The sequence below is a fragment of the Haemaphysalis longicornis genome, unplaced genomic scaffold (assembly GCF_048455015.1).
Source record: "Haemaphysalis longicornis isolate Haplotype H1 unplaced genomic scaffold, Haemaphysalis longicornis Haplotype H1 scaffold_1, whole genome shotgun sequence".
NCBI lineage: Eukaryota > Metazoa > Arthropoda > Arachnida > Ixodida > Ixodidae > Haemaphysalis > Haemaphysalis longicornis.
In genome coordinates, this window is record NW_027526203.1 from 485,755,783 (window position 1) to 485,827,871 (window position 72,089).

At 47.8% G+C, this 72,089-nt stretch overlaps 1 pseudogene; it reads right to left on the reverse strand.

The window, feature by feature from the left end:
• Positions 1–33,991: 33,991 nt before the first annotated feature.
• Positions 33,992–35,121, reverse strand: LOC144162864 (uncharacterized; annotated as a pseudogene).
• Between the last annotated feature and the right edge of the window lie 36,968 nt (positions 35,122–72,089).

The window sequence follows — 72,089 nt, forward strand, 5'->3', positions numbered from 1 at the left end:
CATACTTCGGCATACTTCTGCTGATGAGCACAAACCCCATGCATCAAATGTACCTGTACTGGAGCAGTGACACTTTTTTCAATTGTCCTGAAATATCAAAGGTCATGTCGTTCCGTCGTTTTCAAGCCATTATGAACTGTTTGCACCTCACCGACCTAACCAAGGAAAAAAAGAAAGGTGAAGAAGGGTACGACAGATTGGCAAGAGTGCGTCCTCTTATCCTTGCACTGAATGAAAGTTTCAAGAGACAATACACTCCATCAGCGCACCAAGCCATCGATGAGAGTATGATACGATTCAAAGGCCGGTCCTCACTGAAGCAGTACCTTCCCATGAAACCTATCAAGCGGGGATACAAGGTGGGGTGCAGAGCCGACTCCCAGACAGGTTACCTGATTGAATTTCAGGTGTTCGAAGGCAAAGGTGCAGACCGACCTGCGAACGTAGGTCTCGGCGAGCATGTTGTGCTCTCCCTCATTGACGGAGTAGAGGCTGGCACGCAGCTATATTTCGATAACTTTTTCACGTCCACACGCCTAATGGAGGCCTTGAAAGAAAAGAACATTTTGGCCGCAGGAACGGTTCGCCCAAACCGCAAGGACTTACCTGACGAAATCAAACGGGATAACAAGCTACAGAAGGGAGAGTATATCTGGCGGGCGAAAGGGAGCATCACAGCTTATCAGTGGCGGGACACGAAAAACGTACACGTGCTGTCCAACTTTCATCACCCCAGCGACACTGAGGACGTTGTTCGAAAGCTTTCCAATGGCTCATCCATATCCGTCCAGTGCCCAAAAGCAGTCTCCGACTACAATACCTGGATGGGTGGAGTCGACAAGTTTGACCAAAGAAGGAACGCATACCCGGTGGATCGAAGATCTAAGAAGTCGTCGTACCGAATTTTTTACTTTCTGCTGGACGCAGCAATAGTAAATGCTTTTCTTCAAATGAGAGCAGTCAGTGAAATGAGCTACCTTTGGTTCCGGCTCGTCCTCGGTCACCAGCTGATAAACGGCCAAACATTCAAAGGGTCCAGCAATCGCCCTTATCGAGTCAACAAAAAAGGTGCCAAACATGGCCAGAAAATGGTAGGGTTGCTGATGAAGTCCGATTTCTGGGAGCTGGACATCACCCTCAGAAGATTGCAAAAAGGAGGCGGTGTCGTTGGTGCTCGACTGCCAAGAAAGAAGCCCGCACCAACCTTCTGTGTTCTGTGTGCAATGTGCCCCTTTGCCGAATGTAACCCAGGAGCCCTCAAGGAGCATTGGGACAAATGCGTCCCACTTTTTGAATTTCAATTTAGCTTCAGTGGGACGAATGCGTCCCAGTTTTTTTTAATAAAGTACTCATTGTTCAGCCTTGAAATTTCTTGCAAACTACTTCTGTTGGCTTGGTTAGTAAAATAAGACAACCTTTTTCTAGTTTTTTTTAAAAAAAACATATCCTGCCCTACAAAGGGTTAAGCTTATCTATTGCTAAAGCCAAATCGTGCTGGGACTCAACAGCCTTCGTTGAGCAAGAAAAACCTGGCGAAATCCGTGTTTGCTACAATGCTGGCGATTATGTTTAACCAAATGAGTCATATACCAAGTCTAGTAAAGCTCACCTTCCAACACCGCAACTAAACTAACATCCAGGCTTCGTCATTGACAAAGCTCTGTTGTTATCGCAAATTTAAAATTACACTTGTTTTTAAATAGGCAGTCATACAATCCGATGAAGTAACAGTGCAGAGTACGAAGGTGAGCACGATCGTAGCCTCTTCTGCGTTTATCACCAACAAAATAGTGCAAATTGTTTTTCGACGTATTATTGTAAGAAGAATAGCCGAAAACTCGCGCTTTTGCGCGCCCTTGCCTTTCTTTGGTGGGGAGTCCTTGAGATGGCAGCTATTGAGCTCCTGCGTGGTGGCCGCTTGCTTGACGCCCTTTAAGGCCACTTATTTTCGGTGAACCACGGCCATCTTGGGTCAGACATCTCTGCCGGGTCGATTTCTCCAAAGCTCTCCATTTCTTGAGGGGGCGAATAGCCTCGAGCTGATGCGTCGACGAAGCCGGCTGGCGAGGCGGGGTAGCGGCTATGACTGGCGAGGCTTAGCTCACCCGTCCGTGTGGCACAGTCTTCTGGTGGCAATAAATGGCATCGCGATGGCCTAAAAGGTTAACTGGTAATGTCGAGCGAGTCTTTTCACCTTGCCTGTTCACCTATAACCACTCATTACTGCCTGACAAACGAAGTTCGTTCATTTAAAACGTAGACACACCAAGCGGATTAAACGCGACTGCATCGCTAGGCTCCCTAACGGCTTTTTCCTTACCAAAAAAAAACCCGACCCACACTGGCGAGTCTCTTTCCAAACACGTCTGTGCATGAATTCTCGGCGCCCAGACGCGTTCCGTTTTTCAGCTGTACACCTCTTACCGAAAGAATAACGTATAACCTGAGACCTTACGTCGGCTGGTCTCCTCCTGAACACCGGTTGCCAAATATTCTGCGGCCGTTCGCTTGCTGTAATTCGGCCGAGGACCGCTAACCGAATGAAAAACGTACATTCTGGGCCGTAAGTCGGCCGGTCTCTATCATAACACCGGTTGCCCTAAGAAAACGAATATTCTGCCGCCCGACGCGCGGTTCACAGTTGAAAGAGCGAATGCGCGGCAGCCGCGTTCCGGGCGGTTTCCTGTCGAACACCAACTGCCACAAGAATACGAATATTCTGGGGCCGGTCGTTTGCTTGCTTCGTCTGAACACTGCTTTCCAAAGAAAAAACGGATGTCCTAAGGCCGCACTTCGGCCGGTTTCTATCTGAACATCGGCAGCCGAAAGTGAACTGATTATCTGGCAGCCAGGTATCTGCCGTTGTGTGTCTGAAAACGGGCGCCCGGAGAAACGCCGAAGCGCTGGTTGCCGAATGTTGGCTGCTAAACGTAGGATCAGTGGCTGCCAGAACCTCGAGGCTGGCCGGACATGCCAGAAAGCGGCCATAGACGGGCCGGTCATGGGACACACTTTCTGTGCCGCCTGGGGTGGGGGAGCCACTATATTCTCAAGGACTAGGCTATCTTCAGGACGTGCAGGGTAGAGGGGAACGATTTGTTTGTCGCCTGAAAAAGCCGTCGTGTGTTTTGTTTCAAAAAAACGACATCATGCTCTAAAGGTATTTTGTGAAGGCGGCAGTTCTCACCTCTGACCATGGCAGCCCTTAACTCGAGCCCATAGCTCTGAACCACGCTGTCTAGCGTACCATTAATCGACGTTCCAAATGATTTTAGCTTGTGTTTTTTGGTGTCCCTGCTTCCATCACCAACACGTTATCCAGCTTCCTCGTTGGATTCATATGTGCTACATTGCTCATGTTTTTGCACTTTTGCTTTCAATCGTGCCGATTCTGCCTAAAGCTGCAGGACTTGAGGACTTGCTGTGTTTTGTCTTGGTCGGGCTTCTCCAAAGCGGATGTGCCAAGCTCTTCAGTAAATGAAGCGAAGGGAACTTTTTTCGAGCTGACCTTGTTCAAGTATTCTTTTTTGCTGTGGCTTTTCAATTTGCAAAAGCGTTTAGAAGCACTTGGTTCCCGGCTATGAAGTTGGCGAGGAGCTTCGGGTAGAACAGCGGTCGATTTGCAGTGGCCTCTGTCCAGCGCAATAGGCCTTGTGGACGGGTACGGTAGCTGTGAGACGGAGCATTTATTAAAGTGTCATGGCCGGTGGGAACTGTGCCCACAGAAGAATATCAAAAGAGATGACCAACGTTTTGCAGCAGTCCCCGCAGGGGCACCTTGTGTGTTCAAGGTGACGGTAGTGGCGACACCGCGGACCCTGGTCCCATGTGGGTTGGACCCACCCGCCCTCTGGCTGTGCGTGGCTTTGCCGTGTCCAGGGAAAAGGGCATCCTGGTGGCTGAGCCAAAACCAGGGTTGTTTTGGACCTTTACGGCCCCCTGGTGGCGGCAACACGCCACTTTGGCCCCTGCTTCCTGCAGACGGTACCCCAGGATTGACCCGCCCTGGGGAAATCAGCCAGTCGCCTTTTCCTGTCCTCCTCTCCATTCTTTCTCTTTCCTGCTTTCTTTCCTAACCCTGTCCTGTCATCTCCTTCCTTCTTTGCTTCCATGCTTCTCCAGGCGGCGAGGGTTAACCCTGTGCAAATACATCACTCTTGATTGCAAGCATAGGGTTATAGTGGCAAGGTACGGTTAGCGTGTGCTGAAAAAGCCAGGTTCCCTTGTTGGGCTCGGTGGTGGGTGACCGGCCTTGCCACCGAAAACATACGTGTTGTATGGCATCTCCGAATCCCTTTTCCATGAATCGCTCTCTTAAAAGGGGGCGCACCGAGGCGACCATCTTTGATTTTTTTCTTTCAAAGAGGCAAGAGTGTTTTCCACGCTTTCACGTGATGCACTCGGAAAATGAGAACACAACAATGAGAAAGATGTCACCATTTCTTGTGTCCAAATGTCTGTCGAACCTCATTGGGGCTGGGTATAAGGCACAAAAAATGTCCAATGGCGACCTGCTGATTGAAGTTAAAGATAAGACTCAATGTGACAAGCTCCTCAAAGTTGAAAAAATTGGTGACACCGCTGTTACTGTCAGTCCTCACCGCTGCATAAACACCGTGCGTGGTGTTATAAGTGAAGCAGACCTCCTAGACCTTACTGAAAATGAACTCCTTGAAGGCTTCCATGAGCAAAATGTCATCAAAGTTCAGCGGATAGTCATCCGCCGCGAAAACAAAGAAATCCCCACCAAGCACATTGTTCTCACTTTTGGCACAACGGTTCTCCCGGAGACCGTAGAAGCTGGCTACGCGAAAATCCGAGTCAGACCTTACATTCCCAACCCGCGCCGGTGCTATACATGTCAGAAATTTGGCCACGGATCACAGAGTTGCAGGGGTAAGCAGACATGTGCAAGATGCAGCAAAACCGACCATGTGTCGGAAAGCTGCGCTGCCCCACCACACTGTGTCAACTGCAGCGGTGACCATGCTGCCTACTCACGCTTATGCCAGCAATGGAAAAAAGAAAAAGAAAGCATTGCGTTGAAAGTAAAAGAAAACATCTCTTACTCCGAAGCACGCAGGCGTCTTGCTATCACGCATAAGTTAGCATACGCCGACGTGGCGCGTCAGGGGCGGCGGCACGTGCGGCAGCTGTCCAATCATGGACCTTGTTGAGAGGGCCTGAGGAAACATCTTCAGCCCCCAGGTGCAAACAGCGACACCTGCTGCACCTCAAGGAAATGGTGGCCCGAAAACGGCCAACGTGTCAGCTGCAGCCTCGCGGTCTTCACAGCTCACTAATACCACTGAGACGGTCGTAACCTCCAAGAGAACCAGAGGCCAGCCAAGGCCCCAGGTCTCAAACCGTCAACAAAGAATCCTTCTTTGGAGGCTATGGACACCAGTGAGCCATCCTGTACGTCAATCACGCCGAAGGATTGCCACAAACTGCTAGAGCCTGTCTTCAGTAACAAACGTCTCAATACTAGCAATGACTTTTTGTAGTGTACTGCAGTGGAACTGGAAGGGGCTTCTGAAAAACTTGGATGATGTTAAAGGGACACTGAAGTGATATGTAAACATTGCGGGATTACTTGCGCAAATTGTAGTCCGGAGTCCCCATGCCATGTTTCGACCACACTGGGCGCGTTTACGCGATTTTATTTAGTAGAAAAATTAATTCGAAAATGCTGTCCTCCTCTCTTTACGCTCGCCCATTTTCTGCGGCGTTTTCGTGTGACGTCAGGAGGGGATGAGCTGGCAATTGGCTGCGTTACTGCACGGCTCCCCGGCCTTCAGACACAGTCAGTCGGCCCAGCGTTTCGTCCGCCGGCCGCCGACGGGTCGTCGCAATTCGTTCGCTCAGTTGAAACGAAGCCAGGACAGGTTTGTGAATGGAAGAATCTGCCTTTCTTTACTTGGTTAGTTTGTACACTGTATCTAGCTCCAAGGCAAGGTCGCTTCACACAAGCGCTGCACAAGCGCACATGCGACGCTTCGGTGACTGGTACGCCAGTAGGAAAATATAAGGCCTCTTGAAGGCGGGAGAGTCAGCGAAGTCAATATAGGTACTATAAAATCAACTGATATTTTTACCGTACAGCGTAAAACTAGTGTGCGGGAAGCACCTTTTTGCGCTGGGCGAACAAGCACAGCGGTCAGCAGCACGACTACGCATCTGTGAACGCTTTTCCGTCTACGAAATGCAATTGCTAGACGTGAGCTATTGTGGAAACTGGGGGACGCTTACTGCACGAGCGCAATACAACAAATAGTCACCTAAGCTACTTGAAATGCCAAAACTAAATAAAAGTGTAAACTCGTTGTACAATATATACTCTATATTACCATGGGAAACAGAGCCCGCCCCCGTGGCCTAGTTGTCTGGGGTGCTGGGTATGCAAGTGTTTTGCAAGTCACGAGTTCGAATCCCCGTGTGTACGTGCTTGTTTTTTTGTAAGTTAACTTTTCCGTTTTCTGCCGATGTTTTCTACATTGAGTTCACCTTTTTTTCGGCCGCAACGTTCATGGCTCCACGAACTAGTTCACAGAATGCGCGCAGGCTGGCACTGGCGCGCTAGCGAGTTCTCGTTGGCGTGCTGTTGCCATAAGCACCGACTGCTTGCGGGCAGTGGGCACAGGCCAGAATGAACAGACCCTTGCCCTGGTGCGAACACGCTTTTTACGGTACAGGCATGAGTGAGGCAAGCTCCAAATATGGGGGAAAAGCGCATGACATTTGGGCGTCTGCGGGTACGCGGAGGGCGTCCATGCACTGCGTAGGCCTCGGCTAGTGAATGCTACGATTCCAAGCCGTCCTGGGAGGCTTATCTTTATGCATTTTTACAGCTGACAACATGGCAGAAGCGCGGTACGATGATTACTGAGTTTTGAAAATGCCCATCCAACAACGCCACCGGTTGTGTTTTACAGAACCGAAACCGAAACCAAAACTTGTTTGGTTGCTCTCCTTGGGCATCGTCCAATCACGGTGCCCCTCCTCTCAACGTCACAGCTTAGTTGGTGCGGCCGCCGCAAACCGCGCATGGTAGTTTTTCTTCTTTCGCGCTTTGTAAAATAATTACCGATTTGTCAACCTGATAAACGATGAAAAGTGTGCTAATTTGAGCCAGTCTACGCAGTGCAAGCAAAAACGGGAGCTTGACAAATTCACTTCAGTGTCCCTTTAGAGAGCTGCTCTGGGAGCATGCACTCTCTGGAAGTGTGTCTCCAAGAAACCCACTTAAGCAGCAAACACACAGACTTTTTACCCCAGTACATCACATACAGAAAGAACAGGCAAAACACCAACCAACCATCGGGTGGTGTGGCTATTATCCTTCAAAGGTCAACCACAGCTAAGGAAGTTAAACTCAGGACTGAACTAGAGGCTGTAGCTGTGAAAGTTATATGGTTGCAGTGACTAATAACAATTTGCTTCATTTACATTCCCACAGACAAGCGACTACAGAAATCTGAATTTGAAAATCTAATGGATCAGCTCACAGAGCCGTATATAATAGCAGGAGACTAAAATGCCCATCATCCTCTCTGGAGCTGTGAAAACTACGATTCAAGAGGGCGAATGATAGAAAAATTACTAGTCTCCACTGGAGCTTGCATATTGAACAAAAAGAAGCCCACATACTTTAGTCCCACGCACAAAACATCCTCACCAATTGACTTAGCTCTCTGCACTGCAACTCTCTTCCCACTATTGGACTGGCACGTCCTGGATGACCCTTATGGAAGCGACCACTTTCCAATTGTGCTAAAAGAAAAGGTAGCGTCGACACATGGGCAGAACAGTGTACCACGATGGAGGATGGGGTCTGCTGACTGGAAAAAGTTTCGACAGCTCACTTGTCTTCCACGTGACTATCTAGATTCGCTGGACATCGACAGCGCACTTTCCTTTATCGAAAAGCACATAATTGAAGCCGCTAGTGAATGTATCCCACAAAGTTCTGGTAACCCAAAAAGAAAGCCGGTTTCTTGGTGTAATGAGGACTGCCAAAGTGCTAGGAAAAAAACAAAATGCAGCATGGCGTCTTTTCCGTAACTCTCCCACGACTGAAAACTACATAAACTTCAAACGCATCAAATCCCAATCGAGAAGAGTGAGACAGATAGCAAAAAGTGAGAGTTGGGAAAAGTACATAGAGGGCATTAACTCTTGCACCGACCAAAATAAAGTATGGAATAGGATACGCAAACTGCAAGGGCAGCAGACTTGCCCCCGCCCTCTAGTTGATAATGCTGGTGGCACTCTGGAAGATCAGGCGGATGCACTGGGAGCATACTTTGAATCGGTTTCAAGTGAAGCGCACTACTCAGCCAAGTTTCTTAAATTGAAACGTAGGGAAGAAAAACTGCAACTTCATCGTAAGTCACCTCCAAGTGAGGCATATAATGCTGAGTTTGCTATTGCTGAGTTCGAAGCTTGCCTAAACACACTTGGTAAAGCAGCACCTGGACCTGATAATATTCACTATGAAATGATCAAGAACTTGCACCCAGAAACTCAACTTGCATTACTATCACTTTTTAATAGGATCTGGAACAATGGATATATCCCTCCAAGGCTGAAAGAGGCCATTGTTGTTCCAGTATTGAAGGAAGGGAAGGACCCAGCTGTTGCCTCAAGCTACAGACCTATAGCTCTGACTAGCTGTTAGTGCAAAGTATTTGAAAAAATGATCAACCGAAGATTAATGCATTTTCTAGAAGCAAACAGGCTCGTGGATCCATTCCAGTGTGGCTTTCGTGAACAAAAATCCACGCTTGACCAACTAGTGCGCTTGGAGTCCCAAATAAGATATGCGTTCGCGCATAAACAGTACTTTCTGTCTGTATTCTTTGACCTTGAAAAGGCCTATGATACTACTTGGCGGTTTGGTACACTGAGAGATCTTTGTGCCCTTGGAATACAAGGAAATATGCTAAAAACAATTGAAAGCTACCTCTCTGATCGGAAATTCCGTGTAAGGATAGGCAGTACTCTGTCTAAACCATTTACACAAGAGACAGGGGGGCCGCAGGGAGGTGTGCTGAGCTGCACACTTTTCATTGTAAAAGTGAATTCCCTATGCACTGTACTTCCGCCAACCATGTTTTACTCTGTGTATGTTGACGGTGTGCAGATTGGCTTCAAGTCCTTGAATCTCTCCTTTTGTGAAAGCCAAATTCAGCTATCAGTGAATAAGCTCTCCAAATGGGCAGATGAGAATGGCTTCAAGTTTAACCCTTCAAAAAGTGCACGTGTACTGTTCTCGAAAAAAAAGGGCATTGCCCCTGCACCAGAAGTCTACTTAAAAGAACAACTGCTTCCTGTTAAAACGAACACAAGTTTCTCGGATTGATCTTTGACTCGGGACTCTTGTTCACCCCCCACCGGAAGCATCTGAAACTGAAGTGTTTGAAGGCAATGAATGTGCTTAAGATACTAGCACACATGAAATGGGGCACTGACAAGAAGTGTTTACTACACCGGTACAAATGTCTTGTTTTGTCCCGCCTAGATTATGGATGTGTAGTTTACGGGTCAGCCTCTAACACTGCTCTGAAAATGCTTCATCCTATCCACAATCTAGGAATCAGGTTGGCCACAGGGCCTTCCGCACTAGTCCAGTACTGAGCCTCTATGCTGAATCAGACTGTTGGTCTTTGGAGTACCAGCGAACTTTTATTGGTATTACCTATGCCCTGAAGGTTACATCACAGCCTGAGCACCCATGTGACTCCCTGATAAGAGATAACTCACGAATGCTGCTGTTTTCAAATCGACCTTCCTTAGCTCAACCGTTTCCACTGGTGATCAATTCCATCTCCACAAAACTATCCATCTCGTTTGATGACACCCTCAAAATGACCCCAAATGAACGCGTGGCACCCTGGGATACGAGCATCATATCATGCGACACCTCATTTAGACAAGTAGACAGGAAAGGCTCACTATTGGAAGTCAAACAGCACGTCGCATACCTCCAAGACAAGTACAAGGCAGCTCAGTTTTTCACTGATGCATCTAAAACCAAATCGGCTGTGGCCTGTGCAGCTGTTGGACAGCATCTTTCAGTAGCACAAACTATGCATAAAAACACAACCATATTTACAGTAGAAGCACACGGAGTATATCTGGCTGGGGACCACATTATCACAAGCAAAACACACAAGTCTGTTATCTTCACAGACTCGCTCAGCGTTGTCACGGCCCTGTCCACAGGAAAGGGCACCAAGAATCCCACATTTACTGCCCTCCTTAAAGCTCTGTACAAAGCACACCAGCTAAATTTAGAAATTATAGTGTGCTGGGTTCCTGGCCCCTGTGGCATAGCTGGAAACGAGGAAGCCGACCAGGCTGTCGCCAGAGCAGCTGAAAGAACCAGTATTGACATCACGCAAGTACCTTACCTGGATATGAAACCAGCAGTAAAACACATACTCCTTCAGCTCTGGCAGAAAGAATGGGACGGAGAAGTAAACAACAAGCTTCACTTGGTACAACCTATAATTGGCCGATCAGCTGCCAGGGAAAAAAGCAGGGCCTTTGAGGTCTGGCGATGCAGGCTACGAATAGGACACACACATGGCACGCATTCCTACCTCCTGACTGGTGACCAGCCACCGAACTGCGCCAGATGTGGCGAGAGTCTTTCAGTCCTCCATGTTTTGGTAGAATGCTCGGCCATGGAATCGGAAAGGAAACGCTCGATTGCAATGGTTTTATCAGATTGCCCTGTGTTCGATTTTAGCAGAGTTTTAGAGTACCTTAATGATATCGGTTTTTTAAAACAGGTTTGTTTTAGAAAGTAGCATCCTCGTCCACCTCATTACCTTGTTCATCCGTAGTGTACTGTTTACCATGGCCCTATACACCTTTAGCTCATTCCATGCCTCATCATGCTCCTGACTCATCTTTTGGATCCGGCCCTTTACACTGAAGTAATTTTATGCACTGTTTGCACTCATTTCATCAACACATTTTTACCTGATCATAGCAATGGCGCTCTTGGCCTTAGATGCCCTTGCGCCAAAAAACCCCACCAAAGAAGAACGTTTTGCAGCGATATACCTTTAGGACAAAGTCTTCCAATGATGGCGGGCGCGTCCACTTCGTCAACAGCTTATGTAGAACAAGTACTCTTCTTGTACTGTTCTCTGACGTGGTGTTCAAGCTACGAATTAAGCTTTTAACAGCGTGGCTGTTGAATTCGGCCGAAAGTTGTTCAACGCGAACCAAAAATCCCCTATTGGAAAGAAAAAAAAATGGCTCCAATTTACGCTATGAAGGTGGTTGGAAAGCAAAGATGTCAACGGCCCCCACAACAATTCCACATGCGACGTCACTTGAATTCACACACGTGGCTCTAGAAAGAGTAAAACCGGAGATTCTGCCAGCCGTTACATGGGATTCGTGGGGTCGCCGTCCCGAATGCAACAGCAGCGTCGGCCACAGCCGGACTAGATCGGCGGACGACGCCGCGCGTGTAGCCCGGCCGTGCGTCGGAAGAAAGAAAACGCAGAAGAGCGCCTTTCGGAGGGTGAGACAGCGGAACCTAGCCATCCTGATGTACTAGCTCGGGGCTACGCCACCGCGCGACACAAGCGCAGGCATCAAAATAATCCGGCTTGTGAGCTTATTGATTCCCATTTATAAAGATTTAAACTGAATAGTTTCACAAGTTTGAGAACTGCGAGAAAGCTGCGGGAACTTTTATAATCGCTATTTATCACAACCAGTTGCTCCATTTGTCTTTTGTAATACCTGTTAAAACACAACCGAACTGGTATTCAGCAGTTTAGAAAACGCAGCCCCATTCGTGACAAGCAGTGCGCAAAAGGTGGCGTTTTTCAAGCGGCCAGATGTCTGTAAGTGTTCTCTACGTTTTGTTTCCCCGCCGTGAAAATCAATCCTTAACGTATCTTTTTTTCACGACACCTCAATTCCGCGGTTCAGGGTTGCGTGGAGGTGCTGTCGAAAAAGTTAATCAAGCCGTGCGAGAGAGAATAACTTTATTTTTGACGAGGCTCAGTCCTAGCGAGTGTCCCTCAGGTGAGGGAGGCGCGCCAGGTAATCCTGAGCCAAGCCGTGAGAAGCGCGCAATGGACGCGAAGCTGCGCCAAAACGGGCCCAACACCATCGCCAAAGCAGGCGACAAAGCCGACGGAAGGGTCCCGCCGCCGCGCTAACCGCGGTGAGCACGGGAAACGCTGGGTAATATCGCCATATCTCCTCGCCATCTACACTGTGCTCCATGAGTGAAAAGCGCCGTCCGCCTCTCGAGCCGCATTGGGAGTTTCTTGTCCCGCACGCCACGAAAGAACCGTGTCTGGTAGAGCAAGAAAGCTCTGCTTTAAAACGCCTCCCTTGGTGACCATTGAACCTAAGTCCCTCGCATTCTGAAACTGCCGTCTATCCGATTGAGCTATCATCGCATTCGGGGAGCACAGCTATATTTCCTTTGGGTTATTCGTATCGTTACCTTGGAGCTTGGCCGCGGGTTCTAGCGTGCACATGTTAACGCGGTCCGCTTTGGGGAAGATGTGAAAGCCTGCGGGAAAACGATCCGCGCCTGCAGTCAGGGAGAACTTTGAGCGGCAATTTCGGAAATAATTGCGAGTTGGAACCGCCGATCCTGCGTTCGTTCAATCGTTCGTTCGCAAACCAAAATCAAGTAGACTGCCATTTCCAAGTGCAAAAAAGTCACCGTACACTTGCATTGCTCCTCGTTGCGTTTATTTGTAAAGCGAAAGAGAGAGATGGCGTCCTGTCAAAAAATTCATTTCCCCATTGGCTGATTGGTCTAGCAAAAAACTTTCACAAAAAATAAAAAAACGGTCATAGGGCCTTCCTATGACCGGCTGAACTTGCTTCCTAAGACGGCTGAACTTCCTAAGACGGTTGAACTTGCTGATTGGAAAGATGTCTTCCCAACAATGCACTTGTCTTTAGCGGTGAAGCCGAATTTCTGGGTATACCCGTGTAAGCGAGCTTGGTCTTTGTAAGCTGGCTTCCCCACTTTGCCTGTTCTGCAGTGAAGCATGGCCATGCACGGAGGGAGTCTGATTACAGAAAACGGCTCTAACTCTAGTACTATGAAAAATATCCCGAAACAAACAAGTCCTCGCTAAGACGACTCTACATGCGTGAAACCTAGCTATCATTGTGTTAAAATGGTACGTCGAAAATTGCGAAAAACGCATGGTTCTAGATAAAGAAATTCACGTATCGATCATGAAGAAGGATTGCAATAGTATACCTCTATCTCATAAATCGCGTATCGGTATAAATTTATAGATAGTTCGTAGATGCGTTTATTTCGTGCGCGAAAAAGCATCGTTTTCACACCTCTCTCTACTTTCTTTGGGAAGGAATGGTAAATTGTTTTTCTGACATCATATCTATTGTACGATTAATTCAGTATGATATACATTTTAAGCTGCGTACATTGCATGATGTGTGTAGCATTCTACACTTGTGAGCAGCTTCAACGGCATGTTAAATGTGTGTGTGGTGCTACAGACAACACACACTGCAGAAATGGCTACAGCATGTACTGCTGCGCCTCGGCGTCCGGTTTCAGTGACGTACCGTTCTGCATTTACAACATTTCGCACAAATTACATCATGCCTATTTGTACGATATCTGACATATCAGACATACACACATACACACACACACGCACACGAGCACATGTGCACGCTCGCACGCATATATATATATATATATATATATATATATATATATATATATATATATATATATATATATATATATATATATATATATATATATATATATATATATATATATATATATATATATATATATATATATATATATATATATATATATATATATATATATATATATATATATATATATATATAGCAAGGAAATGAGGGGCTCGTTGAGGAAATACTCAAATACGTTGAGGAAATTATTCTGCGAAAGCCTAGCGAGGGTCTCAGTTCTGGCAGCCTTGATGCCTAGGTAGCATAAGAGGGCTTCCCGCCAGTTACCCGCTCATGACAGGCTGTAGACGTTGGAGTCACGCCCCGGGGGTAGAAAAGAAGGTCCCCTTCTCCCCGTGTAGTCAGAGTGGCGCTGGCTACCACCCTCAAGTGTCAGATACACTTCTAGTAAATGTAAATAGCCCAGAAAGTGAAGGAGAACACAGTCGCCCAGATAGCCGAATTGGTAAGGCATTCGACATGTAATCAAAAGGCGTGGGTTCGGTCCCCACTCTGGGCGCGTGTTTTTCTTTCTTTCTTTCTTCTGTATATTTAAAAAAAAATGTGTACTTCATTAACCGTAGTAAAAAAGAAAAGAAAAGAACCTAACCACACCCCTATGCCTCCTTTGGCGTTGTAGGCTGCTGACCTACCTTTTTGTATATATATATATATATATATATATATATATATATATATATATATATATATATATATATATATAGGGAGTAGTAGAACTTTGAAGATGGTAGAGAACACAAGAGAAGAAAACCTTCGAACAAGGTAAAAGCACGATTGTGGCCTACGCTTCAGCAAAGAGAACTTGCTTTCCTCAGGGCCCTGAAGCAAGTTCTCTTTGCTGAAACGTAGGCCACAATCGTGCTTTTACCTTGTTCGAAGTTTTTCTTCTCTTGTGTATATATATATATATATATATATATATATATATATATATATATATATATATATATATATATATATATATATATATATTCGACATCGTTAAAGTTTTTACGATATTGCATATTTGCGATGCCTGAGAACTTCGGCATATCATTGAAAATAGGTACAGTACTGCTGTGGTTGTGGGGCGCGCTCTTTCGAAAGTCATTTTCTCTAGCACGGTTGTTAGCGCTAACCATCAAGCAAGAAGGAAATTTGCGAATAGTTTGCGCAAACCATGCCACTTTAAAACCTTCCACAGAAAAAAAATCTGCCGAGATTTGAACCCTGCACGTCGAGCTGATGCAGGCGCCGTTCGAACCCTCTGAGCTGCGGCGGAAACCGAACATTGCGTCAAATAAGTTGTATACAATATGCTTCCGCAGTTTTAGTGTCGCATTATTGACTGCTGTGAAGGATTCCTGGCTGTTAAACTGAACATTTATTGAATGACGCTTCCGCAGCAAGGTTCCTTGAAGCCGCCACAATACCTGAGCAGCTAGCAACTGCGCTGCACCGCATGCAGATAAAGCGGTTACAAATGTTGGCCGGCTGAGTCCGCACTGCGGCAATAATGCTTCCCTTCCTTTGGTTTTACGCTTACGTTAAAAACTTCTTCTGCATTTACCTGAACTTATGCCGGTCGCTAACGCATTCATCTTGAAGGTGGAAGCGGTCGCACAACAGCGACAAAAGGTAGAAATTACAGACGACGCATTTGCGGCTTGCAGCTCCGGGTAAGCACAGCCGCCGAGGAGCACGGTCAAAACGTTGCATTTAGCGCTTATGTGGAGTGGTTCGGGCTTCATGGGTCCTACTAAGTTTATTACGCTCTAAAAACTGACAAAATAGACCCGCATTCATTACGCCACGAATGTTGTAGGGCCAGTTTTCGCTACCTCATCGATTACCGGCGACGACACGTCGGCAGACTGGTCGGCGCCGTCAGCAACACATGTGCGCGGGTATTAAAGTTGCACGATGCGCGATTTCTTCATATGTGCTTTGTTATCCACCGTTGACACGATGCATCAAGCTATTGATTGGGCACATAATCCATGTTCCAGCTTCAGCTGGCGTGGATCGGTGCGATCGTAACGCGCGTTTCCCGTTTACCATCTGCGAGAATAGGAGCTATTGGTACTTGCAGTTTGACGACAGCTCTGAAATACCATAACTGCAATTAACAGCCGCAAACCCTCAATCAGTGGATATGAGATCGCTGGGATCCGTTTGCTCAGACAGAAGTTAGGATTTTTCTGCAATAAATACAGCAGCCATTTCGAGGTTTGGGCGTTGAGGGAAACGATGTGTGCGCTGCACGACGCTGCTCCAAGTTCATACGAACACACCTGCACGGGCACCCGGGATAACGCGCGCGGGGAGAGTGTGCAGTTCCGCGGATGCGTCGGGTTGGCGATAGTTTCGCAGCACTTCTGAGATTTGGCAGACTCTGTTCTTTTGTTAGGGCAAACCTCAACCGATATGCAGTGTACAAATCTCTGTTAACATTTGATCGATTTTCACCTTTTTTTTATTTCTACCGCTCGTGTTTATGAAACAGTATGTATAAACGTTTCTTTGGTTTTATTATTTGTTTCCGAGTATTGACCGAGCAGGAGCGTTGCAACTGTGCTTAGAGAATTTGCTAGGCCCCAACCTTCTCTATCATGCTTGCGACTGCCAAGTTTTGCATTTCGTAGCTTTTGTGCCTAGATGGCTTGCATTTTTTGTGGAAACTCGTCTGCTTAGCTGTTTTATTATGTTCGCTTCTAACAAATTCCTTATAACTCGTTTTTGACCCATTTCTTTGTGTTGGTTGCCTGTGTCTGGATTAACATGTGGTCGACTTTGGGTGCACTTTTTTCATAATGGACGAGAAGGATGGTTTTCGAACGAGTAATTGGTTGAATGTGGAAATGGGCTGAGGGATGTGCCCACGCAGTTGGGCGAACAGACAACAGGTAGACCACCAAGGTGACGGAGTGTATAACGAGAGACGGGTGTGGAAGAGGGGGGGGGGGGGGGCAATAACGCGATGGAGTGACGCAATAAGAAAATTCGGAGGCAAAGAACCCGCCGCGGTGGCTCAGTGGCTAAGGCGTTCTGCTGCTGAGCACGAGGTCACGGGTTAAATCCCAGCCGTGGCGGCCGCTTTTGTGATGGAGGCGAAAAGCGAAAACGCTCGTGTGTTCGAGATTGCAGCGCCGGGCAAAGGTCCCCAGTTGGTCAAAATTAATCCGGAGCCCTCGACTATAGCGCGCCTCATCGCGTGCGTTTGCGTCGGCGCATTGAACCCTACAATCACTAACTCAATCGGAGTCAAAGGATGAACTCAAGCAGCGCAGGACAGGAGCGGTTGGAAGCTGATGTGAGAGGCCTTCGTCCTGGAGTGGACGTTGATGATGGTGATGATGACGTACCAGCTGGTTATAGCGGCGAATGGAGAGCTAGAACCAAACGTTGACGACTGGAAAATATTTCCAATCAAACTCAAAAAACAGTATCTTGCGAAAATCATAGCGCCTAAAAATGAAGCTAGAGGGGAGATGGGGCACCGGAGAACCATGTAGTTTGCATTTGAACGTCTAACATGTCAGCAAGTTTATTACTACTAAAATAGACATCAATTACTCACAAGCATAACAGCATTTCAAACCATAGACAAGCATTTGAAACGATGCGGTCATTTTTATTTGTTTTTAATAACGTTATTGGGCGTTCTGAAGTATTTATCCTCCCTCTCTGGTAAGCACAGAGGAGATTTCCTTCAGATATAAGTAAAATATCCGGCGTCAATAACAAGCACTTTCGGAAAGCCAATAGACGCCCAAAGACACCAGGAGAGAAATGAGCGAAGCTGCGCGGCAGTGTGGAACCAGGTCTTGCAAACGATGGCATGCTTCGGACGATAAAAGCAGAAACAACGGCGTGCTGCAGACCTGACCTTTTGTAAGATCAGACCTGGGTGGTGGCCGGTGGTGAAAAATGCGATTGTTTCGCGTGACGCTTGCTCTGCATTGCGAGGCGCGTCGTGACTGTCGTCGCCGAAGGCGTCTGTCCCACAGGGCTGGCCCAAATGGGCTTTGCTAGAGGGGCAGTTTTGTTCAGGCCTTGTGAAGTGCCCACGGAAAGGTTTCGAATTGCGTCCGGGAGAAGTCCCGTTCAGGCGCGCCGTCGGACGGGGGGTCGCGGCCGTCGGCACGATGACCCAGCAGCATCTCGGGACGCAAATAGGTGCGCGTATTTTGGGAGCGCCGGTAAATAAACGGTATATATAGCGCCGCCTCACATGTGCCCCTGTTTTTAGACAGATCAACGCGTTTTTCTTTCACTCGCCTTCACGGTTTTCTGAGCGCTTCAGCTGCCCCCGAAATGTCCCCCGTGATTCACGAAGGTCAATCCGGCCACCGTTTCGGAGGCATCACTGTGGATTCCAGGTAGGTTAGCCCATCTGGTGTTAGTTGATTAGAAGAAATGACAGCGACATAATGGCAGCTTTGCGTGTTTAGTTCTGCATGCAAGTTGAGATATGATCAAATCCCTCGAACAACATTTCAACAGCCATACCACTCCGATTTAAAAACATAATGAGCCAGTCCACTCCCTTGGAGACATCTGAAGACAACGAAGGCAGGACTAGGGGCAGGGGAAGAGGAGAAAGTGGAGGAACGCAATAAAGACGGTTCCCAAGTGAACGGCATCGGATTGTTACATTTTAATCTGATCGTTATATTTTCGCGCAGCCGACAGGATTCCTGAGGCAGACACTATGTGCATTTCTCTACAGGCCACACGGAACTCACGAAGCGAGTTTTACTTCTCGTCATGCCAAATCAATGACGAAGTGCCATACGATCTGGGCGAGTGCATCACAACACCAAAACTGCGTCAATGGGTTGCTAAGGGGTCCGGCCAGACAACCGCGGCTTCCTCTCAAAGTCCGGGGAAAGCTGCCCGATTTCCAGGAATACTTCATAGTGCCAACCATGAAGGGATCTGGGAACACGAACACGCCACCTAGCGTTAGCGCTGCCGCCATGAACCCAGGCCTTCTACAGATTCTGCAAGAGCAACAGCGGCAGGCAGAGAGCAGTGGCGTAAACGGCGCCCATGGCAAATATATTTTCGCGCCCCTCCTGATTATGATGATGGTAATTATAAATATTATAATATTTTCATTATTAACAGCTGTTGTAGAAGCCCTAAGTTCGGTGCTGCAGGAAAAAATGCCAAGAAAATGCCGAGCGCTCGTGAGCGCGTGCCTCGTGGCGACCGCAGAGTCCCAGCTCGCGGTCGCCACGAAAAAAATTCCAGCGCTGTCGTCTAGCGCCAGCGTGCATGTAATGCTATGCATGAGGAGCAACGTGATTAGGTTCTATAAACGTCCATGAGGAACACGAGGATATTGATGCATATGACGATGACTACTACAAGCACAGTGCGAAGTTATGGCGGAAAATGTAAATAAACAATTTCAAACTTGTACAAGTGCATGGTGATGTGTTCTTCAGTGCTCACGTAGAAAAAAATCCTGCAGCTTTGCTATGGTTCAAGCCTTACGCGACTTCGTGCAAGCTTCGCCAGTTCATCTGGAGGAAGTCTACAATGCTGAGGATGTCTTTGTATCCACCACTCGCCTCGAAGAAGACGACGACTTCTTCGAAGCCTATGATGACGATTACTAGCACCGCAACTATGCAAATAAACAATGTGACTGAAAATTAACTATGTGTCCGGCAAAGCTCACCTATAACAGCTTCGCCATTCAAGTCTTCCGCATGAGTGCAAGCTTTCCTGAATTTTTAAGATTAATGTATGTGCAAAAAAAGGCCACCTGGCTGTTTTCGGAAGGCAAATTCTGAGCGATTTCGTGATTGATTGCTAACTACAGTTGACTATAGCCATCTTAGAGAGAGAGAGAGGGAGAGAGAGAACGATGTGCAATGAAAACTGGCGATTTTATAACCGTCTGAGCGTATCCATGCATCGCTGATGTATAGCCCTCTTAGCGTGTTCATTCATCGTACCATACACCAAAAGGCACCAAGGTTAGAAAAAAGTGAAAGGAGAAATTTACATTGCCGGTCACCTGTCTTCGTCTTTTTGAGACGAAGTAGGTGAAGCTCATAAATTACGTACAACCATCCAAGAAGAGAACGAACATGTAGGTATGTAAACAGCTCTCATGGTTTTTCGTTCATTACCATGAAATGTATTGCTCAAAAGTATTTTCTGCGTACTTCAAATCTCCGTACTACACCCTTATTTTTTGTCAGTGCTAACGATGCGTTCGAACACTCGTTCCGGCAATCCCTGTTGTCTCCCGGTTCGATAGTATTCAATCTTGTTAAGAAAAACACGTTTTTTAAGCGCTTCATGAAAATCAATTGGTCATTAATAACCACATTATTTAAATAAAGGGCACTCCGTCAAAGCTAAACCAGAAATTTTCTTGTTTTCGAAGAAGCAAACTGTTTTATAATGTCACAAAACTTTGTTTTTTTTAGTTTCTTCTCTTTACATGCTCACCGGAGCAAGATCAGTTTCTCGCCTTCCTCCGAAAGACAGCTGCCTATCTGTACCTGTAAATAGGTGCTTTTTTTGTCAACGGGCATATTATCGCAACAAAAGCCTGTTCTGGCTCATTGTGGACCACCAATATGAAAGTGTCCATTTTAGCTTGCTGAAGGACGTTTCAAAGCCACCGACAGAAATTGCATTGGTTAACATTATCTGAATGGCGACGCGAAGATTGGGAAATAAGCTATGAGTTGCATACTGTACGACAAATTTCAGAAGTTCTTCAGGCCTTGACACTCTCTGGTCAACCCGACGTGGAAGCAGCGATCGCCAATCCAAAGTATCTTCATAGAGGTCGTGCGCGTCAACGTCGGAACGGTAAAACTCGCCAAAGGTGGAGAAACCCAACCGCGAGCTCAGTAGCGGAACACCTGCCGGTTGGAATTCGCGGCGGGTATTTTTTGATGAAACATGACCATAAAGTTTTCTCAGAGTAAACAAACCAGAGTCCCTGGAATCCCCTGCACGGGCCTCACCTCGCCTTTTAAGAATGCCTGCAAAGGGTTAATACGAATAAAAAGGTGCAAAATTTAGCCCCCCCCCCTCTCACTGATGGAATACAAACGAGAACAGATGAAAACACATGCATGCAGCACGCCCGCACACTGGATAACATTTGGGGGTTCCTTCTGAACTCCTTGATTCGGGCGGACCTGAGTATTCACACATGGGTGGTGGCGCTGCACGACAAGGACGGCAGTTTAACTTGTAGCTCGAGCAAAGCGCATATAACTGGTAGACATGTACATGGGGCCTCCTTCGTCCCTTGTGCAATTTTTGCGCTTTACTCGTCTACCATGAATACCAAATTGCCCAGAAATCCGTCTTGGTCAGTTTAGCTCCTTGAAGAGCAGCATTGTAGCAAAAGAATAGCGGTGAGGTAGACTAGGACGAAAAGATGGGGACGCACCAGAGGGGCAATGCCGAGGATGCGAGGGGCGCTAGCTCCCCGTGTGCGCTAAATTCATTGGAACTTGGAGAGTACCGTATTTCTTTTCTCTCGCTGCCGCGTGAATCCGCCATTCAGTGGTCCAACTCGGTCACGTGGTCGGCGATGACCACATTCCGTCTAACTGCTCGACGATGCACATCGAATGGCACCATCGCTTTCGCGCATGTTTTTTTTTATTATTATTACATTACGTGCTACAACACAATGTAAAGGATAACTGAATGCCAGGGGCTGTGCTTTTGGCTGCAGCAACAGAAGGTAGTCTGCAAAGGCACTTTTTTCGTTACGTGTTGTTGAATGGAGTCGATTACGCAGCTTAAGTTTTGTACGAGGCTGCGTGAAGAACCTTGCATCCATTTTACTTGATTTTATAATTTCCATTCGTCCCCTGTCCTTTTTTGTATTCTGGACTTCTTGGTACTTCCCCTCCCCCCCCCCCCAAAAAAAAAACGTTAACGCATGACGGTGCGGTAAATATATTTCTTCAATGGGAACTTTTAGATATCACAACACTAAACCTCAGGGACGGCATTATGAAAGTGGCTGCCCATTCGAAGATCCACAGAGTATATGCCCCTCAATAATTCCAATGACTATAGGCGATTTCCTGCCGCTACAATTTCACAAAACGGACGCTGCGAAAATCAAAAGACGAATTGCATAGTGCAAATAGGGCTGATAAATATTTTGTTTGATTGTTTGAGTTGTTTGAGTAAGCTGGAGTAAAACCGGAAGTTTGAGTAAAATCTATTTGAGTAAGCTGGAGCATATTGCGATGCACGGTAAACAAACTGCGCATACGCTCTGTACGCGGATGGGAAGGGCTGGCGCCCCCTCCCCCCTCTACCCCCATAATTATTTTGTTACGGGTGTGGGGATAATGAAGGTTATTTCGCTTGAATCAAGGTCACTCACGGATATAGCTGTTTCAAGGCTTTGATCGTTAAAAGTGATTTTTAATTTAAAGGTTTTCATTTGCTCTCCCTAGCTTGCCCATTGTTGTGAACACCCTCTTCGAGCGAAACCCGGAAAGAAATTCAGTGTATGACTCTGCCGCATACGGATAACCTTGAAATTCGCTGATATTGATCATACGCACCACTGCATGTTCGAAAACTGTAATAAAAGTGGTGGCACAGTAATATTTCGAACTATTCGGTGAAAACAACCAGCTTGTGCTACGGCACACGAAGTTCCGGTGACTTTACGGCGCACGGGAAAGCGTGTTACTTACCCTTGGCGTGAATATCGCTACCGTGCAAAAACAAATACTGTTTTGTAGCCCGTTTCTTATGTTGTTCGTAAATTAAACGAAATTCTGAAAGAACACTTCAAAAAGAGCTAATCCACCAGCAGTACAATAGCTTCACACACGAGAGTGGCTATTTATATGCGAAGCAGACGATCACCAACGTTTATTCATTCTTTAAACGTTGGACTATAGTGCTTAGAATATATTGTAGGCACTATAGTTGGACGACACGCCCACAGCGCTGGACTTAATCTGGCAACAAAACCACAATGTTGCCCACGCGTCGCCCGCTAATGGCAGTACTTTCCTAGTTTCAGTGTTGTGAGCGCAGTCGTTGCATATAGACTACAAAATAGTGTCATATGTTCGTGTTCTACCATGAAGCGCTAATTCTGTGCATGTATCTTTCCGCGAATTTCTTATTAGCAATTTTTTGTCTTGTGTGGTAGGGAACTTGTGGTAGAACCAGGCACAGGTGTCAAACTTTTAAATTGATGAATACCAGCTTTGACTTTAGCACTTGTTCAACTTGCTAGCATAAACTGAAATCTGCCATTGCTTGTAATCACAACCTGCTAACTGGCTTTCTCGGCACAATTTTGAATAAGTTGGACTGAATGTGGTCAGTAATAGCAATATCACTGAGAGGATGTTGGCTGAACGTGGCATCAGACGCGCCACTAACACCAGACTGTCAATGAGCGCAGGCTTAGCCAATGACTTGTGACAGATTTTCTGCCTCTAGGAATGATCCAAATGATTGGTCAGCACGATATCGCTAAATTGTTTTTAGCTTCAAGTCCCGGCACCATACACAGCGCTTCTCATGGCGAAAGTATGATGATGATGGTTGGTGTTTTATGGCGCAAGGCCAACGAGGGCAAAGAGCGCCAAAACGGCGGTTAGGTATGAAGGATGTAACCGTAAACGCTAAAACCGTTCAACAAAAACCAAAGTGAATTCAGTAAAAGACAATGAGGATGGCTGGTGTAAAAGGCCAGGTTGTGATGGTGCGTGGCATGAGATCGGGTTTAAAAGCAACTACGCGTGATAGGAAACCAGGTGTAAAAACTTGGTGGCACTAAGAAACTTAAACGTGCGTTGTACGGGAACCATGGGGTCATCCGCGAAAAACAATGCTGGTTGTAGTGGAATGTGTTGTCTGTAGAGGTCGGCGAAGTGTTTCTGTCGTGTTGTGTGGAGTACTTTGCATTGAAGTAGCACATGGATCACGGATAGGCCGTCTCCACACCTGCTACACAAGGGTCTCGGAGATCCCGTGAGCAGGTATGAGTGTGTTGCATGCGTGTGGCCTATCCGTAATCGAGCCAGGGTTACTTCATTGTGCCTGTTGTGTGTGTGAGTGGTGTATGCTCCCAAGAGTGTCTTTATAACGTGTAGCTTGTTGTCTGCCTGTTCATTCCAGTGTGCTTGCCATGTATTGCGAAGGTGTTGTCTGATGTGTGACTTAAGGTCAGTGTACGGTATTGTTATGTCCACCGTGTTTGCAAGTGCAGCAGCAGCGGCCATTTGATCTGCTGTCTCGTTTCCGGCGATCCCCGAGTGACCTGGCACCCAGCATACGGTTACTTCAAGACTTAATGCATAAGCTGACATAATGGTTTTGTAAACTAGATGAATAACATGGTTTTTACAGAACTGCTTAGATGACAATGCACGTACTACACTCAAGGAATCTGTGAAGATGATGGACTTGGGAATTTTATGATGAACTATGTGCTTTAAAACCAGAAATATCCCATAGGCTTCAGCCGTAAAAATGCATGCTTTTCGAGTTTAAAGCATTAGATACCCTAAAATCATGTCCGTGACACGATACGGGCTGTTTTTGACGCGTCGCTAAGGAATTCTGCACACTTGTATTTATCTTAAAGGAACAACAAGTGCTGAAGAATTGCAGCTGTGGGTACTCGTTTTTTATCAATCGCTACAAAGGACAAATCGCACGACACGGGGCGCAGCTGCCACGGTGGTAAAACGTCGGAAAGGGTTGATTTGTAGGTGTCTGAAAAGGTGACAGATAATTCTGACACTTCCTGTCTCACCCTATGTGAGAACGGAGCAGAGATAGATGGACGATTAAGAAGTTGGGACATGGGTGCATCACAAATAAATGGTTTGAAAGGATGGTCGGTTATTGACGAAATTTTAAAAGCGTACAGAAGATCTATGTATGTTCGCTGATGATCTAGGGACCCTTTATTGCACTCGACGTATAGGCTTTGTACGGGGCTTGTACGGAAAGCGCCCGACGCGAAGCGGAGCCCCAAGTGAAGCACTGGGTCTAGCATTTTCAGCGCTGTTTTTGTTGCTGACCCATAAACCACGCTCCCATAGTCCAAGCACGACCCCACCAAGCTTGTGAAGACACGTAAGAAGAGTTGCTTGTCCGCGCCATAGGAGTGGTGTGAAAGGACCTTAAGTATGTTTATTGCTTTGAGGAATTTATGTTTTAGTTGTCTGATGTGAGGGATGAATGTGAGTTTCTCGTCAAACACCACACCCAAAAACTTGTGTTCTCTTTTTACTGGAATCGAGTCACCAAAGAGTTTTATGTCGGGATCGGGCAGGATGCCCCGCCTTTTTGAGAATACAACGCAGGTACTTTTAGAAGAATTAAGTTTCAATCCATTTTCATCTGCCCAACGGGAAAGTTTGCTTACCCCAAGCTGGACCTGACGTTCACAAATGGATATGTTACATGATTTGAAAGATATTTGAACGTCATCTACATACATCAAGCAGGATATGGTTGGCGGCAGTGCCTTTCGGAGAGAGTTCATCTTAACTATAAACAAGGTGCAGCTCAATACGCCACCTTGAGGCACGCCATTCTCCTGCACGTGAACGTTTGAGAGTGCCGTACCGACTCTGACACGAAATGTTCGTTCAGACAGGTAACTGGAAAGAGTGTTCAACATGTTACCTGTTACACTATAGGATTTTAGGTCTGCAAGAATGCCATAACGCCATGCCGTATCATAAGCTTTCTCGATATCAAAAAATACGGTCATGCAGTACTGTTTGTGTATAAAGGCATCCTTAATGTAAGATACCAGTGCAACTAATTGATCGTTTGTGGATCGCCCTGCCCGGAAGCCTGCCTGGCAGCTCTCGAGAAGACCATTGCACTCAAGAAAGTACATGAGCCTCCGGTTAATCATCTTCTCGAAGAGCTTGCACAGGCAGCTTGTCAGGACAATAGGTCTATAGCTTGCGGGAGAAAAAGGGTCCTTCCCTTCTTTCAGAAAAGCCACAACTATGGCCTCCCTCCAAAGCCTTGGAAGGTGCCCCGATAGCCATATTTGGTTGTATAGGTGCAGGAGTGTCTCAAGGGTGTCTGAGTGTAGGTGTTGAATCATAGTGTATGTAATGTTGTCTGCACCTGGAGCAGAAGGTTTACAAATGGCAAGAGCAATCTTCAGCTCATGGAGTGTAAATTCACAGTTGTATCCAGACTTTGACTTGTTCTTGTCGCGTATAGGCTTCTTTCCGGCAGATGTTTTGTGTTGCATAAAAGTGTTTGTATAGTGCGCAGAACTAGACACGTGTTGGAAGTGTTGTGCAAGTGTGTTAGCTTGATCTTCCAGAGTATCCCCTGTCGTGCTAACCAGGGGCAGGCTATGTGTGTGTTGTCCTTTTAGTTTATGTATTCGGGTCCATACCTTGTGGGTGTCCGTGTATGAATTTATGGATGTGAGAAAGGCGCGCCAGCTCTCCCTTTTTGCCTCACGGCGCACACGCTTACCTAATGCCTTCGCTCTTTTGAAAGAAATAAGGTTAAAACTTGTGGGGTGTCTACGGAGGATGCCCCACGCCTTGTTCTGGGCCTCCCGTGCACGCTTGCAGTCGTCATTCTACCAGGGCCTTCTCGGGTTACGCGGGGCCCCAGAGGCCCGGGGTATTGACTTTTTGGCGGCGGCGAGAATGTGCTCCGTGACGAGCTGGGTTGCCTTCTCTACAGGTAAGTGTTTTATGTTTGTGTAGTGTAGTTGAGATGTCTCTGTCAATGTGTTCCAGTTTGCTCTTGCTTCTATAAACTTGCAACGGGAAGAACTGTTAGGACCTTTATCTATGTATGTTAGTGAGGTAGGGAAGTGGTCACTGCCATATGGGTTAGTGCCAACATCCCACTCAAGTAATGGAAAGAGTACTGCAGAGCCAATGGCCAAGTCGAGGTGTGAATAATGGGTAAGCGATGGGGTCACCTCCCCGTGCCCTTGGAAATTGGACTTCCCAACGCGGGGTGTCATCCTTGTTGTCGCCTTCTCTCGCGCTGAATTTTCGTTGCAGTGCAGGGCTGCTATCTGTGTTCTGAAAATGCACATGTTGAGTACTCAGGTTCCTACAGGTTCCTTAGGTGAGCCTGGTCACTGCTACTGTATATAAAAGCCATATAGCTAATGCCGACTACCTAGCACACACGGAGCCTTTGTACAAACGCTTCAACATTATCCCGATTCCAAAACTGCATGAGTATATTTAGCAATCCGATACCTTAAATCTATTAAATCTAGACAGCATAGCTTTTTGCGACCTGTTAACCTCAGAGTAAATATTTCTGCCTACAGCACCCGCAATCAAGAATTTTGGCACATTCTATTCTGCCGTACGGATTACGGTCGTCAAATGCTGCGTCTTACAGTCCCACACCTTCTAAATAAGTTGAGATCCCAAAATATAGATTTAGATAGCAGCAATTTTTATGTTATTAGGCAGTTATTCTTATTGTGAATACTGTTCAGGCCTATGCTTACATTTAGTTTTCTGTTTTTGTTATTTTTCAGTACATGATAATACATATTACCGCTGCTAGTGCCATGCTGTAAAAAGAAAGCTTGCGAACTGATGTATATTCTTGTGTATGTTAACCTAACCATGTATAAAGTTTGGAGACCACACTCTCTTTACATTTGACGTTTTGCCTGTATAGTTCTTATTGATATACGTTTTCTCTGTTGTTTCTCTGTATTTGTTTCTTGTACCTATGTTGATTTTTCCCTGCTGTGTTCGGGTGACTCCTGTGATTTAAACACATGATTGTATACAAATATTTACCCTGATTTGACGCATGAGCACAAACTACGTCAGAAACTCTATATTGAAAAGGTTTAGTTTTGCTTTTTTATACCTCACTGTTTTGTATTGAAAAAGCACTGTTTGCTGATGTTGCATGCCAGTACGGGGGGCCCGGGCTTTCTTCAAGTGAAGCAGTTCACTTTTCGCCCGGGCCTACCGCATCGAAAGGATGCAAACAAATAAACTGAAACTGAAACTGAAACTGAAACTGAGGCTATCCAGAAACGCGACTGATCCCTGTTGACGTAATATTTATGGGTGTGTAAATAATCAGCTGCCGCCCATGAAAGACACTTTAAAAAGGCCCATGCTGGGTGCACGGGCAACGCCGCATTTCCCTTTTGCTTGCCTTTGAAGACATTTTTGTTCACAATGTTCGTCACAGAGACTGATTCGCCTGGAGTTCTACGGGGTAGGGTAACAGTGCGCTGGGAACAACAGAACAGCTTGCCAGGGCTCGAGCCTCTGCCGATGTTCCGCGCCTGTTTCCCACTATTTATGCGTTTTTTATGAACCTGCAGACACTGCTATAACAAAATGTGGTTGCCTTGTGCATAAGCCAGAGTACTGCTAGTAGAGGCGGAAAAACAGTAAAGGGAATGGAAAAAATATAAGGCCTCTATTTTTTTCGCTGCCTTGTTTTTGGTTCTCGCCGTGCGCTTTTTACCGACTGACCATTTCTGACAACCGCACGTGCTGCTCAATGTGCACGTGCTACCGAGGGCCTTCCGTTTCCCTGTACCACCTGCGGCATTCGTCACCCCTACTCCCAAATGCGAACAACGCCTCCGCTGGCTGCACGAGCCACTAAACCCAGCATGTCCAAAGCGCGGCGCGAACACCTCTTTTCCAGGAAAAGCCAAGGCTGCCGCTTCACGAAAAAATCAGCGCTGCCCTTGCTCGGCAAACATCAGCTTCACCTCCCTATTCCCAGGTGTTGCTACAAAGTAGGAAAATTGCAGCAAGCAGGCGTTGTATTAGCTTCTTGAAGCCAATCCCCTGGGTCAGTCTCACCATGCACATACGAAGGGAACAGGCTGCTGTCGGGTCTGTGCACGCCTCGAATGTGATTGAGCAACGACTGCCACTTGCGGACGATCCCTTTCTTGAGGCAGCCGACCAGTAGAGGTGGTATGACTCCGACTTCACCCACGGCTCGAGCTCGCGACAGCCAGGCTGCTTGGCTGCGGCATGGAGCTTCTTCAGAACACCTCATGCAAATGTAAATACACAAGCACAATACTTAGCAGCAATACAGCGTGCTATACTTCTAAATTTTACTTGAATAGCGGATAAGATATAAAACAATCAGTCTGTCAAACCGAAAAAAATACCGGTTGGTTACTGTTCTGGTTCAGGCGAAATCATGTAGTTCCGGTTCAGTTACGGTTCGACAAAATCACGTACCCAAACAGTTCGCGAACCGTTTCGGTAGCTTGAACCAGTTCGGGAACCGGTTCGATGAGTTGAAGTATCACTGAAATTAGAAAAAAAAACATTTAGTAGTTTTAAACGACAGTCAAATCAAAATACAAACAAAAATTCAAAATTCTGCTGTTCCCAAAGGGCACTGGCGCAAACTTCTAACAACTACGAGATATTAGAAAAACAGGTGAAGGGGCGACGATTTACCACCTACTTTCTCGCCCAGACTTTATGTTGTCCTAGCGATTATACATAAAGCCACGCAAACTTCATAAACTTCAAGCAAACTTCAAACAATTACGAGATATTAGAAAAACAGGTGAAGGGGCGACGATTTACCACCTACTTTCTCGCCCAGACTTTATGTTGTCCTTATGTTGTCCTTATATATTTATAAAGCCACCAACAAAAGATATGACGGTGCGATATTACTTCTACCCGTTCCTTTTTTGTTGAAATCCCAATCGTCGCAATGCAATCGCCCATCACGCTAACCATGAAGCCTTAAATTTAGGCCGCGTACTGGCGCACTCAAATACCAGCGTTTAATACCAATGGCGCACATTTTTTATATTTGCAACAAAAGAGAAAAGTCCTACAACAGGCACATAAATACTACCAATGAATTAGATTTTTTGGTCACCCTGAATAATTTGTAGCTTTCACCTTATCGAATGTGTTAGCCACACTTATGTTAAAAGTAAGCTGTAGTTAACGCTCAGTCACTGAATTATTGCTCTGACCACTGCAATTCCTTTTGCAATAAGTATACCGGATGTGTGCATTCCAATCAGTGTGTGAGCGTGCCACCTGACCCCCGGCCATCGTTCCGTGTGCTACATTGCGGAATTTAGAACACATTATGCTGTTACAAAATGAAAGGGAAATTTGACGCGCGGAGCATGAGATGGGACTTTTTTGGTAGGCGCTCTTTAATTCGTCCACAGCAGTACTCCACTCCGGAAGGAATAGCTGTAGAAGTAATGTAGCGAATTGGGCCGTCAGTACAAGCGCACCTTCGAAGAAAAGACAGATCTGAAAGAGACAAAACTGCAGAACAAGCAGTAAAGATGATCGCTGGGCAAATGGGGCAGTGTGAGGTGGTATACCGACAGAACAGCAAGCGACGAAAGGGCACGCGACAGAAGAGCACCGCCTTAACAGCACAGCGTCAAAAGAGCACGCGACAAAACAGCACGCGACAGAACTGCACAGCGTCAGAAGGGCACAGCGTCAAAAGCGCACACGACAGAAAAGCACAGCGACGAAATAGCACAGCGACAAAAGCGCACGCGACAAAATAGCACGGCGTCAAAACAGCACACGACAAAACAGCACACCACAAGGGCACAGCCCTGAAGCAGTTGGGTGCGGTGGCGTAGCTAGGTAGTCTGACGTAGTTCACTGGCGGGGCAGGCTTGGGCCGGGTAGCACGCATTTTCTCGGGGCCGGGCCGGGCTCGCGCTTGAATCAAAATTTTCGGGCCATGCCAGCCCGAGCCGCTCTGGCCATCCGTGAGGCCCGGCAATCCTGTGCCGCAAATTATAAATTGTTTACAACAAAAAGATTTTGTTGATCTTTCAGGTTAAGTGTGAAACAAAAAGAAGCGATGTGTAAATTCATTACGGCGCTGTTGAAAGATATGATAAAAGGCGATTGCGCTTAGAAAGCCTTTTAGAAGTTTAGAAGAAGAAAAAGTTTTAGAAGTTTGCGCCAGGCCTAGAAATTGCGGCCCGGGTAGTGCTCTAGTTAGGGCACAGCTCGGGCCCGGGACGGTCCAAAAGGACGAGCCCGGCTCAGCCCGCGGGCCCCTCTCGGGACGGGCAGCACGCATTTTCTCGGCCCCGGGCGGGGCTTGGGCTTGAACGAAAACACTTCTTGAGCCGAGCCCGCCCGGGCAGATCCTGAATCCCGGTGGTCGTGTGCCGCAAATTTAGAATGTTGACAACAAAAAATTCGTCTCAGTGATCGTTTATTTGGGTGAAATGAAAACAAAAAAGCGAAGTGCTGGCAGTCTGTCACCTTGGCGATGCTAAAAAACTAAAAAAAATGACGTATCGCACTTCAGAAGCCTTCAAGCCAACAAAAGAAAACGTATGGGCTTCATCAGCATAGTGTGAGAGAACGGGTCAGAAAACGAGAGCACTCTGGCAGTAGAGTACTTGATTGTCTCTTTCCTCTGTTTTTCAAACTAAAAAAAAAAGAACAAATGTGACCTGGACATTGCACTTTGTGCAGACCATAACGCCAAAGATTAGCTAACGTACCCTTGTGCCTTAAAGCTTTTTATGCACATACCTTTTTGCCCATAAAGCGAATTTTTGAGTAGAAAACTTTGTGAGCATGGGAGGAACTTAGGTCTACTTGGATAGACACCTGGTGCAAACGGACAACGAACCTTGGCAAATTAAATTGAGGGATGTCCAAGTTAAACAAGCTCTCGGAAGAGTGTGCTAGCGTCAAAAACAAGTAGGAAAAGAGTTCTTTGGGAAACGAATTGAATTAAATAACGAAACGTGGCATATCTGTCCAAGAAATGCATAAATAAAAATATCCACTTTTATCAGCATTATTTAAGCGATCCTCATTGTACTTTAAATTCAGAGACTGTCGCAAATGCAGCGCCTGTTTTACCAACATTTTCCGTAAAGATACATTTCTTAGTGTGGTGTTTGCGAAGGACGTAAGCACCGGCAGCACCACCGTACGAAAGCCGTTTATTGTACTTAACACATCGAATATATACATAAAAGACAGACGCGCCCCCTGGGGGTGAAAGAACACAAAGTAAACCGAAACTGAATATAACATACTCCCTCCCTTATATTTAGTGATTAGTTGTTAGTAAGTGTTAGAAACCCCTATGCATGCACGGTTCATATTTACACGCTGTATACACATACATATTTACACTCTACATACACACTGTGCTGTACACACAGACAACTAGTGCGTCTGATAGTCTTTGAGCCAGGCCGGTGGCCGGCGCTCTCGGGACGGCCGATGGGGACGCTGCACGGCCGGTGATGCTAGTGAGCTCGTAGAGCTCTGTAGCACGCCAGGAGACCGCGGTTGCGGCCCAGGAGAAGGCAGCTGCTGCACGGCAGGCTCCGGAACAGGCAGCTGCGGATCAGGAGCAGGCGACTGCGGTACGGCAGGCTGCAGGATGCCAGTGGGCGGCGGCTGCGACCCGGAAGGGGTCGGCGGCGGCAGGGCAGGCTGCGGCACTCGAACCGGAAGCTGCGGCGCAGGTAGCTCCGAATGTTGGTATGGTGGACTCGTGCCCCTCTTGGGAACCCGGGGCAGCTTGGAGGCGTTCCATGTGCGGCCATCTACAAGTCGGAAAGAGGCAGGTCCCCTCTTCTCCCACACTTCAGTTGGCGAGGAAAAGGAGCGATCCCCCTTGAAGCGAATAGACTGCTTCTTGAATCGAACGAAATCACCCACAGCTATCTTCAGATAGAAGCTCTCCTCCGGTTCGTGTACTCCTTGCTGCTTTGTTGTTGAAGCCGGACCCTTTGGCGCAGTCGCGCCAGTTCCTTTGCTGGGTCCTTTGCAAACACTGGTGCCGAAAACCCCACGACATCCAATCTCGTTCAGGGCATTCGCCCATGCAGCAGAACTGCTGGGGCAGCCCCAGTGGTAGCCTGTGGAGTACAGAGGTAAATAGCGAGGTAGTCCATGACTGCTTTTCGGATAGGTCGCCTTTCGAGGAGTGAAACTTGGATGAAGTTCTTCAAAGTTCGATTGAACCTCTCGACTTGCCCATTCACCTGGGGGTAGTATACAGACGAATGCGACAGCTTGATGGCTCGCTTTTGAAGAAAGGTTATAAATGCACGTGAAGTGAACTGCGGCCCATTGTCGCAAACAATCTCCTCCGGGTATCCTTCACGGGCAAAAACACTGGTTAAGAAGTCTTTGACGGTGCTCGTGGCCACTTCGCTGCAAAAATATATCTCTGGCCATATGGAATGGTAATCGACCAACGTCATAGCAAATCGGCTATTGTGAGGTGCATGTTACAACGGGCCAACAATGTCTTGGCCCAGTTTCTGCCATGGCCTTTGAGGCCAGTCAACAGGCTGCAATAGCGCTGTCGATGTTTTGGCGGACTTATCTGCCTCCAGGCAGATGTGACAGTTTTTCACGGCAGATTCGGCTTGCTTGTCCATTCGTGGCCACCAGAACAGCTCACGAAGTCGCGCCTTTGTGCGCGTGATGCCCGGATGTGTCTCGTGGGCGACGGCGATGAACTGAGCCGTGAGCGAGGACGGAACAACGAGGCGCTCTGCGCGCAGTAGAAGGTCATCAACAACAGAAAGTTCTTCGCGCACAGAGTAGAAAGGGTTTGCCTCCTCTGGTACTGACTTGTGGTGGCCAAGAACCAAGCACGAACGACTTGACCGTTTGCAGACAACCATCGTTGAGGACGGCTTGCTTGAATTCTTCCTTCGTCACGCAAGCCGGCTCGACCAACGACACAGTTTCTTCTTCCTTGGCCAGCTCTGCCTCCGCCGTAGGAGCTGACAGCCGAGAAAGAGCATCTGCCACCGTGTTGGCGGACCCCTTGCGTGTACCGAAGTCGTGTGCCAATGCTGGCGGAAGGTTTTCTTGCCTGGGTTGCTCTATTGACTTCGTTGGAATGTGACAAGGTGTCGGGTTATTGACACGCGGCGGCGGCTGCACAACGGACGTGTGCAGGCACTCGAGAGTGGAGCCCTGAATACGAAGATTTAGGGCCTTAATGCCGTCAAGGCCAATCAGACAAGTTCCTTGCCGAACGATGTAGAAAAGAAGTGGTGCAGAGTGCCCTTTAAATTGAACGCCTGCCAGGAAACAGCCTAGCACGGAAATTGGACGCTTAGAATAGTCAAGCAAGGTGACGTGCGGAGCTGGTTGGAGCAAAACGCTTTGAAAATGTCGGCGAAATTCTTGCTCTGACAGAATCGAAACAGACGACCCCGAGTCAACAAGGAATGCCAACCTGACATCCGCTACACGTACTTGTATGTAAATTGCGCTGCGAGCTGGATGCCGCACAGTCAAAACATGCTCAGAACTTTCATCTGACAAAGCATCGTCATCGAATCCGACTTCACGAACACTGGCTTGCATTTGTCGTTTGCGGTTGCATACTTTCTGAAAGTGGCCCTTGATACCCCAAAACAAACACTTCTTTCCCTGCGCTGGGCACTGCGGCACTGATGCGCGGTGATTCCGCGAGCCGCATCGGAAACAGTGCGGTGAAACGGACCGGCTATCTCTGTCTCGCCGACGGGGGCGGTGCCCCTGCGGCGCACGTAAAGCGCTCGCGCTTGGAACGTTCTGCTGAAAATGCGCTTGTGTCTGTGAGTTGAATTTTCGCGAAGAATGCGAATACTGGGGACGACGCCGTACAGAAACAGGCTCGACCGAAGCAGAAAATTCCTTCAGGTCTTCAGCTGCTTGCTCAAACTGAAGAGCGATTCGCACTGCGCTCTCGAACGAAAGGGAGGAACCCTCGAGCAGCAACCGTTCACGAACGCAGTTGGAAGCAATGCCGGCTACAAATCGGTCCCGCAGAGCATCATCTTGTGAAGCGAACGAACAATGCGAAACGAGCTCCCGTAAAGCAACAACAAAGTCATGAACGGACTCGCCTGCGTGCTGGCGCGGTGGTGGAACCGATGACGCTCGACGACGACGTGGCACGATGTCGAAAACTGCTGCCGTAAGGCGATGAGTGCAGACTCGTACTCGTCAGTACCGGGTGCGGGAGGCTTCTCTTGTACTGCCGGTTTTTCTTGTACTGCCGGTGCTGCTGCGCTTGCTGGTGCTGGTGCTGCGGCGCTTGACCCTGCAGGTAAAGTCCGGTAAATACGCTGCCCTTCCGCACCCAAACAACGCAGAAGAATGGCCTTCCGTCGCTCTGGTGGGAACTCAGCTGCTCCGGACGCTAGAAGATGGACTGTTAAAGTCTGCTCCAACTCTTCCCATGGAATGAGTGACGGACGGCCGGGCGCCGGGAGGAACGGCGGCGGCGGAGCAAGGCCGGAGAAACTCATGGCGGGGCAGATCCGGACGCACTCGATGCTGAAGGTAGCTTGACGTGTTGTTATCCCATCCTCGTCGCCAATGTGGTGTTTGCGAAGGACGTAAGCACCGGCAGCACCACCGTACGAAAGCCGTTTATTGTACTTAACACATCGAATATATGATGATGATGATGATGATGATTGCTATTGGTTTCCCCTTTGAAGCGGGGTGATGACATGTCATCTTACCAAAAAGGACTAATACAACCATGTTTTACACTCTTGGTTTAATACTATACCGCCGCTTAGGGCAGGCACTACAGCTTATTAGGCCCGAAATACTTTTTTTTCCTGTTACAGGTGGTAACTGTCCAAGGCAATATTCCCCTCTCTGCTTTTCGTCCACCAGCATTCTAGTCTTCTTTTCGTCCCCTCGACAGCTTTGAAGTTAACTTCCTCTCTGATACCCTTAATTCCTAGGGCTTCTGGAAGCCCAATATTCCCTTCATGTAGATTTGGATGGATACCCTCACATTCTATCACTATGTGCCGCATAGTTTCTGTTTCTTTTCCGCAGACCACGCATACCCCATCATTTTGTGAATACTTCCCCACAAAACTATTAGTTCGCAGGCAACCTGCTCTAGCCTCAAAAAGCAAAGCACTGCCCTGGGAATTGTCGTAGAAATTTTCCTTTCTGACGTTCAATTTCTCAGCCCTGTACACCTCTAACGACGTTTTAGCTTCCATTTTTTCCCTCCATTTATTCGTTTCAATCTGCCTTGCCTCTTTTCTGGTTACCTTGGCTGTTTTGGATTCCACCACTGTTCTTTCCGTATTTCATCGTTAGCCTTCTGGTCTTTCTTAACCACTGCGTGCCCACGCTTTTCAAGTATAGGTACCTAAATACCTTAGCTGCCCACCTTCGTTGATCCATTGCCCTCAACCTCATCTCAAAGCATATTTTACTCTGTGCTTCTCTAACTTCAAACGACGCCCAGCCTATATCTCCCTGAAGTGCTTCGTAAGTTGTTTTTCCATGCGCGCCTAAGGCCAAACGTCCTACCGTTCTCTGGTTGACTTCCAGGCCTGATAGAACGTCTGATTTTAAGCAGAGTACAGCATTCGCAAACGTGAGACCCGGAACCATTACTCCTTTCCACATTCCTCTTCCTACTTCATATCTGTTATACCCCCACAGAGCACTATGCTTCATTATAGCTGCGTTTCGCTTTCCCTTAACCTTAAGTTGCTCCTCGTGAGTTCTTAAGCAGTTATCCCTTCGTTTATCCACATTCCTTAATATTTATATTCCTTCACTCTAGGTAATTCGCCTTGCTGGATAGACACTACATCAGTGGTAGCGTCATTGAAAACCATTATTCCTGATTTTTCTGCACTGAAATATTACCCGAGGTCGGTGGCTTCCTGGCCGCTAATATTCATTAGCCGCTGCATATCGGATTGGTTATCAGCTAAAAGAACAATGTCGTCTGTGTATAACATTCCCGGAATATGCTGTTGTACCACTTCGCCTTGCAGCATATGGGTTAGGCTAAACCCTACTTGACTTTCTTCCAGTTTCTTTCATAACCCTGCCATGTAAAGCATGAACAGTATTGGGCTCAAAGGGCATCCCTGTTTCAGTCCCCGATGGATTTTGACCTGCTGGGCGCATTTCTGTCTTTCCCAAGTAAGGTGCACTCTATTGTCTTTATAGATTGCTATAAGGAACTGTACTAACTCGTCATCTAATCCCTGGAGTTTCAGCGTTCTCCACAGCCGTTCTCTGTTTACGTTGTCATATGCCCCTTTAATGTCCAAGAACGTAATCCATAGTGGTCTATTCTGTATTTTCGCAATTTCAATGCATTGCGTTATCACAAACAAATTGTCATCCAGTCGCCTGTCTTGTCTAAATCCATTCTGCAGTTCGCCAAGTATTTCATTTTCTTCCATCCATGCTTGAATTTCTGATTTTATCGCCTGCATTACGAATCTATACACCACTGACGTTACTGTGAGTGGTCTTTATGAATCAATACTGGCTTTGTCTCCTCTGCCTTTATATATTAAATTCATCCTACGTTCTAACCAGTCCTCTGGTATTTGTTTGGTTTCTATCACCTTATCTATTGCTCTCATAAACGATTCCTTACTTTTAGGTCTAAGCAGGTTTATCAGTTGCATTGGTATTCCGTCCGGGCCCACTGCTGTCTGGGGAAACCTTTTGCTCTGCTTTTTTCCAATCACGGTTGCTGCAACTTATTTCCCTTACCGCAGTCTTCTGTGGTGCTGATGTTATCGGTGCTGGTTTCCCTACCACTATTGTCCTAAACTTCTCACTAATCACTCGATGAATATGCGCCAACGCGTGCTCTCCTTCTAAATGTTCCCCCTCCTCATCAATCAGGAATTTTTGATGGTTATCGTTTTTTGAGCTTAGTGATATTACATGGTTCCAAAACTTCTTGGATGCGCTTTTGTCCTTCTTCCGTATTTCTGCCATCCATTGTTCGCTTTTCTGCTTGATCTTTGCTTGCACCATTTTCTGCACTTCTAGTTTTTTCCCACGGTAGATATCCCATTTCTCGTTCACTACCTCCAGTTCCATACCAGTTCTTTTTACTTCTCTATGTTCTCTCGACGCCTTTCTTCGCTGGTCAATAGCCTCTTTTATTTCCTTATTCCACCAGCTTCTCGGCTTTCTCTTCCCTTTCCATCGGTTTCGTTGCTTTGCTTCATTCATCTTACCCTTTATGAACGCAATCATTTCGTCGTAATCCCAATTTTTCCCTGGGTATTTATTGATTTCATCTTCCATCCATCAGCGATGATCTTTAAGTCCTCATTATTCAAATTAGTTCCTCCTATTGTACCTATTTCTACATTTGTCCGGGTTGCGCCTCCAAAGTGCAAGCTAAAGCGCTTGTGGTCGCTTCCTAAGCTGTCTGTTCCATTTTCATCTATCTTCATTTCCCGCAGCCTTCCGTAAACTGTCTCGGATACTAAACTGTAGTCTATTCTGGACTCTCTCTTACCGCTTTCCCACGTTATTTGTCCGTCACACTTGCTTTCCGTGCTTACTATTACAAGCCGGTTTTCCTGACATAGATCTGACATAGATCTATCACTAGAGAACCGTTGTGGTCTGTGTATCCATCCAAACCTTCTATATGGGCATTCATATCCCCAACTATGATTATTTCGCCCGAATCTTTGAACTCGTTTATATCTCTTCTCAAACAGTTTACCATTTCCTCATTTTCCTCCGTAGCACTATCCGGTCCACAGATACGCTACTCCTAACCATGTATTTTTCCCCTCTATGGTGCCTCTAACCCATAGATGCTCTTTACAGCTTTCATGCACTCTCTGCCAGTCGGTTCCTTGTTTAATGAGCATGCCAACACCTCCCCCTTTCTTCATTCCTGTGGTCCTGTTGCAACCTTCCCAGACATAATTGTCTATGATAGGTGGGGCTTCTAGGTCCCGGAGGTGAGTTTCGGCTAAAGCGTACACGTCTATTCCTTCCCGTTCAAGTTGCTTTTGAATTTCCACCCATAAACATAAATTTCCACCCATATACATAAAAGACAGACGCGCCCCCTGGGGGTGAAAGTCACGATATTTATGTTGTACAGATATAGGTCTAAGTATTGAACAAGTGTAAATTCAATATACTCCCTCTAGGCTCATTTTAGGCTAAAAAAACCAAACCTTGAGGGCTCATGTTTGGAGTCTGGCAGACTCGGGCTGAGCTTAAAACAGTGCGCGGGCTCGGGTTTCTTTTATTAAATGCTGTCGGGCTCGGGCCGGGCTCGGGCTTTTATCCATGTTTTGTCGGGCTCGGGCCTGGCCCTGGCCGTGTCTCTACCAGGCGGGATCGGGCCGGGCCTAGAAATTCCGGCCTCCGCACTGCTCTAGTCTCTGTCATCCAACGATTGCTGCCCTCTCCCACTCGACCCGCGAATCACGCGGTCCTTTGAGGCACGCGTTCGCTCAATTTGTTTCTTTTTTCAACACTTGAATTCACGGGTATGACAAGGGCGCGGGCGCCGGCTCAAACAGCGGCCGTGTTGATTTTCTCGCACCATAGGCCGGGCGCGGAAAAAATGATCCTGGAACAAATTGTACCGGAACAAATGGCCCCGGAACAAATGGCTCCGGAACTAAAGGTTCCGGAACAAATAGCCCAGGAACAAATGGTCCCAACTTCAAAGTAGGAAAAAATGGTCCCACCACTACTGAACCTATGCATGAGCGCCTCTATGAGAGAAGGAGGGAGGGGGTCAGTGTATTTATATTTATATGTCTGTATTTGTGCACAATGTATTTTGCATCTGTCTATATGCAGGGTGATCAAAGTTAAGTCGACATTTATTTTTAAAATTATATGCTTAGATATACGTGAAGACCACCGCTGCAGTGAGGTTATGCACCAAGGGGGACACACAGTGAGGTGGTAACTATAGATGTCCGTGGCTTAATTAACTTAAATTGTTTAATTAACTTTTTAGTGGCTGCAGTAAGCAGGCATGTATGTATTAAAAATTTAGAGGCGATCGTTTTTCCACGAAGTTCCATTTGACAGAATTCTTTCACCGCATTCGTACTCTGAGTTGTCGAACCGTCAAGTTTAATAGGTGACCGGTAAAAAGCGAAAAGGCTCATGGGTACCTTGTTTTCTCCCGCGGAGAGCCGCCACTTCCGGTTCGGGAGCTCTCGTGGCCTCCCGTACGCACCCCACTCGCCCTCAAAATCCTCTCCCGCAGAACACCATCCCACCCCGTGGCTCTGCTGTGGACCCCGGCCCACACGGGACAGACGCCAATGAAGCGGCCCACCGTACAGCTCGAGCTCTTGTCACCCGAGCAGGCCCTTCTATTGGCTCTACCCACGGCACCCCCAGCTTCCAGGACGCTCTAGTCTCGTACCGGGACATTACCCAGCACTTCCGCCTCCTCCGCGGGATATATCCTCCCCCACACCCTTCCCTCACCCACGAAGCCGCTCACCACTGGCGGCTACTACAAACCCACACAACCCCCTGCCGAACTCTCCTACACCGCATCAACCCCAATCTCTACCATTCGCCTCTTTGCCCTCAATGTCTCCAGCCGGATACCCGCTACCATTCCCTTGCGAGTGTCCCCACGACCGATTTCCCCCTTTTCCTTCCCCCTTACACTGGGAGCAGGCCCTGGAGAGCTCCGACCCGGAAGTGCAGTTGGCACTAACCTACCGGGCCGCCCAGGTCGCGGAGAACATCGCATCCTCCGCCACCCCTCTCCCCTAGACCCAGTTTGCAAATAAAGTGTTTCTCCTCCTCCTCCCGTACGCAGACGGCTTTCACGCGCGTCTGTGTTTGCTATTTATCTGTTTCCACCAAGAAAAAAATCGCTCATGCATGGGGAATTCCATAAATAACAACGATTGAACCTACTAGGGGTTTATCTGACAGGTAAGCACTCTGTGACAAATAAACAACATGCACACAAGCGCCTGAAAGCCGCCGGCGTACGCAGGCGTATGGGAGGGCAGGAGAGATCTCGAACCGGAAGTGGCCGTAGCAGACGACGTACCCATGAGCCTTCGCACTTTTTACCGGTCACCTATTGCCGTTCGCATGATTACGCATGCAAGACAGTGAAGACCACCGCAAAGCTCCTCCCTTTTGTGACGCGCCTGCCGTGTACGGTGTTTAGTTCGACAACGCGGAGGAGGCATAAGAAAAAGTGATAACTGGCACCCTTTCCGTTTTGGCTGGCGTTATCGCAATCTGCAGTACTCAGAATCGCAATCGAAACAGAACAAAGGGGAGGAGCTTTGCGCCGGTCGTCACTGTCATGCGTAATCATGCGAACGGTAATTAAACTTCGCAGTTCGATATCTCGGAGTACGGATGGGCTAGAAGAATTCTGCCAAATGAAACTACATGGAACTTCTCAATTCAAACATGCCTGCTTACTGCAGCCACAAAAATTATTATTCAATTTTAGTTAATTAAGCCACCGACATCGAAATTTAGCACCTCATTCTATGTCCCTCTGGACGCATAACCTCACTGTAGAGGTGGTCTTCACGTAAAATTAAACGCATAATAAAAAAAAAGCTGTCGACTTAACTTTGATAACCCTGTATAATATATTTGCTAAGGCTGAATTTACTTGAGTTAAATGCTGCATACAAATTTGTCGTCGTACGTGTATGTTCTCCCGTGCTTCCTTTGCTTTGTTCTTCTGTTTATTAAAGCTTGTGAAGCGAGTGCCACTTGAGCCTGTGCGGGGAGCCTATTTACAGTGGCAGTAATATTTAGGTTATGTGAAGTATCAAAAATGTGAGTGGGCCGGTACTGCTGAATGTCAGACAACATTGAGCTGTACTAATGCATCACGCTCGCCGATTTATCGCTATTTCAAAAAAGAATGTTACACGATGAATGGTATATTTCGTTAGCTAAGCTGCGTTACGGCGCTCTCCACCTGAAAGGCTTGGATATCTGCCGTTCGGATCAAGCGAAGCGGCGCTAATAAAGATTTTCGACCTCGATAATTTGGCAGCTTGCAGCTTAGATACTTTTGTTTTTCTCTAAAAATATGCAATGTAGCTATTAATACGCCTCATATCTTGCTGCAAGGTTTAGAAGACTGCTGCTACAATGATTTGTTAATTTTGCCGGCGTGTTGCGGGAGCGTAACATTTGCTAAGGGCAGCAGGTGAGCTCATCGAAACTGGTCACCCACCATGAACAACAAACTTTGTTGTTCGGAATTGCATTTGAGCACAAATATATGGAGTTTATTTGCGCAAATACGAAAACATGTTTTCGCTCGTTTTTATGACGGCTTTACTTGCCCAGAAATTGCGAGAACCAAAGACAGTCACTTGTCATGGCTCAATGAAAAGCCAACTATTGATGCAAGTTGATGCACCACGCCGACAGACTTGCCTTTTTGGAACGCCCCTTAAAAAGCGAGATCAAACAGGAAGGAGTGGGTGGGGGGGAGTGTAGGGGGTTCGCTTCGGTAGAATATTTCTTTTGCTTGAGCTGGCCCTCATTGCCCTCTTTGGAAGAAATTCGCCATGGTGCTGAATGTCGTGATAGCCACGTTGGACCAGCGGCCCAGCCGATGGTGCGAGAGGTAGTCATAATAAGGCGTGCATATGTCTCGGAACTCCTCCTTTCCCCAACCTCTCTTACTCGCGGCGGTTCCTCGCTACAGGTGCGGCTTCCTGGAACACGGCCGGACTCAAAAACTGTCTTCCTGAGTAAGAAAGGAGCGTGGAGTCTGGCCGTGCCTGGACGTAGTTGCTGTTAGTGCAGTTGCTGTGACAAGTAAAACCTCGGAGAGGGGTGGGAAGAACTAGCGAAAAAATATAATTAGCGTATGTAACGGTTTAATAGTTATAATAGCGTAAATAGAAATAAACTGTAGTGCGGAATTTTTATAAATACAAAATAAATAAATAAATAAATAAATAAATAAATAATACAAAAGAAATACGAAAGTAAAAGATTTTATCAACAACTAAAGAAATAAAAATGTATTTTCAAACATCTACAACAAAGAATGAAATGAAAAGCCGGAAAATAACGACGGAAACACAAATAAAAAATAACAAGAAACATGTCAACTGTGTTACGCCATGCAATTGCATTTCCGAAAAAAATGCATACTAGAATGAAGCGATGGTTTACTGGCAGTTTTTGTTACAGAAGGCGATACACCACTTCAGCAAGATGCAACAAATTTAAACAAAGAGCCAACGTAAGGTTTTGTGGAATCATTTTGCCCGATGAGGTGCCCGGGATCATTTGTTCCGGGGCCATAAGTTCCGGGATCATAAGTTCCATATAGGGACCATAAGTTTTTACGGCAAGCAAATCAGCTAAGGCATTTGGGCGGTGTTAACTACGGTATAATGCATTCTTAATGATATTTGCTGAAATAAAAGGCACTCTACCCTTACAAAGAAAGCAGCCTTACAAACATTCATTTGCCCCCAAAAATGCGGAAAATCTTATGAAAAGTTTTAAGTAAACTGCGTTGTCACAATAAACTGAATTTTCAAGCACGGTTGTCCCTTGTTTTTTCTCCAGACAGGCCTGCGATATTGTCGTGGAGGAACAACGGACCTTTTTGAAAGCACGTGCACGCATTGTACGTCCCGCGCATGCCCTGTAATACCCGTTTGTTGCTGTTAATGTCAGGGGGGAGGGGCAGCCGACCATCCCCTCGTTTTAACTGAGGAGAGGGCGCAGTCGAGGTTACACGAACGGGGTCAAATGCTGACGTGTATATTTGAGAGGAGGGATTGTGAACACGAGTGCAAATAGCGCGGTTGTTTTGAGAGGGGGAATTCTTAGACTGGCAAATGGCATTCGGGTTTTTCGTGGTCCACCCACCGCAATGTCCGTGCACCGAAACGTCCGCACCGAAACGTCCTGCACCAACATGTCCTTCTACAACGAAATGTCCGGATACCGGCTGGAGCCTGGAGGGCCCCCTTCTTGCTTGTTTTTCCAGTCATTTTCATCACTGTAATTAGCGTGCACGACATACCCATGTTCGCCAGCTCAAGCAGCGGCTGCGTTGATTTACTCGCGTCATATCATTCGCGTTCTTTTTTTGTGCGGATTCCGTCACCCCCGAGGCGGACACTGGGACTCGTTGCGGCTGCACCAACGATGTAGACGAGACTGAACTCTCCGGCTCATTATATTATTATTGCTTGGGCCATCACTCGTTTATTACAACTTTGTTTGCGTATATTGCACGGCGATAACTACTCTCTGGCAAGTTCAACCCGGCTGGCCTCTCCGGTCAAAGTCTTCGTCTACACTCCCATTTTCCCACCTCATCAGGTTTTTCCCATCCAAAAGATGACGACCCACGCCAATGCAATGACGACCGTCGCTGGCCCACGGGGCGCCCGGAACTCCTTCCTTGGAATTTGGGTTCGTCGACCTTTCCCACGCGAGCCGTGGCACGCACGTGAAGTTGGCGAATCTAAAGTGTCCTGTACAATAGCGTCTCAATTATTTCCCTGGGGCTCTTCGGCCGCCACCTACACTCTCTTCCCCCCCCCCCCACTCTCATCTGCGGCATTTGTGGCAGAAATAACCTACAGAGACTTTCGCAGGTACTACGAAAACATACGCACAGACTAAAGCAAAACAAGCTGACACATTTCATCTTTATAACAGCGTGACCGGAGGCAGATGGTCCAATAAAGCTTTGAACGCCCAAGAATAGAAAGAACAAGCTTACAAAAATTACTTAACCAAATAAAAAGTGTGCTTCTTATAGATATTCTAAAATTAACAAAGACTGAAATAGAAAATCTCGGAAAATAACAATGAAAACATGATTGAAATCGCGAAATTATAATTGCGCGTGTTTTTGGATACAATGTCTTCTGCGATTATTTAATGAGAATCGCTCGTCGATCCTTTTTCATTGGTTGAACTTTCTTTTAAACGGTATTTCAACACGCACTCACTTCAATTGCGCAGGCCGTGGCGCTATATTACTCAGCTGTTGTCGCAGGTTGCTCAAAGCTTTGTTAAAAAAAAATACGGCAATAAGTCGTTACACGAAACCAGTAAAAAAAAAATACACGATGATACTGTCACTGATTCGCTCTATACATTAAATCCGTAGAAAAAAAGAAATAAAAACAAAATTGACTGAAGGCTTTAAATATGTCGGCTCTTATTCCACAAATAAATGTACATTTTTGGAAAAGCCGCATAATCATCCGCTGGCCTAAAAATAACGCACAATTGCGAGCAAGAAGATCTCTAATAAATAGTTCAGAATGGCGTGCTTTCTCCATCGAATTATACTCCAAGCCGCTCTAACATCTGAATAAATCGAATTCAAAGAAATGAATCGTAAGCGCCCACTTTCTTCATTTAAACGAGAGAAAGCTTGGTGTTTCAGCCGTCTTCCTCATTAAATGACTAATTATTTTTTTGTGTCCTGGAGCCGTGTTTGCATGTAGCATTTGAAAGGCAGCAACTGAAACAAGGCATACATTTTTGCCATGTTAAGAAAAATGCATGCAACTACCCCGCAGAAGCCCAAAGAGCTAAGCCCTTCATAGTTATAAATTTGTTTTGAAAAAAAAAATAAATGAGCTGCATGGATAGCTACAGTGTACAACAAATTAGGAACACAAGATTGCTGTCGAAATACCAACTTTAAACGCAGTAAGCGTGAATATAATACAACCTCGCTTATCTTTTGTCCATCCATGCAAAAGACGCTTCTGTAGATGTGTCGATTTAATTCAACGAAACGTCTTGACAGAATCCTCCTACGAAACGCCGTTCGCTAAGAAAGGCATTATTTGGTGCCGATTTATTTCAGCGCGTTAACTGACTGTAGGCTTACTTGTTTAAAGCCACCGCTATGGTTTTATGCACACGGTGGAAGGTTTTCGCCTTGAATATCAGCTGTGCAAGAATAATTTGCTTTGAATTGAATAACTACATTGCTTCCCGCAGTGTCTGCGTATATACTGTTTAGTATGCAACCTGCTACACTGAATGCCATTTATGGTAGGTTGGAGCCAATGATCTGATTCTGTTTTGTTCGCAATCGCTGTCCTGTACGTTAAGCCAATCATCGGTCTCTTTCTTTCTTTCTTTCTTTATTTGGTACCCACAGCGCCTTTATGGCATTACAGTGGGGGGATAACAAAAAGAAATACATCAACTAGTCACATTGATAACCAAAAATCAAAAATGTTTCAGAGGCCGCGAGCCCCTTTTAAGATATATTCGTACACACAAGGAGGAAAATAAAAATAAAAGAAAGCTCTTCATGCTCTTCAAATTTCGGAACTAGCGGTTGTCCGTAACAGCAGAAATGGTACAGAATATCAGCGAGCTTCAATCACTATACAAAGAAAAGGCCGCGGCAAGTCGCTCTCTTCCTTTCCACTCAGTAACTGTCGCACAGAAAATATAACACACTGCATCAACGACTACACGAGGAAGAAATAGTCGAAAAAGTGAAAGTACAACGCTGCCCTAACATGTCAAGCAACAACGCAGTTCGAGTGTCACGTACACACACACACACACAACAAAAAAAAGATTTTTGCATCACAATAAATTCCCAGTGAACAAATGTGCATTAGTTCAAAGCTTTTAACAAACACATGGAAGCGTAAAATGCATCCGCAGACTGTTCCGTAACTATGTGCGCAGGTAACTGATTCCATTCGTGTATTGTTTTCGGAAAAAATGAGTTTGTGAACGCCAATGTGTTGCAGCGAATTTCACGCACCTTGCAGGTGTGATCCATTCGCGCTGACACGTAATGAGGTGCAAAAATGTAATCATCGCGGGAAATGTCAATTTGAGAATAGTATATGGAATGGAATAGTTTTAAGCGAACCATTGCCCTTCGATCTTCTAGTGTCTCCCATTTCAAAATCTCTTTGCAGTGACTTGCGCTAAACTTCGAGTTCCTAGGAGTCTTACTAATGGCGTACCGGGCTGCAAGGCTTTGCACCCTTTCTAATTTCTTTTTGTCGAGAACGGTTGGGGGGTCCCACATGGTGCAAGCGTACTCTAAGATCGACCTTACGTTAGACTTGTACAGTAATTCGCGCGTTGCCTGTGGAAACTTTCTTGTATTGCGCCGCAAAAAACCCAGAGTCCTACAAGCTTTACGTACGGTGTAATCGAAATGTCGATGCCAGCAAAGCGTAGGAGTGAAGTAAACTCCCAAATATTTATACTCATCTACGAATTGTAGAGGAACGCTTTTTATTGTGTAAGGGAGTTTATTTGGGCTATGCTTTCTTGAGAAGATAAGGCAGACAGTTTTGTTTAGATTAAGTTGCATCTCCCATTTTACGCACCAGTCGTCTATAATTTTCAGATCGTTTTGCAATATTTCGCGATCATTTTCACAAGTAATTTTTCTGTACAACACGCAATCATCTGCGAACAGTCGTATATATGAAGTGATGTTCTTCATCGAACTAGGTTATGTGTGTTGGCTCAATATTTTTTTAGACGCTCGGGCTTTCTGCGTCTCCTGTCATTGTCGTCATTGTAGTCACGGTGCTAAAACACCGGAACACTCGTTTTCCAACGACTTGCGCTAGAAAGTGACATCACCATGGGAAAAAATGCGTACTAAAAGAACCCGCCGGGACACTCGTTTTCCAACGCCTCGCTCTAGAACGCTTCCCGCTTCAAAGAAACTAGACTTTTTCAGCAAAGCTGTATACCTCTAGGCTCTACCCCCCAAAGGATTCATCTCCATGGGCAAGAACGCCATGGCGCCAAGAATACTGTTTTACACTGCATGCTTTGACCCTCCCCAGGTTTCACGTGAGTTGAGATGGTACGGGATTTTTTCCTATTTCTCAAATACTGTTCGCTACTATGTTCAAAATTTGTGTGGTGGTTGCTATGACTTCTCATCCTCCTATCTAGCGACTGAATTTTCCAATTTTTTATAAGGCACACATTCGAGGGAACATCGTATTGTTTATAGTGTAAATATTTCGACACTGTAGGTTTACGCAGTGTAAGCCATGCCAGGTATTGAATCCTTGGTCCCAGTCAAGCTATGTTGAAACCTTTTTTGCCTAGTAACCCATCTAGGTCTTTTAGAAAATAGGTAGGTAGCTGGGTTAACTGGTTTATTCAGAAAAAGGGTTGGAAGCCAGTAAACCCCGGCTACTCCATTTCGCTGAACGAAGGCCCATAGACCCAATTAAAGATATCACAAGTGCACGACAACGTCCACAAGGTTCCCGATGTTTAGTTGGTCCTTCTGGGTTCGTATTCAGGAATTCGCGGTGAAAGGCTTAAACTATCCGTTATTATTTTGAAGGGATACCTGTTGAGTTAAAGAATGCATTGAAGGCACGGACAACATTATTTTGACGTCCAGCGTCAGGCCGTATACCTAATAGGTTCTGGACCCACCATACTATGGTTAGCTACTGATATTGTTTGTGGTACAGTTCACGTTTTAGCCTGGAGTATATTGGGCAGTCTAAAATAACACGCTGGAAACATTGTCCTTGTGCTCTCCGCATGCGCGGGATGGTGAATTTTCACAGTCATTTTAACAGCAGAACTGGTTAGGCCAAACTTTCTCACCAAAAAGCCTCGAAGCCTGAGAAATAACTGTGGTTCGGGAGGGCATGAAACCACAAACCCGAAATGCCATGAAACCGGAAACCTAACACTGTGCCACCCCAAAGGCCCGAGGGTGGCACGGTTGTAGCGGCGGCAGTGAACAACACAACAACAATAATGGGAAAGAAAAAAATCCTGGACCATCACCACTAACGTGAAACCTGAGGTGGGGCGATGCATGCGGTGTATAAGTATATTTTGTCGCCTTGGCGTTTTTGCCAACGGAGATGAAACCACTGGGGGTAGAGGTTACAGTTTTGCTGTAAAAGTCTCTTGTCTTTGAAGCACGAAGCTCCCTTGCACGAGGCGTAAAGTAGTGTCCCCGTGTTTTTTTAGTAATCGTTCTGAAGCGCTCCAGCGCGAGGGTTAAACAAGTGTCCCGGTTTTTTAAATGCGGAGCATTTCTTAGGCTCGCCTGGTCCTGCGTCGTTGATGGCGGCGCCGTCCACACGCTCACTGCGCATGCGCAACTCTCCTCCTTACACCCACAGCTCCGCGATAGTACACTATAAAAAAAGAAATAGTTAGCGGCGCCCGGTTTCGATCCCACGACTCTCTGGCCGCAACGGGAGGTACGCGGTGCTCTTCCACTACGCTACAAATCCGGGACAGGAGCAAGTGCTACGAACGCGCCTTATGTCCTTGACTCATTCAAAATACGTCAAGAAGCTACTGATACAACGAAGGAACGCGAAGCTGAACGTCAACGGAAACGACGAACTGAAAACTTTAGAGGGGGATGCTGAATTTCCCGTGGGAAAGGTGTGGCGGGAAGCGCCACGCGCCTTGCAGCTCAACCAGCCCCGTCCGCAGCGCCTCTGATGCTGATTGTGGCAGGATGCCCCTAGGAATTGGCCAACCAAAGAATCCATCACGAGATAGGTTCGCGTTCAACCACCGTCGTCATCTTCCCGTAGGGGAACCGCCGAAGAAGAAGAAGAACGAGAAGACAAAGCTGCGAAGAGGAGGGCGTGTACATTGCTTTCAGCCGGTGCACCAATGTCAACAACCTTTACCTCACCAAAGCTGATGGAGACTACCGATTCTACCACAGAGACAACATCGACAAGAACATGATGGACGAGTTTCGGCGCCACGAGAACCACCGCCTACTCACCGTAACACAACAGCACTTGCGTGCCTTTGCCACCGGTGTGGACCCGGACGCGGAATTCCCTCTGGTGCTAGTAAAAACCAGATCACTCAACATAACGGCAACACAATGGAACCACACGGAACCGCCACGATGCTTCGCATCCTCATCAGGGTTCCCCACGGGAAGATGGTGTAATTTTTTTATTACGCGTTACGTTCTAGCGCGAGGCGTAAACGACTTTTCCTGTGTTTTAGCACCATGAATACGTGAGCCGACGATTACGGCGACGAAGACGACGACAGGAGATGCCAACATCCCCAGCCCCTAAGGGGCCTGCCCGCGGTCGGTATCGAACCTGGGATCATCGCGTTATGGATACTGATTGAGCATTGCATTCCGGGCGCACCGCATTTCTTTTGGGTTCGTAGCGCGGGCGTTGACTTTACGCTCGGCCGCCAGTTCTAGCGCGGGCGGCCCACTTTGCGAAAGATGTGGAAGCCTGCGGATGAAACGATCCGGACCTGCCAGTCTTGGAGACCCTTCAGCGGCAAGTTCGGAAATAAAGGTGAGATGCAACAGCCTCGTCTCCGACGAAGGAAGGGGGCTGCCAGCGCTGCTTTTACTCTTGCAGTGGAAGGTGCGCCATTTTTTAAACAAGAAAAAATGTGTAGGCAACGCCTAGTCACATAAGGTGGAAGAGGGCTTCCACATATTGTGGCACCTCTACATTCAATCGGAACTGCAAGGCTGGAAAATATTTGAATAGAATAAAAAGAACTGTGATACGCAGAGACTTCGCAAAAGTTTTGTAAGGGGGTCTCAAGGCAATATCTTGTTATTATAATAATTTTTATTATTAGTATACTCTGATATTACCCCCCAAAAAATTGAAGGTCTACTTCAAAAACGATTAGTGTAAGGGATAGTTTCTATAAACCTTGAAGCTGAAAAGGAAACAAAAGCCATTTTGAGTTTCATATAGCCCAACCTTTCGTCTTTTCTTTTTCAATTTTTTGGTTCTATACAAGAAAGAGTAGCGGAACGTGAAGAGAAACTCCTACAGAGCATCTTGCGCCCTCTATAATATTTGTATACGCTTTAAATTCTAAACAATTGCCTAGTTAGCCATTCTGTAAAATCGTGCCCTTCGGTCGCTGTGCTGTTTTGACGCTGTGCTGTTTTGTCGGTGTGCTCTTCCGTCGCGTGCGCTTTTGACGCCGTGCTGTTTCGTCGCGTGCTGTTTTGTCGCGTGCCGTTTTGACACCGTGCTGTTATGTCTGTGCTCTTCTGTCATGTGCCCTTTCGTCGTGTGCTGTTTTGACGGCGCCCCGTGTGAGGTACCAGCCTGAGTTTCTGCACGAGTCATCTGCTTTACTACTGTTTCGGCTTCCAAGACAAGGCCGAGGGCTCCAGTTCCTTGCCAAGGGATTAAGTGCGCACCTTAACAGTTTTCCCTGACATATCTGTTGTTATTTGTATCTGTAAAAAACGGAACTTGTCCACTGTACTGTCCTCAAAAACTGACCACGGAAATCACTTCCTTCGCATTGATGACACGTTTGGTTGTAAAAGGCAGGGAAAAGAATAGTATTGAGCAATGTCAAGGGTTTGACGGACAACCGTCTGGTCGGGAGGGTACATTTGAGACAGAAAGAGGGCACCGACCAAGTAATGAAAAAGAAAAACTTAAAAGAAGTTTCGGCTCCCGCACGGGAGCCTTGTGAACAAGTGCACGCACGGGGAAGTGAACAAGTGAACGCACAAGTGAACGCACGGGAGCCTTGTGAACAAGGCTCCCGTGCGGGAGCCAAAACGTCTTTTAAGTTTTTCTTTTTCGTTGCTTGGTCGGTGCCCTCTTTCTCTCTCAAAAAGTATTCAGCAATATCCACGTTTTGGTGCTTTTTTTTTACTTATTCGGTTTCACTTACTTTTTTTGTAATGTTTCAAAACAGCGTTATTCGCCTTTCCTTTTTTGTTGTTTTCCGTGTAACCACCTTTAAAAAAATCTGGCGCATTTGATGCCCCGTTCTATATTCCTGCTCCGAGGCGCAGCTTGTGTTGCAGACCGGCAGACTTGTTTTAACCAGCTGGTGGTATTCAACGTGGATCAAAATCTCGATACACGGACGTTCTCGATTTTCATCTACTTCAGAAAAATGGTCGTGGGGAAGGGAGATCGAGGCCACTTGTGGTCAGCAGCAAACGGCTTAGCCACTGAGAAGCTCTTGCGGTCACGCTTGTAAAGTATTAACAATTTGCAAATGTCGGACCTTTTAAACAAATTATGAAATGCAAGAAGTTTGCACACATCGGGTATGGGCTTTCCCTGTTGCGCAGTGGTGCACTCCTGCAGCCTGATTGCTCCAATAAAGTAGCAGCTAGGAAAGGGCAAAGTCGTTTTATATCCCCTGCAAGCTGCCCAGAATGACATTTCGGTTGGTCAGCTTGCACTACGCTCACGCTTCCAGCAGCAACAGACCATTGCTACATTGGTGCTCGTTCATTTCCCCTGTTGTTACATAGAGCGTGATAATGTTCAATTGTGTGGAGTGGAAAGTGCGCGAGCGGGTACTAAGTTGCTGGTACGTGAAAGAAAAAAATTGGCCGCGTATCTGCTCCTTTCGTTGCAAATGTCAAAAGAAGATAGTCTTTGTAGACATTTGCCAAGGAAATGCCCCCTTTTGCTTTCCCACGCAACTCTCATGCTGTTCCTGTACCGTCGCGCCCATGCCAAGGTAAACACACCAAGGGTTCGCTCTACGCTATTTGATGTTACCGCGTTCCACTGCTACAGGCCTGGTTCCTCGATGCCAGCGCTGCAGTACGGCAGTGATGCGCGTGAATCGAGGCGGCCGACTTCAAGGTTTATAGAACCGCGTGGCCGTGCTCCACGTGCGTTCCAAACAGAACGTATAATCTAGCTAGCGGAACAACCGATTTATCCCTGGCCAATCCCCCCTTGTGGGTGCGCGTCAAAATATTTGAGGACATCACCATCATCATATTTCGTTGCTGTTGTCCCGTGATTTTTCATATGCCGCCTGGAAGTCGCCCGGGCAAGAGCAGGCGGCGGTTTTCTGCAGTAGATGTTGAATATCATTTGCTATCGAAAAACCAAGCATCTATGAATTTTAATAAAGGAACACGGTAAATATCCCTTTTGTGCTAATTTCCTGTCTTATATTTGCGTAATGTCTTGTTCTTGCTCAACAAAGTTGACAAGTATGAACATATAAACCGGGCTTAGACGTTTACTATTGCGCAATATCTACTTTGCTTTTGGCCGGGAGGCTGAATCGAGTCACACACACACAGACCAAAATTTCTGGGTTTAAGTACTTAGCCCAAGAAAGACTATCGTCTTTAAAATGGCCTGAATTGCATTGACTGAGCAATATCAACAAGGGGGGTCGAACCGTTTCGGCATGAACCAGTAACCGTTATTTCTTTCTTCGGTTCAGTTCCGGTTCGGGTTCAGCGTGCTAAAAAAATAACGGTTTGGTTTCGGGTTCAGTTACGGCAAAAATACCGGTTCAGTTCTGGTTTTCAGTTCGGTTCGGTTCCGTTTCGACACCCTGAAAAAATGTACAATTGTAACTTAGCATAACGAACTCCTCAGAAGTACCTTTTGCTACATGCCTGAAGTGAAACTCGTGCCTGATGCTCTGCTTCTCGTTTCGAAGGAAGCACTTTATCTGGGCATGCCTGTCTGTCACGATCAGCTCGGCAGCGGCACCGCGGTCCTCGAGGAACATCAGTGATCTTTTCAGGCCTTCGAGTTCCATGCGGCAACTTCCCCCAGCTTCATTGGACTGAAACAAGTGACACGCACCACTCGTACTTCCCAGATTGCACAACTTGAGTGAACACGACCTGGCACATTTTACTGCACTACTAGACAGGTTTGCTGTTTGGACTAAATTAGATACTGCTTAATTAAAATAAAAGTGGCTGCAGTCAATACCAACCTGCACGACTTCAAAATGGAGAACTTTGTTTCAACATCTAGAAGTGAGTACGCGCCGTACTTGGCACCACGGTGGAGGAATATGAGAGGTGTGTGAACAGCGGCGCCTCGCCGTACTGAGCGCGCGCCGACAATTTGCGTGCGTTTCGCCCATCCTCCGAGAGGCGGCGCTGTGTGTTCAGGGGTCATCGTTCGCGGGTTTGTGTGGTGAACACGTATAAATGTGTAGCGCTTGCGCGGTTTCTTGCGGTATAAATCGTTTTGTGAACCTCTGATGGGGAAAACGTGCTTCGTCCCGCATTCCACGACCGGCTACAAGTCGTGTAAGTGCTCGTTGTTTTCTGCCCCGAAAGACGACGAGCGTCTCAAGCTCTGGCGACATGCCATACCGAGGAAAGATCGCCCGCTACAAGCAACAGACAGTGTTTGCGAGAGACATTTCGAGCCTCATCTCGTGACAAAGACATGGACTGCTCAGTACAACGGCAGTGTACTGATGAGCGTGCCACGACGAGCATCGCTGGCGTGTGACGCTGTTCCCACGATATTTCCAGACTGCCCGCCCTACCTCTCGAAGAGATCAACGACTCGGAAGCGGCCCGCTGAAAGGCAGCTTTTGGCGCCAGCGAAACGAAACTGCGCCCCGTCTAGTGTCAGCAACAACCTCGACCCGCTGAACTGTCACATGAGTTGCGATGAGACGTCTGCAGTGCAGGCAGGCATCGACATGGAATCTCCGAAAACGCAGTCAGGACCAGAAGAAGCTCGTTGTTCGCCGTTCGAAAGCTTGTGTGGCGAAATACCACAGTCATTTCTGCCTTCTGATTCATGGGGGACCATAAACCTGAGCTTGACGGTGTGAAGAGCGTTGTGTTTTCTCAAATGAAACGCGCGAAGAAACTTGATTGTTTCTCGTCAGAAAAACCTTCGGGAACACGTGCAATTACGACGTTTGTCAACACAAGGATCCTCGAAATTGATGAAGAAATGAAGGCGAATGTTGTTCTGATGGGCCAGTCTATTCCCTTGACAATGCTGCAGTACAGCAGTTCTCTGACCACTAAGGAAGAAGTCCGAGCTCTTCTCAAGCACATGGATGAAGTCAACATCTGCAGTGGCGGGCCCAGCCCTCTCGAATTCCCGCATGTTGAGCAAGAAAGTGCTTATAATGATGTTTGCCAGAAATGGCGCCACAAAAAGTGCTGCATGATTCTCAGCGAGGATTCCCCATCATGTGAAAAGTGCGTCAACCTGGCAAAAACCTTGCGGACGAGAAAGAAGAGGATGGAGGAGAAGAAACGTCTGTCAAAGCCAGGCCGTCTGCGTCTTCCTTTTTTTGCAGAAAAACAATGCCAATGTGGCAGCATTGCGTCGTGCAAATTATGCACTGAAGCTATCCAAAAATCCCCTTCTGAAGCGATTCAGCGAACTTGTTTCAAAGGAGGTGAAACAAGCACGTGATAAGCTGCACCAAGTGTCGGAAGAGGGAATTGAGACAATTCTGAACAGGCCTGACTTCCCTGCCGCACAGCTGACTGTTGTCAAAGGGTGTATTGCCGCTGCCAAAGTGGCGAACAAAAAAGGCCGGCGGTACACTGAAGAATGGCTGCTGATGTGTCTTCTGCTGCATATACGCAGCCCGTCAGCGTACTGCTTCCTTAGGGACAACAATGTTCTCCCTCTTCCTTGTGCTACAACTGTGCGGAAGTACCTAAGCATGGTGCGCGTGAAGTGCGGCTTCGACACAAGGTTCTTCTCAGCCTTCAAGAAAAAGATGGCAACGAAAGATGAGTTCCAGCGACGTGGCATACTCGTGTTAATCGTTTTCGATGAAATGAAAGTAAGAAAAGAAATGAGGTTCCATGCCAAGTCAATGACTTACAGTGGGTTCACTGACTTTGGGGACACTGCAGCTGCGAGCGATGACCTTGCAGACCACGGGCTGGTTTTCACTTTCCGCTCCTTCGGCGACCGTTATTCTCAGCCTATTGCTGTTTTTGCAAGCAAAGGGCCCACGAAGGGAATAATCCTCGCGCAGCTTATCTTAAAGGCTATTTTGTTGCTTGAGGAGGCTGGTGCTTCATTGATGCGATTGTGTGTGATGGGGCTAGCACCAATCGTCTGATGTGGAAAGAATTTGGTGTGACTGTAGCGTTGCAGAACACGAAGCACTTCTTCACGCATCCTGATGACGATAAGCGAAACGTGTTCGTTTTTTCTGATGCGCCGCATCTGATAAAGTGCGTCCGAAACCGACTGCTTGCACAGAAAGTGCTGCGAGTAGGCGGTGAATGGGTCCACTGGGTACACTTCGACAAGTTGTTTGTTGAAGACACGAAACAAGCTGGGAACTTGCGTGTTTGCCCAAAAATAACATTTGCGCATGTCAATCCTTCCCCCACAGAAAGGATGCGTGTTAAACTGGCTACTCAGTGGCTCAGCCATAGTGTTGCCAAAGGGCTGGAGTTCTATTCCAAAAGAGGCACAAAGGGACTCGAGAACGTGAAGGGCACAGTGGCGTTTAGCCTCAGATTTAATGAGCTGTTCGATGCCCTCAATCGGAGAATCCCAAAGAAAGGTATCCGTCTAGGAAGCAGAGACTTGAGGGTTCTAGCTTCACCGTTGCACTGGCTCAACAAGTGGGAAAAGGAGGTGACTACAGGAGCCATTCCTCCTTCCAACTTTTTGACGACCCAAACTGCGGAGGGCCTTCGTGTGACAATTTTGTCGACACTTGAACTGTGCAGGTTCGTCTTGAAGGAGTGCAACTTTAAGTACGTTCTCTCTGAGAAGTTCAACCAAGATGTCCTGGAGCGTTTCTTTGGAATCATCCGACAGGCAGGAGGCCAGAACGACCACCCTTCAATGCCAACGTTTTTACAGTTATACAACATGTTGTCGGTGTATAGCTTGATAAAGCCTCCGAAGTTTGGTAACTGCGATGTTGAAGCCTCCGAAAGCCCACCTGTGCTTACATTGAGTGACTTGAAGCTCGTGTTTATGGAAGGTGACAAGGCAGAAACATTGCTCCAGCAGTTAAAGAACAAACTAGATGGTCTTGTTTCTGCTGAAATTGAGTGCGAAGATGTTTTCGACCATGCATGCGGAACGCCTGAGGCTGTCGACTGCATCATGTATTACTTGTGTGGGCTTGTTTGCCGCAAACTGCTAAAAAACACATGTTTGAAGTGTCGAGAGAGCCTCGTGGAGGAAACTCGAGTGCACCAGCAAGTTGAAAGTGCCCTTGTAGACTGTAAAAGCAAAGGCGGCTTATTGCACCCTAAACGGGCCACATTTTGGTTGTTGCGGGCAGCAGAATCAGCATTTCAGGAGCACGCAACGTGCAGAAATGCATACGAGCTTGCATTGGAAAGCATACTGGAAACATACACATTCCAGTTTCCTTGTCCGGAGCACAAAGAGGAAGTTATGGCCAGCCTCCTGCACAATTACTTATCAATGCGCATGAGGCAGCTCTGCAAGCAAAAGAAAAATCAAATGAAAAGCAGAACTCAGGAGCTCAGGAAGCTTGCAAAGCTTGTCTAACCGAGCATCAATGGAAGCGGCTGTTGTCATTGTGTTATTATTTCATGCCTGTGTCTAATTTTGTTCAGATGTTTTCATTTTGTTACTATTTCATATCAGTGTGTGACTTTGTTCAAATAAATTGTCAAGTGCAAGTTTTGTTGCTTGAGATTGTGAAGTGCCCCTTTCAACTTTGGCCATTTTCTTTGTTGTATGGCAGTACGAGTTACGTAGAAATTATTTGCAGCTTTATTCATGGTGTGACCGAAAAGACGCGCGGCCATTTTGTGGTCCGGCACACAGAATCACGCTTGCGCTTTACCATTATGCTACACAGTTCGATGAAACAGATCTTCTTTTTTTTTTTATTTGGGGAGGGGGGGGGGGGAGGCGAGAGACTAGTTTTGCTTGCTCCCAAAGAGTGCCTGTAGGCTGCCTATACGAAGCCGGTGCAATTAGCTATTTATATCTGGCTCATTCCATAAATACGACGCAGCTGTCGTAAACACACGTTCATCAAAAAGCGCCGCCCAAGAAGTGACAAACCGTAAAATTGCGCCTCGACAAGAAAACTCGTTCTACGAATTTCGTGCCTACATTGCTTTACTGAGTGGTGGAATGCAGACGCGACCAATTGAAACTATCATTAGCTAGCAAATAGACGCCTGATTTGCTTTCGGCCGAAGTCAATCAGTGAAGAAATAGGATGTTTTATATACATGGAGCGAAGTAAACACTTGCGAGAGGTGCCGTCCACTAGTGTCGATGTGTCGTTAATTACGCTACAGGCTTTTTCATTATGCCACACGGGGTTCCCGCTATCAAATTGTAAAGTAACTAGAAGAGGTAGACATCACTAGAATCGCGCCGGCCGGCTGCTATAATAGTTGCGTCGGCTCCCGAAGTCGCCAAAGCCACTCAAGATGAGTACTTAAACGCTGGCGCACAGAAAAACGTTACTAAAATTTATAAGCGCCTTGAAATAGTGCACGCGAACAATATTTTGTGAGCTTACATTGCTTAACAGAGCGAGTATTCACAGCGTTGGGCTTTATGTGTTGTGCTGAACCGATGGCCCATGCAAGGTCCACTTATGAGATTAGCGGCCAGGCGCCCTAGCTGCGCGTGAGAACCCGCCGCTCTGTCTGGTGGCCCAGCACTGTAGACACTGCGCTGCAGCCGTCGCCAATTCGACACGGCGCGCACGGGAGACGGATTGTCTGGCCCACCGCATACCACAGGGATAATCCCCATTGAGAAAGCAGACAGCGCCGCCGGATTCTGGGAACCGGCTGCTTGACGCACGGAGGTGGTGGGATTATCGGCGTCGGGACGAGCGCCGCGCGATCCTCCATTGTTAACGCGCCCTGGTCAGCATGACGCACTGTCGCCGTCTTTCGCTTTCACCCCACGGGGTCGCTCGCACCCGCTCGTCGGCGAGCGTGCCGTTGACCCGAAGATGGCGGCGACTCATTGAATATTCCGTGGCGTGCTGAGTGACAGCTGTCTACGTGAATTCGGGCACTCCCTTACGTGTGTACGAAAGCTACAGGGGCGCTCCCGAGAGAGGGTGATCTCGAGGTTTTATAAGGCCGAACTTGGCCGTTAGAAATCGTTCTTGTCTGAGCGCCGAGCTGGGCAGTTCCCGGCGGGACAAGGAGTCTCGACCGTTAAAGCTAGGTTGGGATTTGTGAGCCCCCTAGTCGAGGTTAAGATCGCGTAGGAGGTTTAGGGTGCAGCGCCGTACCGGGCAACTAGACGGATCTTGCGGCGAGACAGAGTCTCGGCCGTCGTTTCTCGAGCGGTTTGTGTACGCTCCGAGGGTAGGAGAGTTAGACGAAGTTGAGAAGCTCAAGTGATTTGTGCGCACTTGGAGCTAGCGTCTAGCTGAAGCTTGAAGTTTTTCTTTTATTACTCATGTACTCAGTTATCCTACTGTAAATAGTTGTGTATAAACTCTCCGTTTCACTTAATCAACCCCAACGCCTCGAGTTCGTCAATTCGACCGCCATCTCCAAGAACATCAACACCATCGCCCTGCCAGCCTCCTGCCAAATCAACCGGAGCCCGGGCGATTGGGTTCCTGATCGACACCGGACTTCGGGGAAACAATCTTTACTGCCCCCCTGCGCGAGCGCCATCCATCGGAAACTGCTCGAAGCGCACGCTAAACCGGTATGCTTGACATAATGAAAAAATGCGCTAACAGGACGGGACTGAGGGAAGGAAACACAAAACAGCGCAGATTCCTTCCCTCAGTCCCGTCCTGTTAGCGCATTTTTTCATTATGTCAAGAAACCAACTAGCCCCCCAGATAGCTTTGACGGTATGCTTGGGCGGGCGCAGTTGAGCCACCTTTCATATTCCTCCACCGTGCTTGGCACTGATGCCAGCGGAGTCCGCTCGGCCATCACCAGCAAGCTTGACCAGCGGAGCTTGGGCCTGTTCTAGAAGCTGTTGCTGATGAGCAGTCAAAAACTAAAAAAAGAACAATAAATAAATGTGCCATTGTGGAAAATCAATTTGTGAATTTCTTTAGGCTTGCTACAAACCTTGTCAATTGCTGGCCACAGGTGATCATGCTGTATTGTGAAGAACGTCTGTGGTGTCACTACGGATATTCCAATCGAGGCCAGCATTCTCAAGCTCACATGGGGGTTGCAGCCTGAAAAAAGTATTGCAGCCCAGATCTTCTGATTGAGGATAGGCTGCTGCCGAACAACTTCCTGGTTGGTCTGAAAACATCGTGGTCAGCAGCATATTTGCCCTGCGCATACACCAGCGTACCCCCGTCGCACACACTCTTAGTGTGGCAGGGCGAGAGGCACTCATGGCAAACAGTTAGCAGCCTTTTCAGGCAGGCCTCCTCCTCTAAAAAATGCGTCTCTGGTGAGTTTCTTGCCGTTCATCCTTTTCCTCATCACAGGCGTCAGATGCTTCGCCATCCCCAAAAGAACAAAATGCATGTAACACATAGCTGTATTTTTTTACTTTTTCGCTACCCTGCCATATAATCTAAATAAAGTAGCTGGACTCCCTACCACTCAGGCGTCCAGGCCAACATTGCATGCAATCATTAGAGGACGAGCTACATAAATACGTTATTAAGGCGAAAAGGTTGGTTTAAAAACTAATAGCATCATCCATGCAGTTACGTACTCCGGAATTTCTTCATTCACTGGGTGGTAGTCAGCGTCGTCAGCATCTTCATCGTCTGAGCAAATGTCGTCTCCCTCGCTCTCAGCCTCCACATCGCCGCATTGACATCCCAAGTCGCATTGGGAGCCAAAATCCTCCCCAGTGACGGAAACCTGAACACCTGGAAAAAAATGTGACATGCCCATTGCAGAGTGTGGGAAGTCCCACTTACATTAGGATTTCTTCTTTTCAAGTGGAATGAAGAAACATTTGTCAGCCTGCCTTGACTCTTAAAAGGTGTTAGAGAGAGAGAGAAACGTTTATTTGAGCTTTCTGAATTGGTAGTTTTAACACACCAATGGATACAGAAGGTGGACTCGCAAGGTCGCCACGTGATGACCTGGTTAGCCTCAAGTTGATTTGTGAGCCCTTGTGCACCGATGATGTGGTTGCTTTCGAGTCGAATTGAGAGAACTGGTTTCTTGTAGCCACCTTGAACGGCCTTGGCTGTGCGCCATGCTCTGGTAGTTGGTCTGCAGCTGCTGCTGACGGGAGCCTTCGGAGCCTTCGGAAGCAGAGGTAGCACATTCTCGTCAGGGTCAACCTCCTCATCCGAATCAGCTTGTCCTGATGGGCTGCCATCGCTTTTAAGCAAATTTTCCAGGATCTGCGATGACACCAGAAAAATGTAACAGAAATATGTTTGTTTAGGCATTTGTATTATTGTGGCCATGTATATTCTTGGTATGAAAGCTACGTGCGTGTGCTGCTGTTTTGCGAAGCTTGGGTAAACCCTGCCAATGAATGTCCCCAATTATTTATTGCTGCCTTTTCACGCCTCTTCACTGCCAAGCAAAACATTGAATGTGGTTTCTGTTTGGTGAAGAACGTGACACAAGGTTGCTACTGATATGAGCCCCATGAAAATACGTAACAATGCATTTTTTTGAAAACAGAAAGACCCTCTTAGCCGTAAAAGCTGTGGCTCCCAACTTGTATCCTAGTTAGTGGTCGCAAAGGCCACAACTAAAGCAGTTGCCACATTGACAGCGGTTAACCATTCTAACGGTAGCATGTATATTTGCAAACAGTTTAGACCACTCTATGAGGGAAGCTTTTTGTTCAGTTCGGCGTCCACATGAGGCGGCTGTGGCCACACGTTATCCGTCATAACAATGTGTGGGTTTGAGCTAGTTGGTACTCCATCATCGACACCATTAGGCATGATAAAAATTTGGACGAAGGACGTGGACGACAGGTTCTCATTTCTGGTCTTCATATCCTTCGTCTAAATATATTTTGCACCTAAAGGTGTCGATCACGTTATTCACTTCGTTCACAGATATTTTAGCAGTGTACATGTAACATGCAACCAATCCCGTTACCTAAAAAAGGTCGCACTAATCAAAGTATCTAATATCGAACAAGAGGGGACGACAACTACTATCAAGAATTGGACACAGATAGGGTTTTTTGTGGTGGTTTTGAATATTTGTCTTTCTATGTTCTTGGGTTCCGCCGTCATTCGTCTTTGTTAATTTCAATTTTGCGCTGTGTTTTACTAGAAGTAATGTACCAACTAGCCCAGAAGCAAGCTCTAACTGATCGCAGGTCACACAAAAAATATTTATCTTTAGCGTTTGGCGGATTCTTAATATATTTCTCGGCGCACAAGCGATACTTTTGCCACGGTACTGGGTTATTGCTTTTATTTGCGGGCCCATAAAGCCGTTTTTTTTCGATTTAGGAGACTTTTGAAGTGTTTGTTGAACCAATGATTGTTGGAATCTGATTTTACGCAGATGGTTGGGATGTACTGTTTCATTGACTTGAGTATTGTGTTTTTGAATATGTGCCATTGGAATTTACTGTGCGGGTATGGAATGATTCGCGCAAGCTGTCGAGGAAAGAACCAAGTTTGCTGTTAATAGCGTCAAAATTTGCTCGCTTGAAGTCAGTTATAAATTTTTCATTGTTGACCTTGTTATCAGGGGTAGCGATAAACAAATGTGGCGCAGGTTATTGTCCCTGAGCCCAAGGAGAACTGTTATGCGCTTAATGTGTGGGGATCCGATAGATTCCCTTCCCTCCTCCCGCGAGCGCGACCTTCAAGTTTCCTTTGTCTCTCTTGCTCTTGGCTCGGGCGCACGAAAAGGAAATGGATGGAAGGCGTGCGCTCTCATCCTGCGGCCGTGGTGTAGGGAACGCGGGGGATCGCGGCTCGTCCGCACGCTCGCCGCCACCCGTCCGGAGGGGGGCCCCTGACCCCAATCGGACGCGCGAGGTAGGCTAGTCCAACCTCGCCGGCAGCCCCGTGTCGCCTCAGCCGTCGCGGCCCGCTTGAGGCCCGGCCTTGAGGCGCGCGTCGGTAGAGTGTAGTTCTTAACCCTGTCTTGGCTTTATTATACACTGTACCACTCGGCCAATAAACCCCCTGGTTCGGCCTGGCACTTTGGAGCCTGTCGTCGCCGTTGTCGGTGAGTGGAGCCCATCGCGGCATCTCCCTCGTAGACGCCGCGAACCTCTCTGGGCATTTTGGATGGGTGATTTCCGGGCGTGGGGAAACACTCTGTACCCCACTTAGGCCCACAAGGGACCATCGAGCCCACATTGGCGCCCAACGTCTCTAGCGAAGCTAGCCGGGGTCGTTTGCTATCCCGTACGTAGGCCCATCTTGCCCACAAATGTCATCCGGACTTGATGTTAGAATTTAGTAAAGTACGTTGTTGGGCTAGTTGGTCGATCATTATTAACAGATGTATAGCGCAAAAAAGACGAAGGACAAAGAATGCACGAGGACGAAGCGCTAACTTGCAACTACTGGTTTATTGAAAGAAGCACACATTTATAACAACAGCGTACATGATAACAGACAACCTACGCGACACATATCGGAAACAAGAAAAAATTTGATACCCCACTACACAATCTTATCGCCCCCTTCCCGAGCCACGGACTTCCAATCCAAATAAGCAATCTCTTTTGCCGATAAAGCAATTGATGCTCGACTAATGCATCCGTCTCTGGCTTTGTGGATTTCGAGCGCCTCCACTAATTCCGTGGTCGTTTGATTCTTGCTTTTGAATAAAATCTTGCACTGTGAAAAGAAAGGCTCGCATCCACAATCGCGACAGTGCTGTCCAATGTGACCCTGTTTCTGCCGCACATTTCACTAAGCAAGAGGAACGTCTCTCTGCCTCGGGGTATCCAAAACCTTTACTTATCTCAGTGGGTGAAGGGTTGGCCGCAAAACTTAAACATGACGCTAAAAACCAAGGGCACGCAGAAAACGCTGACGAACAACGTAATAAGAGAGTGGCAATACCATATTTGCACAGGATATCCCATAACATTAAAAAGATTGGGAAGCGCGCCAAGGTCGACGTTTTGTTTACCGCGCCAAATAAGCTATCGCGGCTCTGCAAACAGACTAATCCAGTTGTCCAAAAACCGAAAGGGTGCTCGATAAAGCACGAAAACCAGTTCGTACCATGCGCAGAAGGTGTGGTGTACTCCTTTCCGACTCGGTGTGGCAAGAAATACATAGGCCAAACCGGTCGATGCATAAATTGCAGGTTGAGGGAGCACAACTATAATGTGCGGCAGAAACAGGGTCACATTGGACAGCACTGTCGCGATTGTGGATGCGAGCCTTTCTTTTCACAGTGCAAGATTTTATTCAAAAGCAAGAATCAAACGACCAGGGAAATAGTGGAGGCGCTCGAAATCCACAAAGCCAGAGACGGATGCATTAGTCGAGCATCAATTGCTTTATCGGCAAAAGAGATTGCTTATTTGGAAGTCCGTGGCTCGGGAAGGGGGCGATAAGATTGTGTAGTGGGGTATCAATTTTTTTCTTGTTTCCGATATGTGTCGCGTAGGTTGTCTGTTATCATGTACGCTGTTGTTATAAATGTGTGCTTCTTTCAATAAACCAGTAGTTGCAAGTTAGCGCTTCGTCCTCGTGCATTCTTTGTCCTTCGTCTTTTTTGCGCTATACATCTGTTAATATTGATGTTAGAAGAAGATTGAGAGTGTTATCGCCTCTGGTGCACGGTACGTTATAGCTTCGTGTAGTTTAAAATCTAGCGTCAGTTCAAGGAATTGCTTGGATTAGTTGGACGGGGAGTTACTGGGGACTGAATGCAAAGGCCAGTTTGTGAACTTGGTCGTGGCGGTTGTATCTGCTGCTCCGCGATCGAAAGCGCTTGTCCGATCTCTTGGCGAACAACATCAGCAACCGAGGCAGGCACAGGTTCCAGTCCGCCAATGCCACTCAATTGCAGCTTTTCTCGTACAATTGAGCGGATGATGTCTCGAAGGGTTGTGTCGTTGGCCATAATTGTTAGGGCGGCAGCAGTACCGGACGAAGTGCCGTTGACGCGGTTGTACTGCCAGCATCTCTCTTGCGGGGCTGGCTCGATGGCTGTTGCCTCCCTGACGAAGTCTTTACCCCGCAGGAGTACCTTCTCTATTCAAGGTGACGGTAGCGGCGATACCGCAGAAGCCGAGCCCGTGTGGGTTGGACCCACAAACGCCCTAGGCTGTGCGTGGCTTTGCCGTGTCCGGGAAAAAGGACTACCTGGTGACTGAGCCAAATCCAGGGTTGTTCTCGACCTTTATGGCCCCTTGGGAGAGGCAACACGCCACTTTGGCCCCCGCTTCGCATAGACGGTGCCCCCAGTCTGACCCGACCTCGGGGGAATCAGCCAGTCGCCTTTTCCTGTTCTCTTCTCCATTCTTTTCCTTTCCTATTCTCGTTCCTAACCCTGTCCTGTCATCTTCTCCCTTCCTCATTCCTCCATTTTTTCTCCAGGCGGTGAGAGTTAACCCTGAGCGAAGGCTTCACCCTAGATCCCGAGCATAGGATTATAGTGGCAACGTACAGTTAGCGTGGGCTGCAAAGCCACGTTCCCTTGTTAGGCTCTGTTTTGGCTGACTGGCCTTGCCACCGACTTCATTCCATATTTTATGGCTTCCTTCTCCATTCCACCCAAAAGAACTGATCCGCCTCCGAAACGAGGCCGCACCGAAGCACTTTTCAAACCAATGTCTAACCTCGTCTTCACCAACCCTGACAATTTACCACGCTTCCTAATGATGCAGCCTGCTGATAAGGCAACCCCCGTTACTAGAAAATCTATGTTTTAGTTGCAAAGTTCGTTGAAAGTCTGGTAGGAAAAAACTATGAAACGAAAAAGCTCACTTCTGGGGACCTGCTGAACGAAGTCAAGAGTAGAGAGCAGCCCAACACCCTGTTAAAGCAAACCAAGCTAGCCGACCTTGAAATCACAGTAACTCCCCACCGTACCCTTAACAGCTGCCAAGGTGTCATCTCCAAATCAGAACTGATCAACGAAACAGACTCTGACCTGCTTGAAGGTTTGCGCGAGCGGGGGTAACCGCTGTGCGACGCATCACCATTAGACGGCATGGAAATGAAATGAAGACGAAGCCCATAATATTGACCTTTGATCGCTGCACTTTGCCAGAGTATATGAACTATGAACGCAGGCGTCCTGCCTGCACTGTAAGACCAGAGCATTCATACCAAACCCGCGACGTTGTTTCATCTGTGAGAGGTATTGGCACGGCAGCAATTCGTGCCCAGGAAAACAAACGTGTGCGAAGTGTTCTGAGCAGGACCACTCTGCATACGACTGCAAAAGCACACAACTTAAGTGCAGCAACTGTGGAGGACCCCCCGGGGCATACTCTCGCTCTTGCCAGGAGTTTAAGAAAGAAAAGGAAATCATCAACCTAAAAGTGACGCAAAATCTCTCATTTCCAGAAGCCTGTAAACGGTATGCTCTGCTTCCTCCAGGGAGCTACGCCAGCGTGGCCCGCCGGGGTTTGGGGTGGCGTCTGGGTTCTGCGGCAACTCAGGTCAGTGAAACTGACTTGTTGGCACACCTACACCCCGAGGTGCTGCCTTTGGCATGCCAAACAACTCAGGGATCGCCAGCGGTGCTCCCAGGCCTTGCACCTGACCAGAATTGCACTGGAAGTGGCGTGCTGTCGCTACTCCACAGACTCCGGCCGCCGAAACTCCGGTGGCGATGGATGTGGGTACCGGAGGCCCCTCTTCTGCAGCCATGTCCAGCACATCGAAAAAGGTGGTGTCTTAATCTTTGGCCATCCCTTCAAAGATGTTGCGGGGCGGGCGCCGTAAAACCTCCATTCCGTCAACGCCCCAAAACTCAGATGAGGACATGGATGTCGGGCCATCTCAGCCTGCATCGAAGTCGTCAAAAGAACAGCACGCAGTCTTGGCCACGGGGAAAAACCCCAATCTCCCCGAATCACTGGTCCTGATTCCGACTCAGTGACATAGGAATCTCCATGCGAGCAAAACCCCACGGTCAACATCTCTTGTTCTAATCTTTTATGGCAGTTCAAAGCATCATCCAATGGAACTGTAGGGGACTAATAAGAAACCTCGATGACATCTACGAAATCCTCCAGAAGTACCATCCAAATATCGTATGCCTACAAGAAACACGCTTAAAATATACGCAAACCAACTTTCTCCAACGATACTAGGTATTATGCAGAGACAGGGACAGCTGCACTTACTCCTCTGGTGGTGTACCGATTGTCTTGCAAAAGTCTGTCCCCTGCCAACCTCTTCAGTTGATCTTTGCCCTCGAAGCTGTGGCAGTCCGAGCAATCCTCTTTAATAGGTTAATAACAGTTTGCTCTCCATACATTCCCCCTGATTACCGTCTATCGAGCTGAGAATTCGAGTTCCTTATAGATGAGCTCCCCGAACCCTTCTTATTAGTTGGCGACCTTAATGCTCACAGTGAACTCTGGGGCTCTCAACGGACAGATGCTCGGGGCCGCTTGCTAGAAAAGTTTTTATTTTCTTCTGGGGGTTGTCTACTCAATAAAAAACAGCCGACATAGTACAATACTGCACACAACGCATACTCACGCATAGACTTGGCAATAGGATATTCTGTCCTCTTTGTATCTGTTGAATGGGGAGTGGACGGTAATCCTTATGGGAGCGACCACTTCCCAGTCATCCTGAAGTCATCAGAATGAATTCCCAGTCATCCTGATTGCTTCTCAGACAACTGTGTTGTCGGGGTACAATTTATGCGGTTTCATGTACATCTACCCTCCTATGGCGGCACTATTGTGATCTAAGAAATAAAAAACGCCGATGACCAATCAAAACGAAAGAAGCGAACTCCTAGCGACATAAGGAACTGTCGCCAAGTGAATACAGCTCTGAGAATTACTTCCCACTACCTAACAGGTAGCGAAGGAAGGCAGTTTGTTACATTACCAGCACACGTTGTGGGGACCAAAACCCTCCAGTCGAGGCGAAAGGCCCTAGCGACGCCCTCCTCCTTAGTGGGGTGAGGCTGATCCTCGCGCGACTCACTCCTCTCCCTACGGAGACCACAGAAGCGCAGCGCGCAGGGACGTAACTGCCTTACGGCGTTTTTGGCCGTTCTTACGTTGGCCGCTGTTTCCCACCATCGTGGGTCACGTCACGCACCGTGTCGATTTACGCATGCCTTGATGGCGTCAGTGCGTTTATCTGGGGTGGCCGGTGAGTCTCCGGGCATTCCCCGTTCCAACGGCGGGGTTACCCGCGTCGGCGCTGTGATGTCACGGGCCACCAAGGTCAGCGGACGAGCGCCCATGCCGCCCGGTTGAGCCCGGTGGCTTGAAATGTATAGCAGCCATAAAGAGTCCCGTTCCTCTATTTCAGCGGGCGTCGCGGCAGACGCATACTCCGGAAGGCGGTAACTACCGCCTGAAGACGGGTTGGGACACGCTGACGGGTGTATGCCCTAGGGGCTAGGTGCGTAGTGCACTGTGGCGTTTGTATCGTGGTTATCCACGTAATAAACCCCTGTACTACGAAAGTTATCGCTTCCTTGTGAAGCGACTGGTGACGTACACGCGGGGCGAGAGCAGTGGCTCGCTCTCGAACCCGTTGTGGGCAAATCTCTCGGCAGGTCGGAGCTGCGCGGGAGTAGTGAGAGTAACGACGGTGATGTGGGAATACTAATGGAACTATTCCCTTCACGCGGGCCATAGCCCGCCTTCCCCTCTACTGGAGGGGCGAGGATAGCCTCTCGCGCCCTCTACCTGTGAGGAGGTACGGGTTGACCAATGCGTTCCGGTGCGTGGGCCACGTGAGGCGTGACTTAGTGAACCCGCCCAAGGGTTCGCTCGTGGCAGGCGTGCGCGGGGTTCTGACCGGAGAGAGACGTCCGAGCCCCGACTCCGACCAGGTACCGTCTACGCAGCTCGCTCGCTTCGGCTTGAGCGGCCGCCGTTTTCTCACCAGAGAGAGGTCGGCTACGTACCGAGAGTCGGATTTGCATGCACCCTCTAATTTCACTCCCCCGGCTTGCGCAGGTGATTTGAGTTGTTATTGGTTGCTCGGTCAATCTGGTGGTCGATTCCGTTCCTATCCGGGATCCATCCCCCGCAGCGCTTCGGTGGCTCACGCCACTGTACCAACAGCTTCTGATTACTTGCCTTGCGTGGTAGGGCTTTGTGGCTTGAGGAGTACGGTTGGCCGGCACCCCCTCTCTCTGACCCAGGGCTAGGAGTGTCATACCAGGGGTGGTCGCCGTACCATGGAAAACCCAGAATTACATCCAGTTCTTAGGAGAAACTTCGTCTTGTCGGAGCTACTGCACGCGCATTGCGAGGGCCGCGGCTGCCGCATCCGGCTTGGCTCGCTCGAACCCATGGTGGGCACCTTGGCATCCTGCGCTGCATCACACAGGTTAGGCCCAAATATTTGTCGCCCAACGTGGGGCCGCTTGTGATTATTCATTCGCTGCCTCCCTTTAGCGAGCTTTGCTTGTACAATCGGCTCGCTCCGCCAGACGCGATATTTGAGTGCAGTGTTGTACGTTCCCGTGAGAGCCCGCATTCGGGCCGCCGGCGTGATGGGCTCCTCAATGCATGGATGCCGGTAAAACTCGAGAGCGCGAGGTCTTCCTCGCTTAGAGCATGAAAAATATAGGGCTTTTGTGCTGTGTTTTAATTTAAGGTTCCATCTTGGGGACAGAACTAACGCTCGGGTGCCAAGGAGATTCTCGAATTCGAGTAACCTTGTAGGCGGCCGATGAGGCGGTGCGTCCGAGCCCACGTTTATTGTGGTTGCGTTGGCTGTGCCATGAACACGACGAGGTGCGTAGAACGCGGGTGCCGTTCCCAAGGTGTGCCGGGTGCCGAGTGTGTTCCGGGCCAGCTGGCCAATCTGTTGATGATGATGGGGGCGCTGAAGATGATAGCGGCGCTGCAGGGCTCCCCCCCTAGCATGTAGCGCGTTATGAGAAATGCGTGAAAACGATGTACTATGTACAGGTATGTACAATTTGTCCGTAGTCAGGAAGAGAGTCTGTGGGCAGTCAGTGGTCTAGTGGCCGGGGTTGAGTAAAGGGCACGGTCCTGGTCGTCGGCGAGGTAGCGTTCGGGTAAGGGGCAACCTCTGGTGGTCGAGGCTGGGAGTGCGGCCGCGGATGCATTGCGGGGTGCGAAGCGGTTGCTGCCGTTGATGGTAGAGCGAGCGGCAGGCGTAACAGGAAGGACAGCGACAAGGTGAAGCGTGGTGCACCAGAATGACGACCGGAGTGCGGGCTTGACTGTGCCCCGGTGTGGGCTCTGTGGCTTCGTCGCTGTCTTGGCTGTTTTCGCAAACGCGGTGGGAGGCGGCAGAGCGGAGCCTTGCATTGATGAGCTGCGCTCGAACTCCAATGACGTCGGATCCCCCTCCTACAAGCTGGTTTCGTCTGTTTGATTTGTAGACAGACGGCTGAGCTCCGGTTACTGCATCTACCCAACAATGTCCTGGAGCATGGAATCGGTCGACGTCTGGGGACCAGCTTTTGACGCGTCTCTTGACTGCATTTGGTCATGGGATACCTCTTTCGGTGTCGGTTGTTGGGAGAAGCGTCCCGCAATCTTTGCTCCGGTATCGCCCTCGCAGCCAGGCTGTAAAGATTGTCAAGAGCAAGCTGATGTGCTTCGAAGGTAGTTTCTACCCCCGGAGTCGTCGATCTGTCGTTGGCTGCTGGAAGCTGTGCCACCTGAGCCGAGGAAGATGGCTGTTGTACACCGGGAGTAGAGCGCTCATGAAGATCGCTCTCACTCGTGCCGTGCAGAGAAGTTTCGCAGCCACGAGCGGCATAGCAGTCGACACTTGCTGGGGTCGGTGAAGCCGACACAACAACGTGTGGCGCTGCGGCATGGTGTTGTGCAGATTCCACTAAGCTAAAGAACGACCCTGCAGTGCTGCAAGCCGTAGCCGGCGCTGGCGTTTCCTGACAAGGCGAGACTGAACACTGCGGCGACGTTGTATGCACAGTTGGCGTTGGAAGGTGTGGTGGTGTAGAGGATGGCGTCGGCATGAGCGTGACCGAGGTGGGCATGTTATCACACCCATCGCTGAAGTATTGAAAAATACTGTCTGAGACGCCATAGTGCTTAAGAACAGCCTTCTTCAAGTCGTCGTAGGTCTGTGGGCCAGGTGGTGGGAGCCGGAGCTTCGCGAGGAGCCCGTCAGGTAGCCGTGTCGCTGCGAGGTGATAGCGCAGCGGCTGGCTCCTTACGTTGTTGATGACAAAGTGGCTCTCGAGCTGAACAAACCATATGTCGCAGCGAGGGGTGTAGAAGTCCGGAAGGCCGCTGAGGTCTGGGAGGTCGAGATACGCGCCCATGATAGCAGACCCGTCACATAGTGAGGGTTCGGGTGCATGGGCCGAGGGCGGTGTCGGAGGAGGACTGGTGGTGGTAACGGCTGCAGGTTCTGTTAGGATTGTCGTTGCCGGGTTTTCATGCCGTAGTGGTTGAGGACAGTGTCTTTTAATTCGTCATACGCACTGGGGCCTGGGGCCGGCAGCTGGATCTGCTCCACGAGGCCATGCATCTTATTCACCGTGAAGAGCTAGCTGCGGTTTTCGCTGCCTTGGGTTGGTGGAGTGCCGTTTCTCGGCCGCTTGAGGTAGGCGGAGTGCCGTGGCGTTGACATGCTGTGCAACGGGCGTTGGGGACAGGGACCACCTTGTATTGCTGGTGGTTCCTGGGATGAGTATCATGCCAGTCCGACTGAGGGCTCGTGGTGTAATACATCGCCACCGTCAATGAGCATGAATGGTTGAAGGCGGAAATCAGGAAAAATAATGTATGCGCGTTATTGCGTTATTTTAGTGGCTCACATTGGCCACGCAGTCTGGTAGGCTCGAAGGCCTTCTGAATGATCAGCCGCAGTGTCAGTGGCAGGTGCGGAGAGAGACGTCTTAGTTATTTTTTTGTAACTGGGTTTCACACTATTGGGAGACACCTGCGATAACCATAGTCATATGCCACCAGCATATTATGGAAATTGTGCCCCTGGAATATTCCTAGCAACGTTGCAGTTCCACGCCCGGCCTATCCGTGACGTGTCCCGAGCACCCTCGGTACGCCTTACCGTTTTCAGGAGGCATATCGCCCCGTTTCTACCGACAACTCTTTCGTGGAGTCGCCCGGTCTGATACCGGTCATAGTCGATTGATGGAACCGCACGCGCACACCAGCCTGTCAACAATCCTCAAGAGGCGATACCTGGTGAGCCAGTTGACGCTGTCGCCAGCCCGCTATGGGAGTAGAACACATGTTTCTCGTTTCATCGCCTCTGTTTTGTTAATGTTTGCGCGTTGTGTACACGCGTGGAGCTGTTCATGTTGCGGTTCGTACGGTTGTGTTAGAATTGTGCATTTTGTTGTCTAGTCACGAACATCCTGTGTAGAAATGGTGTAAGAAAATTTAGTTTTGACAGTGTTGAGGAAACGAAAACAAGAGGAGCAATGGCTTTCGCCTTTGCTTTGGAGAGGGAACTCAAAGTTGTTGGTAGGGCTGCTTGCGTTCCCCCTTTCCTTCATTTCGGAAGTTTGGTGGGGTAGTGTATTGCTATTATAGGTTGTTTCAGATGCGACGCTGAGAGCATCTCTTGTCGGCGGCCCTGTCCTTCCTGCGTGCGTCCGTCGTCGTCAGCGTCCGCACTCTTCTCCGCTCACCCCCTCTCCTCTCCGATAGCGAAAACTCTTTTACGAGGGGCATTGGATTGGGTTCGATTGGATTGGCTTGGCTGGCTTGGCTTGGCTTGGCTTGGATTGGATTTGGATTGGATTGGATTAAAGTGGATTGTGTT